At 41.9% G+C, this 61,174-nt stretch overlaps 1 protein-coding gene across 1 annotated transcript; it reads left to right on the forward strand.

Moving 5' to 3' along the window:
* The first annotated feature begins 34,222 nt into the window (after positions 1 to 34,222).
* On the forward strand, positions 34,223 to 60,237 carry PXDC1 (PX domain containing 1). Its single transcript, XM_030445928.1, has 5 exons — positions 34,223 to 34,681; positions 47,516 to 47,607; positions 47,883 to 48,000; positions 52,172 to 52,283; positions 57,628 to 60,237. The coding sequence occupies exons 1-5, from the start codon at positions 34,426 to 34,428 to the stop codon at positions 57,743 to 57,745; spliced, it is 696 nt and encodes a 231-aa protein (XP_030301788.1). The 5' UTR covers positions 34,223 to 34,425; the 3' UTR covers positions 57,746 to 60,237.
* The last annotated feature ends 937 nt before the right edge of the window (positions 60,238 to 61,174 follow it).

Consider the following 61,174-nt stretch of genomic DNA (forward strand, 5'->3'; position numbering starts at 1 on the left):
GTTGTTGGAAGCTGATGGGTGCTGGGGAACTTCTGTGGGTGGTGGATGCTCTCACGGAAGGGAACTCTGATGGAGAAGTCACTGTGTTTTACCGCTTTGCATCCCATGGTACTCTCACTAACACTGGTTTTTGGAGGAGCTCCTCACCAGCAGCACCTCTGAGGTATTCAAAGTCATGGCAGAGGAGCCCTCTCTGGTTCTGGCAGAGAACCCCTGGGCATGATGGTTCTTTTTGCCTCTCATATGTGGCTTGGCAGGAGGAAAAATATGGCACAGACAGGGTAACTAATGCCAGCTGTATTTGAGGAGAGGTGGCTGTTCCCACGAATCCCTTCCCTGCTAGCACTCCAGTGATTCTATGGCTGCATGGATGGCTCAGGGGTGTAGAAATAAACTCATGATTCACCAGGAGGAAATCTCAGGAATGATGAGTGTTTAAAACCAGCTCAATTAAAGCCTTATATTTTGTTGCTGTAGGCACATGTTCAGATTACAGCAGTCCTGGTTATGTGAGCATGAGGCTGAGGAGGAAATGCTGCAGCAGTGGACAGCTTTACGTATGGGAGGGAAGGTATATTTTCCCTTGAGAACTCAGACAGTTTGCACTGGGGACCAACAAGTGCTCCTGCTGCAGCAGCAGCCAGTCAGAAACCACCAGACCTCATGTGGGTTAGTCACATCAGGTCACACGTTGTAACACTGACTAGTGACTCTAGCACACAAATTGCTAGTTTTCATATGCAGAAAGCACAAATAAAGGCAATTAATTTCCCATTTCCCTTTTTCTTGGGAAAAGAAGCAAGCAAACAAAAAAATCCCTGTTTTGACTGGACAAAATATTTTGGCAGCATCCAAGTGTTGCTGAGACATTTATAGTAGTAGTTCAAACCTCCTACCTTTTAAAATTGTATTTAGTCATTTTTCAAAACAGAAAAAAATATTTGAGGATGTCAAAGTAATTGTTTTGGCTATCCAACTTCTGTGCTTTTAACTCAAACTGTTCTATGATCTTGTTCCAACTTTGCAGGTTGCTTCCCCCTTTTCATTGAAGCTTGATATTATATAGCATATTATTTATCTAAATATATTTTGGCTATTTTAGCCACAAAGGATGCCCAGATCCAGATGTGAGCAAGCAATATTGTCATCCCCTTCCTTCAGTCACTCTTTCCTAACTAGAAATTCAGGTTCCTGTACATGCCTTCACATATACTTTGTCTTCACTAAAACCATTGACTCTGAAACTCCCTGTTTTCCTTTAATTTTAAAAATTTGATGCTTTGCATATAAAGGCCTGGATTTCTAGAGTCTAGAGCCTTTTTTCATCTCCATGAGGAATAGTCAATAAGGGTATTGCTAATAAACTCTGTGGGCTTGCACTGATGCCAAATTTGGAACTGCCTGCAAGATCTGTTTCAAAGGGAAGTCTCTCAAAAGCAGAGCAGTTGCCAATTATTATATACTATGAAATTCATGTGGAATTACCCAGCTCTTACCTTCACCCTCTTGGGATGAAGGTCCAACCTGTATTTAGGATTAGGGCTTGATGTGGGATCTGGACATTTTTGGTGATGTTATGTGTTACAGCTGGTGATTTTGTCTAACAGTAATTTGGAGGGAGAGACACAACTATGGGGAAAAAAGAAAAAAAAGGGAGAGAGTTATTTTGCATCTGAAACTTGCCATCCAAAGAAGCTGGATTTTGCCTTGAATATGTACATTATTGGAGAAAACTTGATCTGAGTTAAAGGAATGAAATATCTTATGTAAACTAAAGAATTTGTAGATGTTTCTTGTATACTACAGTGTGAAGGAGGAGGATGGAAGCTGAATAGTTCCTGTGTTTTCAGCCAGGACCCTGACAGCTGAGAAAATAAGTGGCTGATTTAATGAAGCTGAAGTTGATTGCAGTGCGAGAATATTTGTAACTACCAGTGGAATACAGAGCTTCCACATAAGACCAATTACAGATGTCCCATAACACCACAACTATTTTTAATTAGCTATGTATGTGGGAGAGGAAAAATATCTTCTATTCAAGTAAGTTGTCTAGCAGCAAAAATTCAAGAAGCTTTTGTCTTTAAACCAGACAAGTGAGTTTTGACCCTTTCTCTCAGTAGGAGACTGTAATGCATTTCCTCTGGTCTGAGTTTTTAGTTTGTAAATGTATTATTGATATTATTATTTTGTTAGCTATTGGTAGCTTCAGTTTCTTTCCAACAGCTCCTTTAGACACCCAGTATATTCATAGGAAGCCCATTTTTGTTCCTACAGACGATGTGGATTATCTGGATGGTGGTTGACCAGTTCAGATACCTCAGCCTTAAGGCTCTTCCTGTAATGAAATGCCCACATGAGAAGGCAGGAAAATCTGTGGTCAATCACTCAGATGTACTTTTCTTTGGTGTTTTTTTTCATTGGCTCTTGCTACTTCTGCAATCCATTCCCAGGAACATTCAGAGTGCAATATTACTACCTTGTGTACCCATGCTGTAACGCTGTCAGTAGGTACATTAATTAAAACATTACAATAATTACAATAATAGAGGAATAAGGGTGCCTCAAGATCTTTGCCACTTATTGGTCTAGATGAAGATTTGTCTCCAACATTTCATCTTTTGTGACCGGTATGGATTTATATATGCATCCATTTTGAACAGCTACTTTAAAGACTTTAAAGCAACAGTTAAGAGTGCTTGAAGTCTTGTTATGGGATTAGGATCAGCAGGAAGTGAGAAGATGAATGCAATGAAATAATACTCTGACCATTCTGCTTTCAAAGTATTTCATAAACATTAGCTTGTTTTCAAAACACTTCCATGAATTAAAGAAACTTCATCCACAGTTTACGAAAGAGGATTTGAAAGGCAATGAGCTGGAAATTTCAATGAAGCTCATGACTGCTGCATACCTTTCTTGGCTCAGAACAACTTGCTTTCCTTCTGGGGACCAAAACATTGAGTGCTTCCTATGAAAACTACACTGTAGGTCTTCTGAGCTTCAGAACTAGTGTGTCCAATGCAGCCGTGACTATTATAACAATACTGATCTTTTCTCAGTTGCTTGGCAGCTGTTAAGCAATTATTTTTTTTTTCACAAGATGATGATGTTGGACTGATGCTCTCTGTAAAGGAGGAATCTGGCATTGTTGTCATGCCAAAGGTCCCCTCAGAACCTTTTAAGCAGCTGCAGAAATAACCTCCATAATGGCAGAGGCATCCTAGGTTATCTCCATCCCTTCCTGCCCAGCAATGAGTTTTTCACAATTCCCACTGATCTGACAGTCCCTTGCATGCACTGGTCCATGCACTCACTGGTATCCTTCAGCCTATAGCCAGAAGAGAAAATGCATTTGATTTGAGGTACATGTCTGGAGTTGAATCTAAGTTGTGCAGCAGTCTTATCTGACAATATAAATCTGTGTGGTCAAATGAAGCCAACTTCATTTGGAAGACCTTTATGGGTCAGATTAGCTTTGCCAGGATTTAAGTACCAGAGCAGAGTTATGTGACTGATTATTTTGGTCTGGCCCATGTACCATATGGAAAATTGCTGTTGTTGGGCTGGGAAAATACATGGAATGTTCTAAGCATCCACAAAAATTTCCTTTCACAGAATCACAGAATTCTAGGGGTTGAAAGGGGCCTCTGGAGATCACTTACTCCATCCCCCCTGACAGAGCAGGTTCACCTAGAGTAGGTTGCAGAGGGTGATGTCTAGGCAGGTTTTGAATGTCTCCAGAGACTGAGACTCCACCACCTCTCTGCTTGGTGCTCTGTTAGTCTTACAATAAGGAAGTTCTTCCTTATGTTTAGGTTGAACCTCCTGTGTGGCAGTTTGTGACCATTGCTCCTTGTCCCGTGACTGGACATCACTGAAAAGAGTCTGGTTCCACCCTCCTGACACCCACCCTTTAGATATTTATAAGCATTGATGAGATCCCCCATCAATCTTCTCTTCTCCAGGATGAACTGACCTAACTCCCTCTGCCTTTCCTCGTATGGTAGGTGCTCAAATCCTCTAATCATCTTAGTGGCTCTGTGCTGGGCTCTCTCCAGTAGTTCCTTGTCCTTCATGAACTGGGGGGCCCAGAACTGAACACAGTATTCCAGTTGGGGCCTCACCAGGGCAGAGTAGAGGGGGACAATAACTTCCCTTGAGGTGCTTGCCATGCTCTTCTTGATGTAGCCCAGAAAGCCATTGATCTTCTTGGCTAAAAGGGAAATAAACTATATTCTGTTAGTTTCCGATTTTATGGGTGTTGTTTAGCTTTTGCTGCCTATTTCCTGATAAAATTACTCCTTTCCAAGGCATACAGTACCTCTGAGTCTGCATCATTGCCTCAAATGACCTTTATTCAGGATGTTGGGCATGTGCTAAAAGTAGCAGGATGCTTTTGACAAGAATCTGGGTCTTTGTACCAAACCATAGCTGTGTTATCATATTACCTGATTCTCACACTTCTATGCAGTCCTGCATAGCGTGTTTGTCTGTATACAGCTTCATCCTATACCTTCTTGCACACCCTTGGTTGGGGGTGTTCCTCCTCAGGAATAGCCTGCATCTCTCAGTGACTGACCTTTTGCAAAGAGTGCATTTCTGTGCTCTGCTTTACTGGAGGTTTCATACAGAAGGCCTCTGGGGAGTCCAGGTTTCCACTCGCAAACTGTGAACAGTTCTCTAATATATCATTATTGGGAAACCTTTTGTTCATTATCCATGGTCCACAGTAGAAGCCCCATGAAACTGACTGTCAGGAAAGCAGTGCTTCTGAAAAACAGGACCAAATACTTTCTGCAGTCTGAGCTTTCATGTGAGATGTTTTCTCAAAACAGTTTTGAGATTCTTTTTGCTACAAGTCACATGCTTTGGCTGTATTTTGATGTTCCTGGTATTTTTTTTTTAAACCTACAACAGATTTCCTTAAAAGAGTGTTGTCTTCTTGATGTTACAGAGCTCTCCTGACATTACTAAGGACTTCATGTAGTGTTGAAAAATCTGATCACAAGAGTGGCTGAGTTATTTCTCATGCATCCCTTTTTTCCTTTGATCCAGACACACAAAGGGATGGTCTTCAAGGGGTCTTTAGAGATAACAGGAATATTTAAAGATATTTAAAGGTTACTTAAAGATAAATCACATTTCCTTTCGAAATAGTTGTAGCTCCAAAATGAACACTATGTATTATTACTAGTTTTCTCACTATTTCAAAACACCCCTCTACTTTTGTGTTTTGAAACAAATTGGAGCTGGTAGTTCATCAGAATAATTAGCAACAGTGTATCTGAAGTACTGTCTGCCCCCTATACCAGGTGTGTTACTTAATCAGTGGTTTGCCCCCTCTGCTATGAAAGAGCAAAGGGATAAATCCCTTGGACAATACACAAAATGTACATTGCTAAGTTTAGTAGGGCTGGCAATGAATGGGGTCCCAGGCTCAGATATTGGGTGTCCTTCCACCTTTTGTATAGCCTGTGTGATGTGGGTGGTTGTGACTCAACTGAAATCCCCTTCCATGTCAGGAAGACTTTGCTTCACAAGCTTAAGTGACTCTTGAAAAATATGTTCATGCCTCTTAGTGCCATGGAAATATCACCTAATTGTCTTTAAAAATGTAAGATCTGGTGCTTTCATCTTTTTTTGTACCTAGCCCTCTTTCCTGTCATTGGATCCAGTAGAATTAAATTTTCTGTGAACCTTACAAAGCTACCTCAGAGTTCATATTAGGCTCACAAATAGCAACAGGAGTGTGTAGCACTTACTGATGACTCCTTTCTGCTGGAGGGGTAGATATGTTTATTACAGGCTGGGAAGGCAGCTGGACCCCTGCAGAAAGTAATATCACTCAGCAGTGCACAACAAACTTGGCTCTCCTGCCTCTGCTGAGCCATTCTTGTTGTTACCTATGTAGGCTTCTTCACTGTGTGCTTTCTTTGATGTTTAGAGACAGTGATAATTGCAGCGTTGTGAAATACTCAGAAGATTGGCTTGGCTGAAGGACATAAATCCAGGAGGGGAAATGCTGGGAGGGTGAATGATTTCACAGACCAAAGGCTTCCCATGCTGACGTGATAGCAATGAAACTTGTTGACTCTGATCGTTGCAATCTCAAGTGAAAGGAAACCCTGGTAGCATTTAATGAATGATGTATTCAGGCCTTGTTGTTTTCCCTTTGCTTTGTGGTCAGTGCAGAGGATGGAGACTGGCACTAACTCTATTCCACATGAGTCAAAACAAGAACTTGCGTGGCGGCAGAACCTGTGAGATCATGGAATGGTGCAGGAGCAACTCTGGGTTATTATTTCATCAAGCTAACAGATGCCAAGATCACACACGATACAATTATCTCAGCCTCCAGGTAAAAAGCAGACACTTGGACTCCTCACTGTTGTCTGCAGAGCTGTAATACTCACTGGAGACAGTCTTTTCTGATTTCCTTTTTTTTTTTTCCCCATGAATTGTGGTGTGAGTGCTGCCTCCTGATGAGCCTTCTAGACTAATCACTTGACACTGATTTACTGATGGCAATTGAAAACAGTAGACAGAGAAAAGTAGAGAAGATCCTACATGTGGGGCAGTCCCAAGCACAATTACAGGCTGGGTGGAGAATGGATTGAGAACAGACCTAAGAAGGACTTGGGGGAGGTTGGTTGATAAAAAACCCATGAGCCATCAGTGTGTGCTTGCAACACACAAAGCCAACTGTAACCTGGGCTGCATCAAAAGAAGCATGGCCAGCAGGTCAAGGGAGGTCATTCTTTTCCTCTATTCTGCTCTCATGAGACCTCACCAGGAGAACTGGGAGTCCCTACCACAAGGGCATGGAGCCATTGGAGTGAGACCAGAAGAGGGCCACGAAGATGATCAGAGGGCTGGAGCACCTCTCCTATGAAGACAGACTGAGAGAGTTTGGATTCTCCAGCCTGAAGAAGAGGAGGCTTAAGGGAGATCTTATAGTGGCCTTCCAGAACCTCCAGGAAAGCTGGGAATGGACTTTTTACAAGTGCATGTAGTGACAGGATAAGGGGAAACAGTTTTCAACTGGAAGAGGGTAGATTTAGATTAGATATTGGGAAAAAATTCTTCACTGTGAGAGTGGTGGGACACTGGCACAGGTTGCCCAGGAAAGCTGTGAATTCCTGCTCCCTGGAAGTGCTCAAGGTTGGACAGGACTGTGAGCAACCTGATCTAGTGACAGGTGTCCCTTCCAAAGGCATGGGGGTTGGAACTACATAGTCCTTATGGTCCCTTCCAAAAAACACATTCTATGGTTCTAAGATATTTTTCTTAATTTGACAGCTGTTTCTCAAAGAAGAGCAGCATGGTCGTGATGTTTTCTGTTCATCTGCCAGCCGCAAGTGAGGTTTGGGATTCTTTGAAACTTATGTGAACTCCAGATGAGAGACTCAGCAAGCAGCAAAAAATCACAAAGGAGGTTTGAAGCCACCAGGTTAAAAAAAAAAAAATTAAACGTGCAATATGTAAAGTTTACAGAAGCTGTTAGCAGTGATTTAGTTGACTTCTGGGTGTTTCATAGAGAAATTAAAAGCAAGAACATCTCAAAATTCTATCTGCATTGTTTTCCAAAGCCCTTATAAGCTGAAGGTATTCAGCCTAGCTAATCCAGGGGTCTGTGGTACCATTTTTTATTATAGTTGTTCCTGGTGACTCTTTCAATTATAGAATTGCTGCTGCTACTCTATCAATATATTAACCAACATTACAAGATGATCCACGGACACTGCACTAAATAACATTATGATAGACAGCATAATATAGGGTACATTTATCGTGTGTTTTGTGAATGAGATACAAATTCAGATTATGGTATTATATGAAAGTGGACATGAGATCTCATTCTAGTTCTGTGCCTTTTGATGTGCCTGGGTTAGGATGCTGTGGGTGGCAGAATGAGATACTTTTTTAGATTTCATTTCTGCCTAGGAAAAAATTGGATACTATTTATCACTTGGTACCTTTGAGTATTAGTGAAACCATTAATATTGATCATTATTTTCCTCCCCTGTGGATATACTGATCAATCTGTGTTGGAAAAACAATGTTCAGTTTCTTGCAAGCTCTTCAGGAGCAAGGAGTAGTTGTTGGGTCTCCTGTGAGCATGGGATTTGGGGCTTGAATCTGGATCTGCAGAGAAAGTGTTCTCAGAAAAAGATATTGAAAGAGGAAAACCAGGAATAATTGGGGGTGACAACATTTCACTTTCCCCACAAGCAGATCATTCACTGTGAAGAGAACAGCTCAAAAATAATATATCTGTACAGCACCATGACTATGAAAGCCACTGCTGCCAGCCCTGCCCTGCTGGGTTCAATTTGGACTCTGTCATGACTGAAAATACAGTGACCCCTTGGCTGCTGCAGGAAGTGCCTGCCTGCCCTGGTCCCTGCTGGCTCTGCAAAACAGAAAAAACATGAGGTTCGAGGGCAGGAGTCAAGGGTGAGAATATTTCAATGAAACAAGAAAGGGGTTTGAAGCCATGCAGAACAGGAGAGAAAGTAGAGACAAACCCAAGGGAGGAACAAATAATAAAATCAAGATTTCTCCAGAGTTCAGTTCTCCGATGTCTGTTTCTTCCTTTTGTTTCATTAAAAATCTGAATGTCGTGTAAACTTCGTTATGCAACTTCATGCTATTTGAATTTTAACTGTATTGATTTGAATGTGCTTGTATATGAATCATGAGGATGGCAGCAGGCTGGGATCTGGCTCTCCTGGGGTAGTCCACAAGACAGGAACCACCTCAGCAAGCCCAAAGCAAAGGATATGAGAAGGTTGGAATCTTCAGAGCCTGATCGTGAGAGTGAGAGTGGGCATGTGCCAAAGGCTACTGGTTGCATGACTGAGCAGAACATCTTTCTTTTGGTTTTCTGTGTGACACTTGCTCGAGATACATGTTGCAGCTCTTGACCCAAGAGCTGATAATAGTGAAATTACCTGACTGAGCTGGTTGCTAGCCAGAAGAGGAGGGGAAGGGAAAGAACCCTGCAGCAATGTAAAACATGCAAAGAGGAAAAGTTACTGCAACAAATATAATTGCTGGTGCAGGCACTAGTGCTGTTTCTGATATTCCAAACTTGAATCTCAACAGAATGTGGAAGTTTCTCTTTCCTTTTCTGCCTTGTTGCAGGAAAGCTCTAGGGAAGCTAGGCAAGAAATGCCTTCCAGTGGGGTTTATTAATGAGATTGTATTGACTGAGGAGGACTGAAAGGATATTTTAGATCATGGAAGGCCATAATCAAATTAATTAAGTCCAGAGACATAGGCAGGGCTTCCTGTATACTTTGCAGTATGTCTTGAAAGAAAACCTTTTTGGGTTGGAGGCAGGGAGACAGAAGGTAGCAGCTGTCTTGCTCAAAAGACAGTAATCATGCAACTTAGAAGAGAAATGGAATACCTGCTGTAGGTGGAGAGGCATGGCACCAAAGAGGGTTTGAGAAGGGCAATAGGACTATAGTGCTGGATGTTGCTTCTTTTTCTATGAGATTCCTTTAGCTTGCAGTCCCAGAGAGGTGCATATTCTAGATGAATGGAGTTAGGCTTGGAATGAGCACGGTTACATATGCAGCATCTATTAGGTTCTGTTTTGAGATTTTCCACATAATGTAAATGTAAATTTGGCATGGGTTTGAGAGAGCAGCCATCTAGGCAATAACGCCAGTGCTGTATTCTGTAATATTTAGCCATTCAAATGAAATATGTTGCCTTCATCTTCCATCCAGACTGCAGTGCAGCATAATGTATTTGACATAAGAGTTGTTTGGAAATCAATCTTTAACAGAGATCTGAGTTTTTCAGGTAATATATTGCAGCAGGTACAAACTCTGTGAAGGACTGCCAACCAACACAAATGAAACATCCACTGAGGTTACCAAGCTAAAGTTAAACCCAGTGTGAATACTGTCCCAGCAGATGCAGGGGAAGTTAGACAAAAGCAGTGATTTACCCTGGCCTATGCAAAGTCTGCATTGTGCCCTATTCAGTAAAATTGCAAATGTGTCAAGGGAAGGAAAGAGGAAATTTGATGCTTTCCTTTGCAGCTCAAGGAAATTACTATGGTTTGCCCTAAAGAGACCTGCAGCAAAGGCTTGGGTGCACTGAAATCAGAGGCAAAACTCACATGATTTTTTAGCTAGCACTTCATATCTGGTGTTCTTTTTCTAGGCAATTAACCTCTCTGACTTCTTCTGTCACACCTTCAATCTTGCTCATGACTGCACTTCTATTGCTTCCAAACTGGAAAGTGCTGTTCATGGGTTGATATATTTATTGCAACCATCTTCTCCATATTTTATATGGAATCTCTTATTTTTCTTGTCTTCTGCTTTATTCTTTTCACCTGGAGGAAAATTAAAATTGCACATTGTACTTCTACCCTGTTGCATATATGCCTATATTTTCCAAATGTCAGCCCCCAGATGCAGACAGCACCTGAAACTCTGCTAAGATGGTCCACCTCCTCTTAGAGCTGGGATTTGACCTGAGGCACACACCTGGAAGTCTTTGCATAGTGGCTGTTCCTACCTTGGAAGAGCTTTCCAGAAGTTTTTTTGTCAAAACTGATCTAGAACTATATTCAGATTTAATCCTTGGTGTCCAACTCTACAGCTCTGTGAGATGAGGTGAACTGCAATGGCTTACCCTAAAAGCTTGTTAATCTAAACCTTACCTGAAACAAACACATTATTTTGAAAAGGCTTGTCATCTTATATCTGATCACTGGTGCTGGCTCTTCCTCTGCACACAACTGTCTCCTCTTGTTATGCATGGGTACATCTAAGAGGTCACCAGCTAAGAACTGGCATAACTTGGGTTTACATCTGAACTACAAGGTTACATGCTTTGCTGCTCCCATAGGCTGTGTTTGTCCCTCACTGCTCCTTTCCTCGGATGTGCTCCTTTCCTTTTTTTGGATGGGACCCAGACTTCCCACTTCTCTGCTATGCCATTTTGCCATGCCAGGAGACAAGCAGTGATAAGATAAGGGAGGGAGCAAGAGCAGAATGGAGTATTAATGCCTGTGTGATCTGCACGGCTGCAGATGTGGCCCAGACTGACAGCAGGTACTAGCTAGTCTTTATCTCACCATCTGCTTGGAGGGCTCCTTAAGCCCATTCCAACTCAGATCAATAGGTTTCTGCCCATAGACATCTCCAGCTTTCCTTATAGTGTTAGGATTGATCCCATTCATCAGTGATGGAAGTTACAGAGTGCCCAAGAACATCAGTTTGAACATGAGATGATTGCTGCTGTAAGCCCTTCTGCATCAGTTACTCGTAGTCAGTCTCTATTACTTAAGGCATCCAGGGCCTTCCTGCAGACTCTCTTGGTTTTAAAGCAGCAATATGAACTTAATGCATATGGGTAATCAGTCTCAAAAGGATGTGCTGATTGTATTAGAATAAATGCTTTGCTGTTAGTGAAGTTGTCAGAGGAAGCACTTCTATGGTCACAGAATCACAGAAAGTTAGGGGTTGGAAGGGACCTCGAAAGATCATCTATTCCATTCCCCCTGCCAGGGCAGGAGGGTCTTGTATCCTACAACTAAATTGTCCCATTTATGTTTTCAACAAAGTGTAATTGAATGTTCCAGTACCTTTTCATTGGCTTATGTTAACCTTCCTTATTTTTGTATTCTCTTTCCTACAAGCTCTGGTGCTTGCTTGTATTACTAGGTTCACTAAGGTTTGAAGTTAATGGAGTTTGGAGTTGATGGGGTTTGCAGCTCTGCAGCTTGCAGAACTCCCCCAAAGCAGAAGGCAAATATCCAGCAGTAGAAAGACATCTTTCTTATCTTTCTTCCTTGACCAGCTCACAAATGTGTATACTAGCAAGTACAGTGTACATACTGTCCAGTATTTTCTATTAAAAAAATAGCTTAAACTATTGTCTGCAAACTCTTTATATGTTGGTATAGTGCTTATGGCCTCTACTGTTAGACTTTCATAAGAACTGACCTGAAAATAAGCTCTTTTTGGATCAAGTGTCCAGAGCTAAAAACTAAATTTGCCACTGTTTCAAGCCCCAGAGCACCATCTTTGGTGGCAGCAAGTTTGAACTGAAATTGTACGTGGTTGTTCTTAAAAACTCCAAACTTTCCATGTTACTTTACTTTCATGCTGGTTTAAATTGTATGCTTTGTGATGGCTGGCTAGAAATTATCTGAGTTGTGAGTGGGAGTTTGTCAAAAAGCATCAATTAATCTCTAGCTAGACAAGAAGGAAGTGACATAGTAGCTATCAAAAAAACTCCTAAATCTGTCCTTGATGTATGTCCTTAAAAGAACCCTTTTCAAATTATAAAAAACTGGTTTGTGTATGTGTGAATAATTTTTCTTTTCCTCTGCTCGTCAAAGAAGCATTCATTATGTTTCTGTATGCCCAGGCTGGTTCTGTGCTGGACTCCTGGTGCACTCAAATACCTCTGTGGTCCCAAGTAACCAAGATTCAACTTGAGAATAATTTTATTGATGTACATGGGCCAAATCCCATCATCCAGCATGGGAGGTTAATGCAACTCCAGGGACACATGGAATTCCTCTGGATTTGCTCAGCCTGACTTTGAAGGTGCTACAGGCTTCATTTTGATGTCAGTTACCTCCTTGCTGCTCAAAGACAGCAGTCACCCACTAGTCTGAACTAGGCTGAACCCATATTGACCCTTGAAACTTCAATATTTTTTGTTAATTTTATTGAAAAAAGGAAGTAATGGGCAAAGTTGAATCTCTCTTGTTTCTTTACAGTGCTGCTTCCAGGCCAGGGTTGCTCTGTTTCTGGCTATGCCATGTCTGACTCCTCTGAACAGGAGCAACTTCTGATAAGGTGTTCTGCTGAACAGACTCTTAAAATGTTTGTGCTCTTATTGAATGTAGACTGCAACTAAGCTTAATTTTCTGCAGACATGAATAAAATCATGAGGCAAAATGAATAGGGTCGTAAAATACCCTTAAATGTCCTACATTTCTAGTGGGAAAGATAAAAGAGTCAGTGTATATTTGTGTGTCGAGGGACCATAATTTCCTCTTTTTTTCTTTCTCCACTGATGGAAAGAAAAGAAGCTAGTATTGCTTTCTATTACTTCTTATGTTCTTTTCCTGGAAAACATTTTGGATATGAAATTGAGAAGAAAAAACTTCTGATGGATTTCAAACTAACCAGCCGAATACAAAAACTCGTTTTTCTGCTTCTTTTTTTAACACACCTCAAAATGAAAATGTAGGCAAATTAAAGTGGGAAGAGTTTAAATGAAAACTCATATTTAAACATTTTTCTTTGGGTCTACAAAAACAAGGGAGGGCTACTTCTATGAGAGGAAAATACCACTTTTATCCTCCTTTCATTTTTTTAAGGGGAAGGTTTTTGTAGCATTTACCACACAGGAGGGAGTTACTGCCCAGAGCTGAGCACAAGTGAGAAAATAATTTTGCCCTGTTTTATAGAAGTAGTGTCTAGACAGAGAGCATTTGAAGTGCTTAAGGGGAAACTCACAGTAGGAACCAGTTATGACAAACTGAGCTTTTGAAGTGACAAATTGAAGCAAGCATGTATAAACTTAAGAGCTGATAAAGTAAATGCGATATTTGCTGCTGACTAAACCAAAAGTAGAGTACAGGACCAGCTAAATGAGTGTGTTTTGTTTCTGCTGTCCTCCTCTTTGGTCTGTAGTCCTCTTCCTCCTGCTCCAGTCTGCAGTCCAAATTGGTCTCACAGGGATTTTCATCAGGATCACAGAGAGATTAATAAACTGCTGTGTGGGGGGCAAGAAAGGACCAAAATGTACTAAACTGGGCTCTGCTCTGCAGGCAGCTGAAGGGAGCTTTATTCATAGGGTACTGAATGTGCCATTTTCTGGGGCAAAGCTAAATGCATTCTTCATGGTGTTGGTGTGCTTTAAAGATACAGAGATTGTTGCTTGCATCTGGAATAGTTGAACTGAAGACTGTTTTCTGACTATCTGTGCTTCTGAAGTGTGAGAAGTGGAAATCTGTTACTGGGATGAGAATTTTGATAATGGAAGAGAATTATCAAAGTGAAAGTCCTATAGCCAAGCTGGTCATTTGCACCTCCACAAAACAACCCGAAATCTAGGAAATCATATTTAAATTCTTGATCTGAGTCCAAGACGTTCAGGCTCGGTCTCTGCTAGCCCAGTGAATAGCCTATTGAACTGGCACAAGCTAAGGAAAGTTACTGAAATACTGGAATTTCTTACACTAAGAAAAATATTTTAGAGGTAATGCTGATTAGAAGAGACCCATTAAAAGTTTTAGGAGAAAATTCTGTTACTGGGGAATACTGGAGATGAATCTTCTTGATCCCAGTTTGGTGTTTTATTCTGAATTTAATCTTTAGTGTGTCTATCCATATTATAATTGAACTACTTAGTGAGCAGGAGCTCACTAAGTATTTATCACTGCTAAAATACATTCTTACGTGTGATACCCACGTCTCTTCCATCATATTTAATCAGATATAGTGTAATTCCTTGAATGAAGGGGTTTACAAGTACATAATATGATTATAGTTGGTATTTGTGTAATTGTTAACTACTATCTTTTTCAGTTTCCTTCTGTCTGACTCAGTAACATAATGATGCTTTTGTGAAATCACAATCAATCACTGTGTGAGTCAGATGTCACCTTCTACTCCAGCATTTGTGACTAAGTTAAGAAAAAATAAGCTGACTAGACTCAATATCTGGGGTGAAGAAAAGCTCTCCCATTCCCATGATCTAAATATACTGATCCTAGTTATATTTGCAGGGGGCACAACATAGTGGAGGTCCAAGGTGACACCAAGAGGGCCTTGGGGCTCCATCCTTGTTGCTCTACTTTCCTTGTCTCTTGTTTCCTTAGCTGTTGCTGTTGTGTTTTAGCTCTCAGTTTAGCCTCCTGAATTATTTAGGCACCAGTTAGGAAAGTGCTTTCTCCATGCAGGATTTAAAAAACAAATAAGCCAAAATCCAGTGACCGAGTAATGAGGAAAGATGTTTATCTTTAAACAGGCACAACAAATCAGAACTTTATTTTATTTCTTTCTCTAGGCCTTGCTGTTTTTATTAGTTTGTTCTAGGATGTATAAACCTACAGTAAGAAACGCAAGAAATCTTCATGATCTTAATGAAAATGACAACACGGAGCATGCAGTAGATACTGTTTTCCCTAACTTCTTTTGGACCTTATTTTTTCTGCTGCTGAGTGGTATAAGAACTATTTAATTTTGATCTACAAGAAAATATTGAAGTTTTTGTGTTCTGATGCTTTGTCAGATAATAGCTTTAAAGCTAAGTGGATGTAATCTACATAGTGGAAGATCTTGCACCCAAACTTTTTGATCCTTTTACTTCTGAGAGGGATGAAGCTGCAAAGGGAGAGGTCAGCAGGAGTCAGCAATCCTTACGTGACCCAATGCAACAGCTGCAATAGTATTATGTTGTGCATGTCTGAAATGATTTAATCTTTCTGCTTTGGGGGGAATAGTTGTCAAGGAAAGATTTCACTTCATTTATTAGCCCAAATGACCCTGGAAGAGATAACACAGTCCAAACCCAAGACTTACTGCCGCTTAAATTACTACCTTGTTACTCACAGTCAATGATCATAAAAGTTATGTGCCATTTAAAGCACAGCAACAGTTTAACAGAACCTGTTCCCTTCTATACTGTCCCATCTTGGTTTTGAAGGGAATGACTCCATCATGTATCACAGGACAGGGAATTACCATAAACAAGGCAGAAGAGAAGATAATGATATTACAGGCCTTAACATTTCTGGTACATTTAGTTCTCTTTGGGTACAGCAAGGGAATTTGAGGTTTAATCCTGGAAAGTAGATTTAAATGAAGGTAAATTATGGGGCATGAGAACTACCTAAGAAGAAAGTCTCTGAGAATGAATATAAAATTGAAATGTTTGTAGTATCTTGCTGATATTTTCTCAAGGCACAATCAAGCATAACAATATAACATTGCCTTTTGCAAAAGAGTATGTAAATTTTTGCCAAATGCAATGTATTAACAGGTGCTCTTGGACTGTAGCTACAGTCCTGTACCAGACATGATGAGAAATTGAAGAAAAGACCTGAAAGACTTGTAAAAAATCTTTTCCAAAGCTGTATCACTTCTGGGCTGGTCTTGGTAACAATCCATGGCAGGCAATCTGATCCAACCAGAATTACGGGCATGACGCAAAACATCATTTGCAAGCAAGATATTAATGCTTAACAAAATATGTCATAAGATCAAGCAGCAGTGGCATTAAAATGTGCTTCCTTTTGAACTAAGAAGCAAATACTCATCATGTCTGACCTGTATCACTGATCTTCATTGTATCACTATGGATGCCTGTACGGCATGATGCTGCACAGGCATGGCAATATGTTGTAATGAGGCACTGTTCATGAAAGTTTTCATTTAAAATATAGTGAAGGTGAAATTGCTCCTAAATGCAGCTGATATCTTTATTGCATCATGGTTTGGGATGGTATGCAAGGGGCTGAGAGCAAATACACCATCCATTTTCTTTTGCTTCCCACCATGACAAGAGAAGCTGTTGCTTTGTCTTTTTGCTTTGTCTTTTGACTTCCTTCGCCTTTCTTTGTGTACAACACATTTTTCGCAGACAAACTTCTCTTTTTAAGAGAGCAATGGGATTTCTCTTTTTAAAGGTGATTCTCTACTCTTCTTTCTGTCATTGTTTATTAGTAGGAACCACAAAAATTCACACAGGAAACAGTAGAACAAAGGGAAGGGTTAAATCCTCAGAGTGCTAATATTTCCTTTTATACATCCATTTACTAGGATGTATATACTATTTCAATGTATGTGCTATTTTAATCGTTGTTTTACACAGTTGTTCATGATCATTGGCCTTCTTCTCCAGTAGAAACAGTAGGTTTGTTTCTGGAACATCTTCCCCTGTCTAGAAGGATACATTGGAGACACACAGCAAACTCCTGAAAAGAGTGCAGTCCATGCACAAAATAAAATTCTTCATTAGCCCCATTTGTAGCTTTTTTTATAGTGAGTGATATTTTCTCTGAAGGAAAAAGCTTAACATCTCTTGTGTTTTGCAAGGAAAAGCTTTGCAAAGTTCTTTTAATTACAGGCTGCTAAGTATTTCCATGAACTGAAATTTGTTCCTCTTGAACAAAAAATTACAAAAATGTATTTTCTGTTTATTTACAACTCCTGTATTATTTACTTAACTAAAGCCTTGAATGCTTCTTTTTATGTGGGTAAGACAGAAGAAAAGAATAATTTTGCACCCAGGGTTTTTCCCTTTCAAAAGTGGGAGTTGTTCATCATTGCACACCAACATTAAAACAAAGCCTACACCAACACAAGGCCAGGTTCAACCCCTTGGGGTGAAATCCTATGTGTGACATCTTATGACAGAGTTCCTGTCAACTTTAGCAAAGCTGGAATTTTATCCCAGGACTTTATCATCTCCTTCATCATCATGACCACTACAGCTTTAGGACTCCAGGAAGCATGTGCTCTTTATTCATCCTTATTTTGAATGATGGAGTATATAATTACAGGCCATATGCTCCAGATTCAATTTTTTCCTATTTTGCAAAAGTGCTAAGACTTCAAAGCAGAGAAAACGCATGGGAAGGGCTTTCTACCACAGAAGTGCCAAAGAAAATGCCACATTTTGAAAGGCTGATTTCTGAAAAGACCCTATAGTATTTTAATACTTTATTATGTTTGTTGTTGTTAAAGCTCTAATCCTCCTACAAATTCCCCAAAGTATTTTTCATGTGAGGTGTAAGGGGATCATTCTGGAATGCTTTTAAAAATATAGATGTATACGAAGGAGTATTGAAACCTGCATTAGTCAAGCAGGAATGGGAGTTAATTTGAAAACAGTGTAGCATTTCAAAGCATAAAAAAGGAGGTAAGTTTTTAGTACGGAGTTCACCCTGAAAGCTGCCATATGGATGGTCTTTCCAGAGCAAAAATATATAATACACCCAGGTCGTAGATAAAAGCTCTTCTTTGTGTGGGACCTAGCTCTGAACATCTCTCTCAAGTCAGTCATCAGTTCAGGTCATTATGAAGAATTAAGCCAGTCCCAAGCTTTTCAATGTTAAAAGAGCTATTGCAGCAGTCTGAGCTACAAGTGTTTTCTGACTCCTTTCATTTCTGAGAGAGGGCAGCACCCTGTCTGGCCCTTTGATGGGCATGCAGTGCACACTCTAGACATTTCATACATATCCCTGCACAGCTGAGACAACTTTAGAATTCCTTGTGCAGATGGTGGAGAGCAACCTTCCCTGCTCAGATACCTCAGGCCCCTTTGGCCAGATTATGTGGCATGGAAATTTAGGAGCTGAGGGTGTTACAAGCCTCCTACCTGTGCCAATAAAGAGCAATATGCACAAACTGCTTTCTTCTGATGTGTTTTCCTTCTCCTTAAGCAGTACCAAGCTTGATTGGTTTGTTAGGTGCTTGGTTTTGGTTTTTTGGTTTTTTGCACAGTCTTGTATGCTAAGACTCGGCATTGCATGTATTTATCAGTCCCTGTGGTGCAGATCAAGAGGAATTTTACTTGGGCCAGTGTAAACAGGATAAGAATCTCCCTGGTTGACACCAGTGGATTTAGTCTGGTTCTGTGTTAGTAGAGCAGAGGGGGGATTTTCTTGGAAGAAACAGGCAAAAGTCCTATTTCAAAAGCTTTAACAGCATTTAAACTTCAGTAATAACTTCCCTTCTTTGCTTTGCTATTAATACCTGCCAGAAGAAAGGAGAGGATTTCTTTCTTTAGGATCCCAAATGCATTAATCTCTATCTCAGGAGTGACTGGTGAGGACCAAGTTTAAGTGTGAGATAATGATATCTAAAGTAGATTTTAGTATAATGGCTCAGTATTACACGTTGTTGAGGAAGAGGTGGGGTGTTTGGTTTCATTTCTGGGCGTTGTATCTGAAAAATCCTACTTTCTAAAACTTTGCAGTTCTACTTTGACAGGGGATAGATTTTTTTTTTCATGTTTGTATTGCAAGTTTTATTACTTTGTAGTTTTTTTATAAAACCGTTTAGGTTAGAAGAGATCTCAGAAGGTCTCTAGTCTAACCTCCTGCCCAAATCAGGATTAGCACTGAGATTAGAGCAGGTTCCTCGGGGCTTTATTCAGTCAGGTCCTGAGGTCCTCTTAGGACTAAAGTTACACAACTTCTCTTGGCAACAACTGTCCCAATGAAGAGTTTTCCCTCTTCTATCCCTCTTTCCATTATTGGCCATTGTCTTTGTCCTGTGCACCTCTCTCCTTGTCTCATCTCAGAGGTGCTGGATGTCTGCTATAAGGTCCATGAAGCCATCCCTGCTCAAAGGTGAACAAGACTTGGTCCCTCAGTCTCTCCTTACAGATCTGGGTGCCAGCTCCTCACCCTGCCCTGTACTGTCCTTGTTCTCTTCCTGGGGCCACAACAGGATGTCATTTCCAGGTGCAGTCTAATAAATGCCAAGGAAAAGAAAATAATTACTGCCCTTGATCTGCTGCCTGGGATGCTGCTGGCACAGCCCAGGATGCTGCTGGTTTCCTGGCTGCCAGGGAGGCTGTGGCTGGTGCCCAGGTCACTGCTCACCTCCACCCCCAAGTCCTCAGCCAGTACTGAAGCCAGGGGTTGTTCCTCAGGATATTATTCCCTGGCACAGTAGCAAGCCCTGGAGCTTTCTGAAGACCATTTCTTTAGGGAGTTAATTGCTCTGTGATCCTTTCTGAAACCTGTAGCCTAATAACAGTGATGAATTCCTTCCATTGGTCTTTCCTCTCCTTGGGAACAGAAAGGTGGTGATGGTGCTCCTGTTAAAGGCTTATGTCCTGGTAATGATCTCTGTGGGAGACTGAGATGCACAACAGGGGTTTCTACTGCACACTGTGTTTCTTGAATCCTATTAGGAAAAGCAAAGCAAAGTGTTACTTGTATGTCTATAATGATCACTAGTTGTTAAAGTCACTGCTATTTTTGAGAAATACCATGGTGCTATTAATAAGGCCGAAAGTACAGCAAAAAAAATGCACTTCTAATTACTCACATAGAAATGAACTCTTAATTCGGTAACTGGCGTCTATCTACACTTTATTTTGAAGGAGAAGCAGGGTTACGGGGAAAGGAATGAAGAAGAATGAAAGTCTGAATTTGCACCTCAGTTATGCCAGCCAGTATGCAGGGCAGTTTGGATCCAAATCTGTTTTAGGGAGGACTTTAAGATTTAGCTTGTTAAATCTGTGCAAAATTAATTACTGTAACAAAGGAAGAAAGCAAGTCTTGTAGTGATACGACAATACGGGTTTTATTCCTGTTTTTTCACACAATTTCCTTGGTGATCCTGACATTTTTAGGCTGTGTGACTTGGTCAAGCTTGAGTGCCTGTGGGTAGGCAGCAGACATTCATATGCAAAGATGCTTCTGGTAAGCAGTCTGATTTTGAGACAATTTGATCATCAAACCTCCTGTTTCTCAGCAGGACAGAGGATGTGCTCTACTTTGCCTCTTAATTTATCTGGTGTGCTGTGATTTGACTGGATCTTCCCAAGTAAAATGCTGATGCTTTTACAGCCATATCTATGCTTCATGCTTTCATGCAGAACAAAGGACTGATTCAGTGTGTGGTTCTGCCTTCAAGCCAGACAAACAGTGTTTGGGCCACCAGTCCTGTTCACTGGTTTTAGAATTGCTCTTCAAGTTTCTGAATCAGTGGGAATCTTTTGAGGATCCCAGCACTGAGTGAGAGACTCAACTGAGTGTCAGCAATGTGAGAGAAAAATAAGAGATGACACTTCACCTTCTCAAAGAAGTCAGCCTCAAATATACTACTTTTTTTATATCCCCTACTATCAGAGGAAATCTAAGCAGGATTTGAAGGGGAAGACCTTTATAGGGGAGATCTTATCATACGTATTGAAGCAACCTGGAAAGCATGATGTATTTTTAGTAGTTTTATGCTGACAATGGGGGGAAGTAAGCTAGAGACAATGGCAGCTTCATAGAAGGACATAGTCTGTTATGTATTCTGATATTTATTTCCCTTAATCATGTGTTGTGGTCTCTTGTCTCATGGTGATAACCACATGAAGGAGTAGTTACTCAGGCTCTGTCTTCCATGCTGGACAATTTTGTCATTGCTCCAGGAGGCAAAGAAGGGTTTCTTTTTCCTGTAAAATTAGGCCAACTCATTTGAGTAGCAAATACAGCTTTGGAAAACTAGTACAAGAAAAATAGCCTTTGGGCTTACACCAAGAGCTGCTTATCAGTTTTGAAGATTTTCATATCACATTGAGAATGATATGATAAAGATTGTATGGCCAACCTATTTCACCATCTCAGGTGTTACCAACCTTGGAACTGAAGTAAAGATAAAAAATTATGGCACTGGAAAAAATTCGCTCCTCTGTTTGAAACTACACTGTGCCATGGTTTTGAGCAGCACTGTGCTAAATTTATTTTTAATCTTTTATATTCCATTCATCTATTTTTCTTTTTAAAGGGAGATAATTCTTGCTAGCAATTGGCAGAGAAGCTAAAAGATAAATTAGTTGGTGATTTTCAGCACTTAGGGTTACTAACATCTTTCTGCTGTAGCTGTTACGTGCTGCTATTATATACTGGCACTTCTCTGTAGAAAAAAGCAACGCAAAGATGTATTTTAACAAGCTGCAGCACTACTGATTGTAGCCAGCCATTGTTCTCCCAAGTCCTGCCTCAGATAGGGAGTGATAAGTTTCCTGGGATATAGGTCCAGACTTTTTGACGGGAAGCTGGGAAACAATTAGGAGGCAATTGAATTTCTACCCTTCAGCACACAGATCCACTTTTTAAAAATTAAAACTGTCGAGGAGAGGAAGTCAAAAGAGTTTCCCTTGTTTTAGTCAGCTGCTACACAAGGGGCTGGCTGTATATAAAATAGCTATGCTATTAACTACTTTGGAGAAAAGGCCTTTTCTAGTGTATGGTGGAATCAAGCCACCCTAAAGTGGAAAGTTGCTCAACTTTTTACTTGAAAGAAGGTGGCATTTGTGGGTCAGGGAAAGGCAGGAACAAAGGCTTGCCACTGCCCCACCTGCCAGAAGGACAGACTTGTGTCCATCCATTGCCTATTGGAAACTATGAGACTGGCAGCTCCCCCCCAAGCAGATGGCTTGTATTTATGCTGTTTTGCCTTTGTGTTTCTTGTTTCCTTTCAGGACAGGAGGATATAAAGCCCCATCATTGATTTTTCTGTGCAGCTAAAAAGACAAGAAAGCTGCTGTGCTTTTGAAGCTTTAGACTGTCAGTTTTCTTATTCCCTGTAGGTTTTTCCCAAGGTCTCTCATCTATTTTTTCATCTGTGCAGATGCCTTTGTCTTCTCTAGATCCTCCTGGTGACTCCTTTTAGAAGGAAAAGAAAACTGAAATTCTGGTCCCATGGAAGCATTTTACCATGGAGCTCCAGTTCTGTGCTGAAGTCTGCATGTCTGGCGTCTGTGTTTAATTGTGGTGATGCATAGTTGAACACAGGAGCAATCAGAACTCCCTAGTGATTTACACCAGTGAAGCTGTGTTCCTGTAGTTATGTCACTCCAAAATGTTCAGAGACAGGAAAACTTCCAGTTACTATGAGGAATATATTTAAGAGTGAAGGAGAAGGCATCCCCTTACCTTTAGTCCTCACTAAGACTGTTCCCCCTCTATTCCCATCCAGACCTGCAAGCTGAACTATGAGAAATTTTTTGTAGCTGCTAATGAATTTTGCTTTGCTTTTGGAACCCTCCAAGAAATCAGTATCCTTACAACACTAACAGTGCTTTAAATGCCAGACCTTTTTTTACACCAGGTTCACTGCACAAGCAGCATTATGTTTTTGTTTTGTTTTGTTTTTTTTAAGAGAAAACAACTGAAATACAAAGAAAACAGATCTTCATGAAACCATTACCTTTTTTTTTTTCTTTGAAACAGGGCATGCATGGGAATGTATACTGGCAAATGGTTTCCAAAAATAAATGGAATTCAAAGAAAATTGCATGTGATAGTGGAATGTGCCTCTCTTGTTTGGGTAAGAAACATCTATCTAATTGTATGTACCTCTCATTTAATCTGAACTTTTTTAGTAGGTCTAAGGGCAGTAGTTAGCATGAGATAACAAAGATTAACATAGGATGTTCACTGAAAGTGGGAGGAGAAAAAATATAAGTACTATTTTAGCAGCTACAACTGACCATGCTAGGCAATTTTTGTTATCTCAGTTTGAGTTATGGAAATGGGAAATAAAACAACTGAGAATCCTAAGTGACAGGAGAAAAAAACCTATACCTTAGTGTTTTGCAGGCAACAACTGAAAAGAAGCAACCTGATCAACAAACTGTCCAGTAGATACAATTTTCACCATTCTTAGTTTAAGATAAGTTTGTATTATCCTGTCTTTTGCCTTATATAATTAAATGATTTGGTATCAGTGGTGACATAAAAGAAGTTTCTGGCACCAAAATGGTGTTCCTGCAGCAATGAATCCCTGTTCATGCAGAAGTTCCTATCTACAGAGGCTGAGAAAATCTCTTTGACAGTTAGTCCCTGAAATGAAGTTAAATAAGGTTTTCAGCCATTATTGGTAAATTCCCTACTAGACTTCTTCAGAAACCTTTTTTTTATTTTCTAGGTATTTATGATTTTTAATTTTGTTAATTTTGGGTTTTGCTTAGACAATACATGCATTTTCCATAAGAAGCCTGTATTACATCATTCTTTGCTTATTGTATTGCATCTTTAATTTTTTAAAAATCAGATTATTTTTAACTATTCCCATTAAAACCTAGACTTTCTAGAGGAGGGCTCCTTAAAGGATCTTAATTTCCAGTTGCTTTCTGGGGTCAATGATTGTATGCACAATTGCCAACTTCTAGTACAATTAATTTCTATTTGTATTAGTTTCACTGAAGCAACAGAAGAGATGGTCTTGGACTAAAGACTTCACTGGGCTCATATAGTGATAAGTAGGGATAAAACTATGCTAGGAGGCCTTGAGGAAAAGATGCATTGCATTTACAGTAACCTTGCAGTGGGATATTGCAGCAATTTCTGCTGCATAGTTGCTGCTGGCAGCAGAAATTGAGAACCTGTACTTCTGACATTGACCATAAAGACCCTTCCTCTCCCACGAGATGAGCTGGGTCAGTGCACCATGTTGCAGTTTTTGTTGGCTCTGTCCCATGGGATGTGACAATAGTGTGTGTTGAAAGCAGGAGGCTTCTGCAGGCTTTTTACCTGGTCTAATTTGGTGTCTAATTTGGTATTAGCACAGGAATTAAATGAGCTTTACACCTGAATTGTATGGAAACAAGACCCAGGCAACACTCATTTTGGCTTTGCATCCCATTTTCTCCCAAATAAAACAAGCAAGATATCATTAATGTTGAAACCCAGCAGATTTTTTTGTTTGGAGCATCCATGCAATCAATCCCAAACATTTTTAATATGGGTAGAAGCTGTTCTTTTTTCCTAGCAGCCTGTACTTAAATGTCTTTTGCTTCATTCTTCATGTTCCTCTGAGACTTCACAGTGTGTTCAGCTGAGGATTAACCCTTGGTTGAAGTATTTGACTGTATTTGTTTAAGGGTAAAATCCATCATTGCCCTATACAAACACAAAAAAATTTTGTAGGTTCTTTGGTAACCTCCTTATATTGAGAGTGATAAGAACTGTACATCAGTTCTTGTCCTTTATTGGAAGAGGATGCTATATTACCTTTCATAACCTTTTTCAGTGTCTGTTAAGTATATGTGAACCAAACCATTGGTATGTTTAAGGTACTCTGGTCTTTATAATATGACAAATAATAAAAAGGGCTTTAGGGAAAATACTTAATTATATGTCTGGCTGGAAGGGAAAAAATACATAAAGCTAACACAGTAGTTGACTTAGAACACTATTATAAAAGGGAATATTTTTTCTCATACAGAAAAGAGCCTCAATTCACACATGAGCTGCACCAAGTAGAACTGATGAATACAGCACAATAGTCCTAACAGGTTCACTACAAGATCTGTTCTGAATAAGAAGAAAAAAGAAACAAAGAAGAAGGGGTCAGGGAAATGGTTTCTTTCTAGCTCTTGGGAAGAGTTAGAAAAATAGAGTGCTGAGCAATATAGGGCAAAAAAAGGAAAAATAGTCACATATTATTCACGCTTCACTCGTGTTTGGTACATTGACATGGTCATATTAGGCATGAAAAGAACTCTGAAATGTAAATAGAGACGTTCATTGTCTGATTTTACTTTAGTTTTTAAGGAGGAAGGGAACAGAATGAATGGACTCCCCACTCTGTTGTTTCTCAGAAGGAATCCCTTCTGAAGCCATTCTGATAAAAGCATAATTAACCTTGTTTTTGTTACTGGGTCTTTCCTCTGTGGCTCAGATAACAAAAAATGAGGGGAAAGCATGGGCCACCCTGGAAAAGGTCATACAAGGAAACATCATAAAAATTGATGATGAGGTTGTTGTTCACAAACTGAACTATCAAAGGTATGATGGGCTTGAATTATATTCCCATAATTACACTAATGATGCAGGATAGAGCCAGACTGGAATAACTCAGGTAATTACTTAGCATATTGCTCTAGATTCTGCAATGGCAGTCATTGTTTACATCTCTAATTATGCCATGTGGACACATCAAATCACTCACGCTTGTTTTGATTTGAAGCATTCCAAGCAACAAACCCTGATGAGCTGTATCTGATGGATGATGCTGTGAGAATGAATGCAGTTCAGTAATACCTGTTCATCAGGCTCAGGGTTCAATCCTGTATGTCTTTCATACTCAGCATTCCTGTTGCTGTGACTTCCTTATGTAGTTCTTTCATTGAGAACCTCTCCTTTCCTTGAGTAGATGTTGAAGGGCTCTGTATTTACATAGCTAAGCACTTAGTGTGCCCTTAATTTTAAGAAGCCAAGTAGTCAATTGCAGGTCAGATGGACTTCTTATCTGTTTTAAGGAGAGTTAACACTGGCTAGGATACAGCCAGAGTTTTCAGCATCTAAAACAAAGCCAATTGTTTATTCTGGGGTAGTGTATCAACAGCAAAGGAAAAAATATTTCCAGTTGCTAACAACAATAGCAAAAAAATGCCCAGCTTGAAGTTATTATCCTCTGCCTACCATTTCTAAACTGAGTGATTTTTCTTCACATTAATGGGGGGGAGGGGGGAAATGGAAGAATACTAGAGCAGCTTCATCCTTTAAAAAAGAAAAAAAAAAAAAAAAAGAAAAAACTGTGCTAGTTTTGGCTAGCATAGAGTTATTTTTTTCCATAGTTGCTACTGTGGGGCTGTGTTTTGTATTTGTGCTGAAAAGAGTGTTGGTGATTCAGGGATGTTTCAGGTGTTGCTGAGCAGTACCAACACAGAGTCTAAGCCCAGTCTGCCTCTCAGACTGTGTGAGAGTAGGTTGGGAGTACACAAGAGGATGTGAGTGGACACATCTGGGAGAGCTGACCCCAGCTGACTGAAGGGATATCCCATACCATATGATGTCATACTGAGCATATAAAGCTGAAGGATCTTCAGAGTGATGGTGGTTTTCTTCCCAAGTAACCATTAGGTGTGATGGAGCCCTACTTTCCTGGAGATGACTGAACACCTACCTGCCCATGGGAAGTAATGAATTAATTCCTTGGTTTGCTTTGCTTGTGTGCATGGCTTTTGCTTTGCCTGATAAGCTGTCTTTGTCTCAGCTCACAAGCTTTCTCACTTCTCCTCTTCTTACTCTCTTCCGAATCCCATTGGGATGGAGAGAACAAGCTGCTGAGTGGGGCTGAGTTGCCAGCTGGGGTTAAACCATGACAAAAAGCCAAGGTTTCTTTGCATGTGCAAATAGCTCTGTTGTGCATCTACAGCTCTGGTGGACCTGTGCAATGTGATTTTCTTTCTCTTGCAAACCAAAATGTTCTCTAAAGCTTCTATACTAGTCTTTGTGTCAAGTGCTACAAATATTCAACCCTTAGGACGTCTTTCTGCAGTCCTAGGCAAAGCGTTTTCTCTGCTCTGTGGCTCTCTCTCCCCTTCTGCAGACTCAGAATAATAATGCTCATGCTTTTGAACACTTTAGGGATTTCTATTTCAGTATGCAATAGAAATCTGCAGTATTAGGCCATATGAAGGATCATTACAAACCATACTGAAGGCCAGTACTGCAGACTTTTTATTGCCCAACTGGCTGATTGCACTAGGCTCATAATCCAAAAACTCAGATAAATTTTGTCTTGCATATTTTTATGTCAATGGGTGTTTTTAGTAACCTGCAGGTATATTTATTTTGCTCTGCTGGAAACATAGTAAAGATATACTTTCTATGTTGTCTCCAGGAAAAAGGGTTATAAAGGGTAAATTGTTCCAGTAGAAATATTCTCTTATTAGATGAAGCTAGTTTACCCTTTGGCAGGAATATACCTAGCTTTCAGCTGCAGTTACAGCTCCTTGAGCATTTATAATACACTTTTTAATGGAAAGAATTTTAGGGTCTTCTATTAAATCAAATTCAATGTCAACTCTGAGGGAGAAGAAGGGGTCTTTCAAGAATTTTTTTTTACCCAGAAAACATTTTACAGATTCTAAAAATAGGTTGTGCATACATTAATGGCTGTATTATAAGGTAGCCAAAGCTAGAAGGATGTTGAGGGCTTTTTAAACTCCCATTGTCTATAGGAGGGCTCAGTACTTCACAGAATCAGCCTGAGGGAGAGAGGAGGAGAACAGTCCCAGCAGTGCTCTAGCAGTGCCTGCAAACCTTTTGCAGTCAAACCACCGCAGAGGAGCATGAAAGGATGTTTTAGTTAGTAGCTCATTTCATCAAGGGCTCCTTCTCACTAGAGGTGTTCAGAAGAAACTGTCTTGTCACATGAACTAAAGACTGAAAGAGGAAGAGATGTTTTGCATCTGGCTTACACAATACAAAAATGTTTTTAACTGAAGGGTGCATATAATGGGAGAAAAGGAAGAGTGCCCACTCTACTTTGTTTGCAGGTAATCCAGAGGTGTGAGCTGCTTTTTAGAGTTCATCTTCTTTTCACTGTTTGTGGGGGTGGATAAAACTTCAGTCCCTCTTTCTCTGCAAAATTTTTTTACTACTGTTGAGCAATAGGCAAGCATTTTATTTATTCCAACACCACGTTGGCAAACAGAGTAGAATGAGCTAACTAAGCATCTTTGTAAAGGCTCTGATCTCCCATGTTTACACATCTACTAGCTGAGGCTGGAAATGTGGCTCTGTCCTTCACTGCAGAGTGCAGGCTCCATGTCTTTATGGCAGAAATGATTTTTAAAAGTTACTAGGCAAGAGGTCTTTGGTGAGGTGGCTCCAGCCTTGGGATCTCTGACTGCTTTTTGACTTATTAAGTGGCTTGATGAAATCTTTGGGTCTCAAATAGCTACAAGGAGCAATTATTAATGGAACCAGGAACCTTGGATGCAATTTTTACTTACTTAAAGGCATGTAGAATGTCTGCTTCCTTTACCAAAGAATACTTGAATAACTGGAGAGCCTATTACCCCAAGGCAGGCATTACCCGCTCCCACCCCTCTCAGATTCTTCTCAGAAAGCTACACCAAAGCTACTCAGACACCTTCAGATCAGCATTTTCCAAAACTTGAGGTTTGGTGGAGTATCAGCTAAGGGAAATACCTCCCCTCTCTGCCCCCAGCTGGTTTTTCCTGCTCCATAGCTCAACACTGTGGTTTTAACCCAGATCACCTGGCAGGGGTTGTCACTGCAATGCAGAGACCTTACCTCTGACGCTGCTGCCCAAGACAGGCTGCCTTCACAGCAAAGCCTCTGTCCTTGAGCTCTGGCTTGGTTCTTCCATGACAATCATGGCCTTTAGGTGGTCCTGCACCCAGGAGGACTCTGCAATACTTCTTCTGTTTCAGCTGGAGATGCATGTTGGCTGGTTCGTGACTGCTGCTGTTTCAATAATCTATTTCTTTTTAAGAGATTAATGATCTAATCTGAAGTAGTGAAACCTGCCAGCTATTCTGGTTGCACTCACAAAAGATAGTGTCATTTTTTTCCTTAAGATGAAAACAACTTTATCTCTTGTTTACAAGTAATGGATACTCATAAATATAAAGCCTGTTGCCAAAAAGGAGGAATTTAACTAGAAATATAGTACAAAAGCTTCTTCCTACCCTGAAAAGTATATAGTTCATGAATGTGGACAGGAGGGTGAATCATCACATCTTTGTTAGGGGAGTTGCACGCATATTGGCAAAAGGGAACCCTAAAATGACTTTCAAACAATGAAAGATCTTTAGACTTTTAGATGAAGTTCCTCCCAAATGCAGATGCAGTCTGGGAGATGATAGTTGGTGGAGACTATAACTGGTGAGGACAAAAGGTGTAGCAGTGGAGTGGAGAGGGTAGGACACATGGATAAAATGCAGATAGTATGGAAACAGCTTTCAGAAGTCTTCATAGCCTGCTTGTATATGGCAGAAGGCAAGTAACCCTATCATTTCCACTACACCAATGAGGAAAACAGAAAAAACAGGGCTGACAGGTGTCATGACACATTACAGGTTTGGAACCACAGGCTCATTCAACTTTCTTTGCATTTCTATCCATGGTTGACATTGCAAGTGTAAGAAGCAAGAGTTACCTGCCCTTGGGCTTCTTCAGCCCCATGAGCTGGTCCTGGCATCTTCCCAAATTCAGATAATTTTGCTGCATCACTTTGGTTGCATTTGCATCAGTTGAGGACTTGAGAGTGAATCTTTGGCCGGAGCAACCTTCACAAGGCCTGAGTCAGCAAGCTGATTAACAGTATGTGGCAGGTACTCTGCATGTATTTTAAATGAATCTCACCAATCTCAATTGTTAGGTATAAATCAAACCAATAAGTGGCCAAGAAAACACATGCTTTCCTGTAATATTTTATTTCTACAATGAGACAGCAAGATCACAAAGATGCAAGGGGATGAAGCACATACTTACTCAGCATCTTATTGTCTAAGGTCTAATTGCTGCCAATTATTTTTGTATCAAAGCTTAAATATGGAAAATAGTAACCCTACATATCACACAAGAAGGACTAAAATGTTTCAGTAAAAGTATTTCTTTAAAGAAACACTGTTAATATATGTTTCTCATTTTCTGCTGAAGAGCAGCTGCTGTGCAGTACCTCTACCCAAGAAAAATTTGTCAAATGCAAATGCCTGCCCTCTATGTCCTTTTAAAAGTGAACGACAGATACAATTTGTAGAGCAGCAATAAAAGCTACTGATAACAAAAGCTACTTTCATCTGGAAGACGTCTGTGTCCTTTGGGACTATCCATCCTTCCTGCACATCCCTTTTATATTCCACGTTGCAGATAACCCTGTGAGTGCTGCCATCCTCCTAGTCTCATCCAAATGTGGTTTATTTTGTGTGTGTGTGCACTTTCTGACAAAATTTTCTGGAGCCACACACAGAAACAAATTATTACTTACCCAACTTCCATGAACAGCAGTTGTGCTCAAATTCAGTGGCTGGCCAACATTACACTGCTGTTAATGGGAGTGCTTAGGAGCATATCCAGAGGGTGAGAGGAGGTATACACAAGCATGTCTTGATGCCTGACCTGAGAATGAGATTAAATTGCCATGAGCTTCAGACTGTCCCACAGGCAACAGGTGACAGCACAAGAAGTGCTCAGTGACAGGATTTAAAGCTGTGACACAGTTTTACTTTTCATTCCAAAAAGGGGATGGTTAACTTCTGTACTTACTGGATTAAGATTCCTTTTTCTGGAGTGGGACTGTACCCATGGGGGAATAACAAACTGACTCTGCATGGACTACATTAGGCATAGGAGTACTTCTGCCTTTCATACTCCTATAATTCAGGATCTGGTATCAGAATGCCAGCTTCAGCCCTATAATTATAAGTAGTATTTTCAGCATAGGCTCATTCCTCATGAGCAGGAAACAACAGGAACACAGGGTTTTCTGTGATTCAAATATTTTAATTAAGTTGAAGCATGGCACCAGTCAGACTGAAAGAGGAAAATAGAACCAAACATCTAATGCTTGAACCTACAGGATGGTGGACAAAACCCTTAGCCCAGGAGAATCTGAGGACCCCCAGCCAAGACCTTGCAGAATCAAGTTGAAGCCAGAGGTCTGACAAGGTGCTGTCTGTGGGCAGGCCAACAGCAAATATCATTCCTTTGCAAAGGCAGAAGAAATTAGTCAGAACGAGCAGAAGTCAAGTGATTTCCTCACTTTATTAGAAGCAAAACAAGACTGATTTTTTTCCTTCTTTTTAAAGGGGGGTGTGTGTGTTACTCTTGCAGTTCTCTTCCTAGAAGTTTCGCTTCCTTAGGATATGTGGTTTTTTCAGGTTACCACAGCAACTGTCGGAAGAGAAGGCATTTTATTTTCTTGTTTTGTTTTTATGTGGAAGAACTGGGAAGACCACCATGTACTGGAACAAGAGGAGGAATTACAAAAGCCTGCCCCAGACAAAAGAAGCTGTGTGGGGATCTTTCTACAGTACAAAGGTTCACAACAATTCCTCTCCTGTGAAGCCACACTGAATGCTCTAAACAGCTAATATGGGGTACTCATGAGATGTGTAGCCCAACAGTGATATGAAAACCCTTTTTGTGGTGATCCAACATAAAGTGAGTGGGTCTCTACCACATGCTTTGCTCTGGGCAGGAGTACACAGCTCTCCTTGGAAAGTGTGTGCCTTCAGGTTGTTGGCTCTGGCTGGTTTTGTATCTCAGCTACATGCCCACTGCTATTCTTAATGAAGTTGGTTTGGTAGAAATTGATGCAGGATCCACTCTGACAGATCTGATCACTCGTCCTGTTTTGGGTAATGCAGATTTCTCAAAAGAAATGTCTGCAGGTGCTGTAGAGTGAGGTTACAGTACAGGCACATGCCTTTCTTTTTGGAGAAATGTGGCTCAGCTGTTCACATTCTTTACAGGTGACTGTGCTTCAGAGTGAATGAAACCCAGTTTTGCTGTGCAGAAATTAAATAGAGAAAATACATTGGTTTTGCTGCAGAAAAAATTAAATAAATACCATTTGCTTCAACAGCAAAGAAAGCCAAAAAGATGCTGGGTTGCATCAACAAAGGCATAACCAGCAGAGACAAAGAAGCCATCACCCCACCCTACTTGGAGCTTCTCAGACTGCACCTGGAATACTGCATCCAGTTTTGGTCCCCACAGTACAAAAAGGATGCAGGGAGTCTGGAGAGGGTCCAGAGAAGAGCCACAAGGATGATCAGAGAAGTGGAGCACCTTTCATATGAGGAGAGGCTGAGACAACAGGGTCTGTTCAGCCTTGAGAAGAGAATAGGGGAGACTATATTACAACGTTCCAGTAGTTCAAGGGCAGCTACAAAGACAATGGAGAGTCCCTGTTTACAAGCATTTACATGTACAAAACAAAGGGCAGTGGGTACAAGTTGCTCCTGGGGAGATTCCATTAAATGCAAAAGGAAAATTTTTCACTGTGAGGACAGTCATACATTGGAATGGTCTCCCAGGGGTGGATTCCCCCATTTTGGAAAGTCTCAGCTCAACAGGGTGCTGAGACATATCATATAAACTATGATATTAGAAGGGTTGGACCAAATGATCCTTGAGGTTCCTTCCAACAAACAGTCTATAATGGTATGTATTTGAATAGGGAGTCTGAGACATCATTGCATTTGTTGGTTTGGAGCTGGTTTCCCATAGAGGCATGTGGCACCTGAATGATTTAGGGGGTTACTAGCAACATGTTATCTATTGAAAAGGGTGTGATTTAGTTATTTAATTATGCACTTTACAGAAAACTATTAAGTATCTTTCAGTTCTGTGTCCTGATACCTCCCACCCCTCAGCACCCACCAAGCTTATTTGTCTCAAGCTGATCCACCAGCAGTATTCTCCAAGCACTGTTTTTTTGCTTATACCCATAATAGTGGTCATGTCTCTGGGCTCAGCTGACTTTTCTGAACAGCTAAACAGCTCCCAAATAGTTATTGTGTGAATTCCTGGCATCCTGATCCACAGATGTCACACTGGCAAAAAAAAAGGGCTTAACTTTAATAATACGTAGTGTGAGTGAAACTATCTCGAACCTCCCCAAATTATAAAAACAGGAAGGGTCTTTTCAGCTATGGGCCACAGCATAACCCCAGAAAGTCACCCACCACGTCCCCCCACCCCACCAAGCCCTTCTGCAGCAGAAAGTGCAGTGCCAGAGGCCACTATGCCTTCAAGCAGAGGCCCATCCCAGATGATGCATCACAAGTCACTATGCTGTCATTTGCTTCACCTTCAGTATGCATATCTTAACCCTGCAGCTTGTAGGCATTTTTCAGGCATCTGTGCACCTCCCACACACTTCCTTGCTCTTCAGTGTGTCTCTGGTTTTGCCAGATGCCTGCTGCTGCCTGCTGCAGCCCTCACCAGCCCTCACCAGCTCTCCCAGCACCCTGCTCTCTGTGTGTTAAAACAGTGTTTGGGGTCCCCATGGGATGGAGAGGCTGTATTTGCAAGCAGAGGCCTTCCCATCTCCCTCTCTTATGGGATGCTGCTGGAGGCTCCCTCAGGGAGGGTGTCCCACCAGACTATTTATTAAGAAAGGAATGAAGGAGTCCCAGGCATCAGCTCCCTTTCTCCTGCTTTTCCCCGCTGTAACCGACTCCCTTTCTCCTGCTTTTCCCCGCTGTAACCGAGGTCCTTCTCCTCAGGAATGCCCGCACTAGGCTTCCCAGGGCACCGAGGGACGCTTTTCCACCCTCTGTGGTGTTGGGGGGGGTGTGTGTGAGTGTGACAGTCGTGCATGCTGCAATTTCCCCCCTTCCTTCCTCTCCTGGCCGGGATGGGAGTTTTAAAAAAAAAAAGTTCTGGGGTCACAGGGAGGGTTAAAAAATTTCCTCGTCATGTCTGTGGCGTCTGCCAAAGCGTCCCGAGGAGGAAGAGGAGGATCCCACCGTGGGTGTTTGGCGGAGAGGGTAGGCGCTGGCCGCGGGCCCGGGGGGCGTCACAGCGGCCGCAGTCCCGTGGACGGGAGGGGCTCAGCTGCGACGCCGGGCAAGAAGGGGACGAACCGCCCCGCTCCCCGCCCCAGGAGGGGGCGACGGCCGCCCCGCCCGGTGCAGAGGGCTCGGCGGAGCAGGGGCTGGGGTGCCCGGGCTGGCTTCTCGGTGCTGGCCGCCGTCTATGAGGCGCCGGCGGGGCCTCCCTTCCAGTGCCGGGAGGCGGCTCAGCCCCCGCGGGCAGGGCAGGGCCGGTCCGGTCCGTGGGGGGGCCGTGCGGCGGGTGGCACCCCCCTTCTCTTTTCCTCCTCCTCCTCTTCCTCCTTCTCCTCCTCCTCTTAACTTGGCCGCGGCGGCGCGGGGCGGTGCGCTTCGCCCTCCGCCGGCGGCGGGGGATGCGCGGGCAGCGACGGGATGGCCTCGGCCGTGTTTGAGGGTACCTCGCTGGTGAACATGTACGTGCGGGGCTGCTGGGTGAACGGGATCCGGCGGCTCATCATCAGCCGCCGGGGCGACGAGGAGGAGTTTTACGAGATCCGCACCGAATGGTCGGACCGCAATATCCTCTACCTGCACCGCAGCTACTCCGACCTCGGACGCCTCTTCAAGCGGCTCCTCGACTCCTTCCCTGAGGACCGGCCCGAGCTGTCCCGCTCCCCCTTGCTCCAAGGTTTGAGCAGCCGCCGCGGGCCCGACCCTCACTACGTGGCTGGCGAGCGGGCGGGATGGGCTTTGGCCTCTGCCGCTTCCCCCGGAGTAGCGGGCGGGTGGGCGGAGGGTCCCCCCGAGTGGGGAGAAGGGGAGCGAAGAACCGGAGCCGATGCCGGACCGGACGGGGCGCGGAGGGGCGGTTCGGGTGGTGGGAGCTGGAAAGCTGCGGCGGCGTTTTGTGGTCGGAAACTCCTCCCGGAGTTGATTTCTGGTGGTTTTTGTTTTGGAGGGTTTTTTTGTGTGTTTTTGTTTGTTTCTTTTATTTCTTCGTGTCTTTTTTTTTTTTTTTTTTTTTTTTTTTTTTTTTTTTTTAATTGTTATTTTGTAATTATAAGGCGGGGGTGAAGGGCTCGCTCCCCCCCACCCCAGGATCCGGGCTCCCGCAGGAGGGAGACCCCAGCCCCGTCGCTTCTTTCCAGCTACGCGGCGACGGGGGAGGGGTCTGATCTTGGTTTGAGCGGAGGAAGGGGGATGCCTTCTCGGTGCCTCCGGCCTCCCCGAGACTTCCCCATGTAGGGCTGGGGTGGGTTGTTGGCAGGAGTAGAGCTGTAAAGCTGTCCCCATGTTGGTATGCTGTTTGCCACAGGGAAAGGGAGGGGAAAAAAAAAAAAAAAAAAAAGGCTGCGGCGCTTGCCAGTGGACGGAGCAACTCTGGGAGCTGGCATAATTCCTCGCATAACTTCTGCAAAACCGGAGAACTGTACCAGCGCTTGGAGCCGTGTTTTCTCTTTTCGTTTCTGAAGTGGATTAACCCAACTAGGGGGATGTTGCCCACAGTCAGGCCCCTTTGTGTAGAAGTAGCATGTCCCTGTTTAGCTGTCAGGAGGGTTGGGTTTTATTTGTTTAATGTTTGGGGTACTTTTTAGATACAGTGACGTGTTTTGCTCTAAAATATTTCAAGTGTTTAGAGTGGTGCAGAGCATTGGCTCCTTTGGAAATAGATGTGGGTGTAGAACTTCCAGGCTCTCCAGTAGTTTGAATAATCACATAAATCATTTGCTTGTACAAGAATGAGGAGAAGCTGGTATTTTGTGTGTGTTTTCCTCTGTGAGACTCCGGTTGAAGTTGTCCCTTGCTATCACTTCACCTCTCACCTTGCAAGTGTGATCCTCACATTGCAGAGGGTCAGCCTTTTTACGTTATGGGGGCTGATTCTCCACCCCACATACCAATGTAAATCGACCGGATTTATTTCTGGGCCCTACCTGTGTGCCAGCGGGCCCTATGCCAGTCGGTCTCTCTGGGTCTGACTTTCTAAGGATGTTTTCTGACGGGTGCCTTAAAGTGAGACGGGTCGCCTTCTGTCGTCGCGCCAGATCCCTAACCGCTGATGATGGGATAGATGTAGGGTTCGTTCCTCATATATAAATGCTCATACCTATCTTTTTCCTTACCTTCCATCCCTTGCGATGGCGAGAGCCAGAGCCCCGCTCCCCAGCGGGTATTCCCGGCGCACGGGTCTCTCCTTCCCGCAGCGGGGAAGTGGCAGCTCCGCCGCCACTCGCAGGTCCCGAGTGCCCTCTGCAGACGGCGGGGATGGGCGCAGGGATGCCGGGGAGGCGGTGGGTGGAAGACCCAAGAGCCCCAAAGCAGAGAGCTTATTATACTGTGTCTCATGCAATTAGGTTCCTGACCAGAGACCTAAAATATTGGGAAAATTTATTATCCATTGCAGGTGCTCTGCTTAAGAACTACAAGCATGATTTTTAGCAGTGCTGAAAAGCAGTAATTTCTAAGTAATATGGCCTTCAATTGCATATGGCACTTGAGCCTTGGCTTTTGAGGATTCCAAGTAGGTCTGGAGTGAGACTGTCTGTGGCCTGAAGGGCACAGCAACTGCCAGGGGCACTGTGGCTAAAATTTGGCTTCTCAGGGCAAAGGTAGTCTTTGTATTTGTTGGTTTTATGGGGCTCTGGAGAGTAGTTTGGTGGTCAGGCTGGGGCGTGTGCTGGGTCTGGCTGGAAACAGGCTTTGGTGCTTTCCAGCCCAGACCTTCTGCCTTGCCCAGCATGTTCTCTCCCATCACTTAGGCACAGGAGCCCCTGTGCATCCTAAGGCCATTCTCATTCCTCAGCACCTCACTGAAGTGAGCGTGGCTCCTCCCCTGTCTCAAAACCCATCACAGCTTTTGCAAAATGTTAAACTCTTCTCACATCTCTCTGAGGGATTGTTTGTACAGTTGGAGCCAGACGGGATTGTGGTCACTTGCACTGGCTTTTCTTGACAGCCCCAGCTAACATACACCATTAGTGCATGAAAAGCTGGGGAAGAGTAAGCATCCTCAGTCTGTGATGCTCAGTACCTGCCTGATAACTGGAGCCAGCAACCTTCACTTAACCTTATCTCAGCAATAGGCATACAGACTTCAGTAGAATTCGGAATGAGCAAAGCAACAGTCCAGGATTTGAAAAATCGAAACCCAATATAAACAGATCGTGATCTGTTCGGTTTGGTGAAGGAGTGGGGGTTGACTTTGCAGCAGAGATGGAATAAGAATCAGGAGTAGTTTCTAAGCAGTCTCAGCACGCTTTACAATTTCAGTAATACTCTGTTTAAAATTACACTGCTTCGGCTCTAAGGGAAATTACTTTGCAGAGTGTGCTTTTCTGTATGAAAGTGTTCTGCTGGTATGAACACTTCATACCAGCATTTTCAAGTGACTGGTCACAGCCCTGAGTAACTTCACAAAGTTGAAACAGAAAAATCTTATTTAAATAAATGACATTAATATAAAGCTTTGGCTTTAAGAAGGTATTGCATGGTCTGGACTTTAGAAAATCCGTGGGCTAAGCATGGTTTCTTAAGGTCCTGTTTAAATGCAGAGTTCCTGCTGCCTACATAAAGCTTGATATATTTAATCTAACAAAAACACCTGACAAAAGCACACACTTGTGTGAGTTAGTATTCAGTCATATATATTTGTCTGTATTTTTATACACATACATCTGTATTTGCAGATGTATGAGTTTCTCTATGTGTCTGTGTTTATCTTAGGCATTCTGAAAGAAGATGAGTATTAGCTGTGCCTTTTATCTGCAGGAAGCAGTAAAATAGTGCAAACCAAATTTGCATTGTATTGAAGGGCTCCCAAGTTCATACAGATTTGCCTAAGGAGCATTAAATGGACTAGCATTATCCTACAGCTCAGTCAAGCTGCAGTATGTTATATTTAAGGAGTATGTTTGAGGGATAAAGGCTTGAGCTTTTTGATGTTACTAACTTTTTAAAAGGAGATTTTTAATTTTTAAAAAAGTCAGCAATATTAGAAATAGTTGCTTGTTACCATTATTGGTTTCAGTAGATACCTCATACTGGGAAGCAGTGTGCTCCTTTTCTTGCTCAGCAGCAGCAGACCATCCTCTCCCTTCCTTTCTCCTGCCCTTGTCCCCTTGGACTGACTTCCACAACACTCTCCCTCTCTGTGTTTCTCAGATCTGCAGAGTGCTTTGAGATGACAGGGGATGGGAGAGAGAGTTTTCTGCAGTGCCTGTTCATCTTACCCTTTCTTTGATACGAGAAGAGGGGAAGTCCCGAGGGGAAGTATAGCATTCACACAATCTGGTCTTGTCTTTGATAACTAATAAAAACATGTGGCAAAGTGCACTCTCTGCATCTGGAGTATACTGTGATGCTAGGGGCCAAGGACGTTCAGCAACACAATGCTTACTAGTAAGTTAGTAAACAAGGTTAGGTATATGCATACCTGCAGGGTGACTAAATATGATTCAGTGTGATGTTACTAGTAACTTGCTAGTATTTTATTTGTGTCTGAAATGTGCCCATCCCTTGCTCCAGGCAAAGGCACAAAAGAGGATCACAGAAAAACACAGGCTAGTTTATTCTTAAAAGAGCTAGAACACAGCCTAATGTTACTAATTTGTCTGTCTGTTTCTATATGCAAAATAAATAACTTTTGTATGTAAATCAGCCTTCATGAGAAAGGCATAACTATGGACTTAGAAAACAACAAAATTGGTATTTAGAAATAGTTGCAACGAACCTGATAAGACACTGGAAGTGAATTATAAAGCAGGAAAAATACTCTTCTGTTTCTTTTCCCCTCTTTTCTCTAAATATTACTTCTAAGGGATTCTTGCTGAAGTCTTATCCTAGAACCTGATCCAACTTCAATGCTATCAGATGCCTTCCTCTGACTTTAGTGTGATCAGGATAAGCCCCTTAAGTGTGGGACTGGGAAGCCAGAAGAATGTGTTATCAACTTTTAAAAGCATGGATGGTTTTTTGCCCTTGGGATGGCAGGGTGACTTCTGCCACTGTTTTGTTGCCTTTGCTATCAGAACACAAGTTTAAATGCTTTTCCAGTGTTGCTGTTCATATTGCACCTGTATGTAGCACCTGCTCCTGCTCTAATACTCTTGAGCTGTCAAGTCAGAAAGTCTCTTCATCTTACAGCTTTTTTTCTACTAGATGGGCCCTTTCTTCCCAAAGTGCTTGTTTTTCTCCCCCTTCCTTCTTTCCATGCCTTCTCTGACTCATTCTCCTTTGTTGTGGCCTTTTTTCCCCTTGCTCTCCTTTCTGTTATTTTTTTCCTACTTCCCCAAGTTGCCTCCCCTGAGCCACATTTTCTCTAGGTTTCCCTCCTCAGCTTGCTGCCATCCGTGGTTATCTGTGGCTCTCCAGAACTCTACTGTTCCCTTCTGCCTTGCCAGTGCCAAACCTCTGTCCATCTGTAGGACCTGGTGGAGATTGCCTGTAGAAACTTTCCATCTGTAGCTTCCTTTGTAGAACAGAGGTAGTGACTCAGTCCCTCCTGGACAGCCAGTGCTGAGCTCTATCTCTGAGACTTGTGCCTGCCCTGCAGCACGGTTGCCTCATGTGGGAAGCAGATGATGGGCTGTTTTCTGAGTCCCAGTGGCTCTGCACCAGGAAGCACATGGGAAGCTCCTCCAGGGCTGCTGTTGGAAGGACCTGCATGAGGCAGAAGGCAGTTCCTGAAGAGCTGGCCCAGGAACATTGCATTTGCTTCAAACGTTGTGCTTGTGACCTACCCTTTTCTATATGCTGCATTACTGTGTTGTTGTTTACAACACCATCTGGGAGTGTGATTTATGAGAAGAGGGAGCTCTACAGAAGCGGCATAGTGGTTTCCACAGACAGCAGCTGTTTCGGTGCCCTGACAGTATAGATAAATACACTGCATCTATTGTGCTCTTTTCATTGTTGACACTGTCAACAGTTCATTAGTGGAGCTTGCTCAGAGCTGTTGTCTGGCAGACAAAGGATGGTTATCAGGCTCCAGCAGCGCTCCATAACCGAAATTAAGTTTGGGGCTTCTGGGTTTGTTTTTATTAGCTGAATTTCATGGTTCATCGGTAATGATGGAGATAAATGAATCTGGTTATGTTGTTATAAAGCTAGGCACAAGTTGCCTTTTTTGTGGTGGACTGAGGCAATGTGTCTTAGAGGCTTTTGGTGGAAAGGAATGGAAATGAGGTGGGTTTTTTTCATGACAGTTCTCACCTGATAAGAAAACAGCACTAAAAATGGTTGTAGGAGCTCACATCTTTTATTAGACTTTGACTGCTCTGTTTGCTTTTATCTCGTGCTTCTTTGACATCTATTTGTTTCTTGTGGCTCACCAGATATCAAGACAGGGAGCTCTGTGGGGAAAGCCTGTCTGCTGAGGTCTGTCACCAGAAGGTGCCATCTCCCCTCCAGAGATCCCGGGAGATCCCATAACTAATAATACATGTATGGAAAACCTATCAGCTGGAGGATCTGGACTTTTGAGCATTAAACTTGCCTCCTTGCTCTGCTTGAGTGTGCCAGCATTCTCAGTCACAGTCACAACCCATGCTCGAGGGGATTTCAATTGGACAGTTGTTTGAATAAGACTTTGATCCATTTGTACTTTTACATCTGATGCAAATGAGCAACAAAAGAAGAAGTGGCCCGTGTTGGAGCCAAGTGCGTACAGTGCAGGTAGGGTTTTGAAAGCTCTGTCTTTCTGTATCTAATAGACTTCTCTGAGTATCTTCAGTAGGCTCATTGCCATCTAGTGGGACTTCTAAAATTATGGAGTGACATATGCACTGTGTCCTCACGCTGCTTAAAAAAAACCTGTCTCTATTTTGTTCCTCAATGTCAAATTTAAGAAAGGCAGTGTAAGATGTAGCAACTTTCAAAAATTCACCCTCTCTGCATCCTTCTTTTCAGCTTCATCATATTCTTTTAGCTGTTCCTTGGGTAATCCACCAAGATGGATCACATCAGTGACATTGCATAAATAGTAAACCCTTTGTAAAAGTTTTAGAGTCTGTGGTGACTATTGTCATTCGTATGAGATGGATGAATTTCCCCATGAGGTGACGGGGCAAGTGTGTCTGTCCCAAGAGAGAGGTGTCATGGGATTAGGCAAGAGGCATCAAAGAGGAGTTACTAGAGCTGCCAGACAAAGTCAGACCAGTGCTGTAGCTGGCTCTGGGCTCTTGTCCCTACTGATGAGAACCAGATGCTCCAGAGGTCAGCATAAATAACCAACAGAGAGCAGAAAAGTGACAGTCCTGGTCTCAAGTAATTGCAGAACTGATATCCCTGACTGCCTGTAATTTTCTGCACTTCTCTGGATCTTATCAAGCCTTTGGACTGCAGGGATTCCTTTGGTGTTATTTCTACAGAGAAAAGTTTTGTGAAATGAGCTATTCCATCTGCTCTCCTTTTTTGAATTTCCTGCCTTTACATACCACTAAGTATTCTTTTGTCCTTCTGACAACCTTTTATCCTCTTCTGCTCTGTCAGGGGGGAGGAAGCTGTAAGTGGGAGCTGTTTTGGCCTCCACAGAGTAGCGTCTGCAATGGCTAATGCTGTAGTTCCCAGGCAGCAAGGTTCAGGGAAACTGTGTCTGTGTGGAGGAGGGATGCTACCAGGGCAGCTACCAGGGAGGAGAGTGGCAACGTGACCACAAAGCAGGGAAAGATGCCAACTGAAGTGGAATATTGCTTAGAAGAGCCCATAGGAAGGAAGTGGGAAGCAGTGCAAAGGAGAAAAACAGGAGAAATCATTGGGTTGAGCTGCCACCTTTCAGCCCCGATCCATGTCCCAGGTGGATAGCTTCAGTTCCTCCATGTTACTGTGGAATATCTGTCCAAGGGGATGTTCAGAAGTTGACTGCACATGGTTCCTCACGTCATGATCTCACTTTGGAATCAGTCCTTCTTTAGATGAATGAGCTTGAACTCTTCCATTAGACATTTTTCAGTGATTCTGTAGACAATATTTTGTGATTTTGTATACCTCCTCCTGTGGCTGAGGCTTTTCTGCTATTGCTCCATCTGTATCCTGAACTGTGTTTGTGTGCACTTCAATTAGGACATATCTGAGGGAAAGGAGGAATGAGGGTAAAGGATAAAAAAAGATTGAGCACTGCAGTGTTAATGAATACTGTAACTGGGGAAAAGGAGTGTATCTCCTGCTGAAACCAGACAGCCTGGTCAGAGGAGAGAGCAGAGTACCTATCTTCTCTGCAAGACAGCTTATGTGTCTCTCCAAAAAATCTGAAATCCCTAACTGCTGCTCATGGGCTTGTGCAAAGAGAGAAGGATGGGCTCAAGATCTGAATCTACAGGCCTTCAATCTGTCTTGGAGTGTGTTTTAGCAGTTAAGATTCCTCCCTGGATTTATTTGCTACTCTTTTGTTTTTTCACTTTGACATCTATTCTGCAGTTTTCCCATAGAAGATGGAGAAAGGATTAGGCGAGGAGAGCTCAATGCAATATCTTAGTTTTCATGTTCATACTAAAATACACAGCATTTAGGAGAATGGCCATTCTTTTCATGCATCCTCAGAAAATACACCTTTGCTTCTGCTCTTGCTTGGCCTCTAATACATATCAAACTGATTTTGAGAAAGTAGAAGATCTCTTCTTTATTGCTCTTCTGACCACAAGCCTGAAGTGGAGTCCTTTGGGCTAGAGTAACAGCATTTGCCTACAGTCTGAGGTCATGTATACATGGTGACTTGTACCCAGCAACACATGTCCAGTAGAACAGACTTCTCTGTGTCACCACTGAGAGATGGCATATGAGACATACTTGACTTTGGCATGAACTCACTTTTCCTTGAAAGACACCAGAGAACTGGTGAGACAACGTACTCATTGTAGACATTGGCAGTCAAGACTGCGTTGTGATTTCATTACAAACCATGGAGCATGTGCTGTGATTCCTGTCCCTCTTCCTTGGGTAGAAGCATGCAGCACATTATCTGCAGTTGTCAAAATATTATGAGATGCAGATTTGGTGGTTCACATGGCAGTAATAGGACAGGTCTACCAGGGCTTGTGTGTTGGCGTCAGGAATTGGCTCCCCATTCCTTCTCCTCCTCTGCTGAGGTCGTTTCCTGCTTGTTAGGAGCTCTGGGCCCCTCTCCCACACCATGAGCTGCTGTGCCAGGTACACAGCTGCTTGCCTGCTCTCTGAGCCTCCTGCAGCTGCTCCAGCAACAGAGTCCCAGAGCACGAAAGATGCTGCAGGCCTGCTGCGCTGTTTGTGCCATGTTTTTTTCCAGAGAAGTGTTGCTATGCATGAAGTTGCTATGTACATGCGGTCTCAAACTGCAGGCAAATCCTTTTCACCTAATCTTAAGGACTCTGCTTGGGGCTCTTGACCAAGAAGGGAGCAGAGAAGATGTCAAAGGGATTGTCTCCTCCTTTTTTTTAAACTAAAGTTACTGACTATGGGGGTTGTTGGCACAGCAGAACCTCTCTAAAAGCAAATACCCCAGGTCCAGGCAAGTGCCATTCTGGGGTTAGGTGGTGTGCCTGTATTGTCCCCTCTGTCACCCAGAGTGTGGGATCCTGTGAACAGGGTGAAGAAATACTAGAGGTTTGTGGTATTTGGCAACAGGTTTTGTGGTAAAAAAAGGAGCCAGTGGGGCTCGAGTTTACCTCAAGCTCTATAAACATTGGTGTTTACAGCATTTAAATCACTTGAAATTATAGTTAATTGTCCAAGCACAGCATGGCTAACAGAGTGAGCGAAGTTTTCCTAGGAGGAGTTTGTGCATGTTTTCCATTAGCAGTCAGACAGGGGCCAGGGCAGAGGAAAAGGCATGAGAAACAGCTTTTCACCATGACCTCACAAAGAGATTTCCCAGCTCTGAGCTCAGCTCTGTTGCATGACTGAGCAAGTGGAAGAAAGTGCATCTTGTTTCAGGCTACTGGTTGCTTTATTGGTGTCGTATTTCTATTTTATAGCAAACTTCCTGAATTAGGGTTCTTGGGGTCTAAAATCTCCAGATGGAAAAACAGGCACATACTTATGGCCCATGGGCAGAGAGACAACAGCCTCAGGACATGTAGTAGCTGCTGTATGGATGCTGCATATGTGGCCAGTGGACTCCAGATGCAACCAGCTTGTGGTGCATTGGAGTCAGGATTCATGAATGGTGGAGGTGCTGGGCTCTGTCTGAAAATTCAGCTGGCATGTGCCTAGTGGCTGTTGGTCTAGGCATTTCCAGTATCTGGAGATCTTACACCAAGCTCTGTCTTGGTCTTTTTTTTTTCCACCCATTCTCTCTGCCTCCTCAAAGCTTCCAAACAGGAAAAAGGTAACAGCCAGGGGAGAAACCTCCACAAGGGGAAGAACAGAGATGGAAAACTTGGATGCAGACGTCCTGATTCCTGCTCAAACTCAATCGGGCTATTTGCATGAATACATAGTGTCTGGGTGAGAAAGGAGATTGAATTGGGCATCCTAACCTGCAGTCTCTTGCTTCTTTTGCCAAGGCTGGGGTTTCCTTAGTTGAAGCCTTTGACCTTGAAGAGCAATTCAAGGGATTCCCCTCTGCTCACCAAATTGTGGCTGAGAAAGCAGAGGCAGCCTGGTGTGGAAGAGGAAATGAGTTGCAGGGGAGGGTAAGAGCACCTTAAACGAGAGTGACCACCAGTGAATTTGCCACGTGAAACCATGGCATTCTTCATGCACAGGTGTGCTGTGATTGATAACAGCAACCAGTTAGTGAATACTGAAAAGGAGTGAATGAAGGTACTGGGCCCTCTGCTCCTCCGGCTGCTTGTTCAGACCTTGATCCAGCTAGTGTGGCTGTCGAGTTGTGATCAACTCCTTGGGCTGTGGGATCATAGGCCATGACTAAGTGAAAACCATGAGGACATCTGTTAACTCTTAAAAATTGAGACTTGTAGAATTAAGGTAAATGAGGGCCTCACAAACTTTGTGGCTATTGCAGAAGAAATTACTGGGCTTGATATATACAGACTTATATATATATATATATCGCCTGTCAAGTGGTTTCTGTGTATTTGGAATACAGACATGAAGAGGAAAGCTTGCCCAGACAAACTGAATTCCCTGTAACAGGGGATTCATGTAAGGTCAGCAGCTTTACACCCCAAAGCTGTGCATCTGTAATCATTAAGGACATAAATACAAAGCCATCCAGGCAGATGCATCACTTACTCTCCTTCCTACGCTGTCTGCCTTTTGGTTTTGATATTACTAAAACTTCAGTAAAGAACAGTTTTTATTGTGTCAGATGTTAGAAGTTGTCTGTGCCAGTTTCCAACTAGGAGTGTGGGTTTGCATGCCTGGTGCCTTTCCAAGAGCTGGAAGGAGGAATATACCAGAACTGGAAATCCCTGATGAATGGAAGAAGCTGTAAAACCTCCCACTGGGTGATCTGTAACTGTGTGACAGGCTGGGCATCTTGTCCAACTTCTCTTGCTGAGGCATAAAAAGGCCGTGTGGAGCTGGAGATGCTTTTCCTGATTACTAATGAGAGAAAATCCTAACTCCTTGGCTGGTTTTCCTCACAGGATGAATGTTCCATGTTCTTGGTGAGGTGCCTTTTCTTATTTATTTATTTATTTAATTATGTATTTATTCCCTAGTCTGCATATCTTCATTTGTTTGAAAGTTTCCCTCTTGCTGGTAAAATACTAGTTTCAACAGTCAGTGCTTATCTGGGAAAGAGCCTAAGGTTGAAGGTGGATTTGAGAGAGAGCAGCAGGCAAATGCTGCATCCCTGGTGGGTCAGCAGTGAGGTGTTTGCCTGCAAGGTGTGAGCTGCAGTCAGGCAGTCTCTGCTCTGAATGTGTCACTATTTATGTAGACAGGAGGAGAACTGGAGGCATCCCACAACAGCCCAGCATCATGGTGGCTGGCTCTGTTTTCTCTGATGTGGGCTACGACAGGGCGACAGCATGTTTCTAACGTCATGTGTCGGTGTCTGAATTGTGGGGCCACTGGCAGTCTTTTGGTTTGGTTGGGTTTTTTTGGTTGGGTTTTTTTTTTCCTTAAGGGATATGAAAACACATTTTTTTGAAGAGTTTGAGCTTCATTCTGATGTGGGATGGGAACATATTTTTGGAGGGGTGAAGAAGATCCACCCAGGCCTGCTCACACCCAGTAGTTAGGAAGATGAAGGGTGCTGGTCTGCAATTGAGGTCTGCAACATCAAGCACAACCCATCTAATATGTAGTCTGTGAACCCATGTAGATGAGTTAACTCACATTTACAGCTTTTCAGAGAATTTCCATACAGAACTACCTGACTGTAGTGTACACTGGTCAAAGTGGGATACACGTCCTGCCTGCTGGTACACCCAGCTCTGCTGTCAGAAGAGGGAGTGAGCTGGACTTGGCTTTGAGGTAGTGGCAATGCTGAGAAAACCAGGAAAAATGAGGGGCAGTAGAAAGGCTACTTTTGTGAGACAACTATCAAGTAAACCTGGTTGCTCTGGAGACAATCTCTCTTTTGTTTAGACTTGTAATTGAAGGAGACCTGACAGCTTCAAAGTCACACTTGTCTGGAAAGTTTGTAGGGGATCATATCTCCTCGATAGCAAACAAGAAGAAGTAGTGCAGGCTGAAAGATTTGGTGGATGTTGGTCTCACACTGTGGATGTTTGACTGCTCTTTCTGTACATTTGCCTTTGAAAAGGGAGCTGGAGATGCATCTAAAGTTCAGCACTTACAGTTTTAGTATAGTGATTTCTCACAGACTCTTCTGGAGTACATTCCCTGTATGTGCATATAACCTGTGTTATATTTCTCTAAGTCTGCTAAAGTCTGCGGAAGTTACAGATGTCCCGCAGGTTATGCATATGAAATACAGTATTACAGCTGAAGATCTCCATATTGAGCAATTCAAAATTCAAAGCATTGTAATACATCATTCTGGACACCAGACAGCAAAATTTCCATTTCAAACCCTTCTGCAGCACCATGATAATTCAGTGATTAAAATGAAAATAAAATAAAATCCAAAAATTTGGTTTGTGCTTAGCATGATACTGAGACATCTTCCCTGAGCAGCTCACTGGGACTTACATTCAGAGACACACAAGACTGCCCTCATAGCCTCTTGTTTAGTTTGTGTTTAGTCTTTTCCTCTTATCTGTGGGTTGTGGGTTTTTGTTTTCTTTGTTTTTCTTTTGCTTTTTATTGACAGGAGAAAAAAGGATGAATCATGGTTCTTGGAAGCAGAAAACAGGCTGTTTGATTATCACTGCTGGGAATGCTGTGTAGCAAATCTGTGGGTGAGGGAGTAGGTGGTTCTACTGCTTGTATTGCAACTCCTAAATATGACCATAAACAGCTGGATTTGTGTCAGGCTTGCAACTCTGCTTGTAACTACACCCACCTCAGTTTGGGGTGCATGCCTGATCATCAGCACAGGTTAAAAGATATTTCTGGGAGGCATGGCATTTGAGGTTGTTCTACAGCTTGACTGGCTGCTTCTGGCTGCTGAGGTGTGCGTATACATGAAAGCATGCTTTTGTCTGTGCTCACAATCTGTTTATTTTGCTTGCAGGGCTCATCACAATAAAAGAAGCCCATGATATAGAAGCCAGACTTAATGAAGTAGAAAAACTTCTCAAGACTATTATAAATATGCCCTGGAAGGTGAGTAAGCCATGTTCCACATTTAGCCCAGCTTGATTCCTCCTTGATGGTAGCACGTACTCTCATGCAGATTAGAAAGTGATGGGCTTTGCCAAAGTCTAAAAGAAACACCAATTTGTGGAGTATCTTGGAGAAGTGCTGGGTGCAAGAACTGTGTAATGACATTTCTGGGCTGTTGCTTGTAATAAGTCATTACAAAGGGGTTGGAAAGGGAGAAGAGTGACAAAGCAAATTACTGGTAAAGAATGATGTCTGTTTCTTTTTCTCTTTTTAAGTATTCCAGATCTGAAGTCGTCCTTACATTCTTTGAGAGATCTCCTTTGGACCAAGTTCTAAAAAATGACAATGTACATAAAATTCAGCCAAGCTTTCAAAGTCCAGTTAAAATATCAGGTAAGAGTTGTTAGCTTCCTACAGTCAATGCAATAATTACAGAATGGAAATTATTTTATTTGCTCTTCCCCTCATTATTTTTCCACTGGAAATTCAAAAGGTAGTCCTCCATAGTCTGATTTATAGTATGGGATGTATAATTAGCCTTGACATACTATGCAATAAAGTGGCAGGTGAAATGGATGCTCACACATGATTGTGCTGTTACCACTTAGGAAGGTGATTTTTGAGGCTCTTGGTACAGTTCTTTGAAAAAGCAAACTCAGTGCCAAGGGGTGATGTTATTAAGGAAGGAGGGGGAGAACAAAAGAAAGGAGTACCACTCCATCTTGAATACAGTGTATACAATTCTGGTCTCTCCATCTCAGAAAAGATATAATTGGATTTAAAAGCCTACAAATAAAGAATAAGGATTCAAATTGTTGAACAGCTTCTCTAAGAAAAAGAACAAAGAAGGACATGACAGAGTGGGGATATGATGGAAATCTACAAAGCTGTGAATAGGAGGTCAGTTACCCCATGCTTCTCCTGAAACAAGAACTGTAGGCTATCCAATAACATTGACAGACAACAGGATTTAAGCAAAGAAAAGAAAGGTTATAAGATTGTTTTGTTTCCATATGGGGAACTGTTAAAGAGGGGAACTCAGTGTCATAGGGTATGGTGAAATTGAAAGCATAAGTGACTTCAAAAAGGAATTAGACAAGCAAGTGTAGAAAAAGTGCAATGAGACCTGTCACAAGTGGAGACAGGAAGTTGCTAAACCACAGATTGCTCGTGGGTAAAATAGAGAGCAGTATTACTCTTATCCTTGCCCATTCTTTCAGCCCTTCTCCTCTTCATCTGCTACTGACCATTGTTAAAAGGTTTGGGGCCTTTTTGTATGTCTGGTTTTGTATTTCTATACTGAAATGTTTCACATGAGCCTAGTGGCAGCTGCTGAGTTTGTGTGGTTTATTTCAGAGAGTGAAATAAAAGTGAAATAATACATAGTCTTTCAAGGTACATAAAGTGTTTACCATGAAACTGGTATCAGTTTTCTTTGGTACTAACAGTGTAAAGGTTAATGGCCAGTCACAGTGTCAGCATGCTAAAGGTGTAAACGGTGTGTCTTAAGGATTGATCTTAAACAGAGTAGACCTTTAGTAATTGATCCTGAGCTCTGGTTCTAATCAAAGCTGTCCTCTGTTAGATAAAAGTTCTTTTAATTAAATGGTAAAGTGTTTATGATCCCACAAGGAACTCCTTAGAAATATACTGTGTAATACAGAGCCTCAGTGAGGTCTTGTAGCCAGTCAGGGCTGGTGCCTTCTTGTGGGTGCCCCTGAACTTGGGCTGCGATGAAGTATAGAGACTGTAAAGTAGAGCCCCCAGATCCCTACTTCAGAGCAGGGTGACACAGGCCTGGCTTCCTGGGAGCAAGAGACAGGAGCCTACATATGTCTCTCACACCCCATCTGTGGCTGGGGAGGTCTGGGTCAAGTTCATCTTGAATCGATGTGGAAACCTCAGGTGAAATTCCTCATGTGTATGTTCCTGACATCAGTCATCTTCCAAAGGCTGAATGTGGTTACATTATTTGCTCCTGATCTCCAGGACGTGTTCTCAGCATTGTCTCTTGTGAGCATAGTCACTGGTTTTGTCTGAATCATAGAGCCATAGAATTGGCTGGGTTGGAAGGGACCTCAGAGATAAGTCCAGCCCTTGATCCACTACCACTGCGGTTACCAGCCCACAGCACTGAGTGCCACATCCAGTCTCTTTTTTAAATATCTCCAGGGATGGAGAATCCACTACTTCCCTGGGCAGCCCATTCCAATGTCTGATCATCCTCTCCGTAAAGAAATTCTTTCTAATATCCAACCTAAACCTCCCCTGGCACAACTTGAGACCGTGCCCTCTTGTCTTGCTGAGAGTTGCCTGGGAAAAGAGACCAAGCTCCCCCTGGCTACACCCTCCTTTCAGGGAGTTGTAGAGAGCGATGAGGTCTCCTTGGAGCCTCCTCTTCTCCAGGCTAAAATATGTTTCTTTTCCAGGCTGAGATATGTTGCTACTACCTGAGACCAGAACTGAGAAGTAGTTCCTAGCACTTACTTGCCCATCATGAAATGAAGGCTCCCCAAACTATTTGCTGTAAATATGTTTCAAAGAGTGGCTGCTGCTAGTGGTACCTTGTTCCTTTTGCAAATAGGCAATTATCAAGTATAGAGGTATTTGGAATTTTGCTGGTTAGAAACTGCAGTGTTGCTCTGTTTTGGGGATTTTCACTGTTTGGAAGGGTTTCATTGAATTTTTGTGAGGGTCTATACCCCCTTTAGGGCACACCTACTCTGTGTGTACACAACTAAGTGTTAACTGGTGGGTACCACAGAGAGATGGTCAAGTTGAACCTAAAGGCAGAGTGAGGGTGGCTGGCTGATGGACAGAGGCTGGCAGCAGAGGGAACCCTCCTGTGTAGAAGAGCTATGGAAATCACATTAGAGGAATAATAACATGTTTTGGTTTAATTCTAAATTAATTTTGGTTGAGACAAGTCATACCTAGATAATTGGAGGAAGATTTTCCTACCTGTGCAGCTATTCAAAAGCATCCTGTGGTAATTAGCTTTATCGTTTAAGTGATTGCTGCAAAGAATTTAAGACTATAGGTGGAAATTTGATGTTAATTGGTAATTGCCTCGTCTGAATGTTGAACGCTGGAAATGTTCCAGTGTCTGTCGGCGTTGTCAGTAGATGGCAGTAAAGCAGTTCACACAGCAATGAAATGCTGTAACGCTTAGGTCATGGCAAGGACAGTAGGGAAATACTGAGGCATTCATGTAGTTACAGTGGAGCTTTCTATATGGCTTGCAGACTTAAAAAAGCAAACAAAAATATTTTGTATTCTATGAAAAAAACAAAGTGTCCCCTACATGGTCCTGTGCAGAATGGTAGGTGATGGGGAAGAGAGGAAGGGCCATCCTCTGAGATGAAAGCTGAACTTGAACTTATGGTGTAAATCTTACTCTGCAGTATGATGTTGGTTCACAGAGTCCTGGCTGAAGTGTGATTCTGCTGAGATGCAGGGTTTTTACCACCATCTCACTTATTCTGCTGAAGTCAGTCACAGTAAAATAGACTGAAAGTCAAAGATTGCTTTCTCAAGAAAAGTATGGAAATAACTTCTGGCTTTACCTTAATGTAGGAGCATGTAAAGGTACACTTAAAAAAATTTCATCCCTTCTGTCTCTCGTTTCCTCTCCTACTCATTACTTGAACTATATGTATAGCTGAAATTGGTCTGTTTCAGGATTCCTTGTATGAATTTTTTTTGTGCCTGCAGTATTTTCCTTTTGTTTGTGCTGATAATGCAAGGGCATAAAACAAGGTCCTCTTACCTTGAGGCAAATCAGGAATCATACCACTTAAGTCAGTGCTGATTTATATAGGGATATATGTTCATTTTCTGGTGTCCCTCGCTTCATCCAAGATTGTGTGACCAAAAGAAATCCTTGTGACTTTCCTAGTCTGCCTTTCCATGTAGCACAGCCATAGATTAACTTCTCATCCACATCAAATACTATTCTTTAATTATAAACTTTCCCTATGATAGCAAGTCAGTGGAACTAGATGTAAATTTCATCTATTCTAGACCAGAGGCTTCTTACACAGAGCAAAACAAAAAAGTAGAATTGAGGGCAGTGTAGGAGGTGGCATTTTTTTACATTCTTTAAAGATGGTGGATAAATTAACTTGGGAGGTTACTTTTTATTTCCTTCTTCCTGTATTTTTAGGTTTGTCTTAATTGGCTTATGCCTGGACTCTTAAGGAAAAATACAACTATGTTTTGGTAGTGGTAGGTTGCAATAGTTAGGTGGGCTGCCATTCTGCTGAGGGTGACAAGAATTTTGCCACTGGCAATAACAAGACTGACACTGAGCCTTGCTTCAAATATTTCAAATATAATGAATTGATTACATGAATAAAATTGCTTAAGCACTGGTACTTTGCAGATGTAAGAAGCTATGAAAACAGCTTTTCATGCCTGTTTTCATGTATAGATTTTCATTGTCATGCACACATCCTGGTTCACCACCGTGTTAATTCCATATGATATGCAGTTGTTTTCCAGCTCTTTTTTTAAAAACATTTCTTTTTTTTTTTAATCTTATTTTCTTTTCTTCTCCCAACAGAAATCATGCGATCAAATGGATTTTGTTTAGCCAATACTGAAACAATAGTCATTGACCACAGTATACCCAATGGAAAGGAGAAACACCTGGACGTAGATTCAGCAGAACACTTGTAAGTGGGGTTTGTGCAGTAGTAATGCTGTCAGCCTCAGATAAATCATAGCATTTTTCCTACCCCCTTTTCCCAAGGAGTGTTATCCTCTGTCTAGGAGTAGGGCTGGTTAGCTGTCATTCTGACTGCTTAAAAGTTATTAGACCCAGTTGCTAAGGCTTCACAGACCTTTCTATTAAAACTGATAAGATGGCTGTTGGTGAGAATGACTCCAAAGAGCTGAATCTTTTGTATGTGAAAAAAGCTGTGGTTGCCAGGTGAGAATAAAGAAGTTTTTTCTTTCTCTCATGACTGTGATGAGAGCTGGGTTGAGCAAATCTGGACCTCAAACATCCTTACAAATGGAATATCCTAAGAAGCATATGCTTTGTTTGGGAAGGAAAACATGGTTCTAGGGAAAGGAAACACACCACTGAACATAATCAAAGGAAGCTGAGGAGTTGCTCAGGTGCTTCCACATGCTTGGACTTGGTGAAGCATGTGTACTTCATTAAGGGAGAAGGAAGTTAGACAAGCCTTTCTCTTAATTTCTTCCTCCTACCATGTGTAGGTGTTTTGGGGTCAAAGACCTGTAAGTAGGAAGGCTTTCATGTAGGTCTTAAGTCAGTGACTATGCTGACGTATGGGTATGGATGGAAATCCACTCCTACAGCTTTCTGTCATGGCAGATGATTGATATTTCTATGAGCTTAAGGTAATGAAGTATTTAAATATTTTTAATGAGCAACATTGACTTACTTTTTCATCAGAGCTGTCAAAATGATGGGAACAGGCCACTAAAAACCTTATGGAGGTTTTGTCTTTGGATGCAGCTCTTTGCCTTCCATGTGGTCATTGGCAGCCTGTGGAAAGGTTTAGAGTTTGACAATATTTTGTCAGGGTCTGGATTGTAGCTCTGGCTTCAGTCTAATTTCTTGAAGTCTTTCTATTAACTTATCCCTTTGTGTTTTGAACCTTTACCTTCCTAAGAGTATTTAAGCTTATAAGCTTATATTAATGAAGCTGAAGTAAGACACGAAGTAATTCTATAAGGCTGCTGTCTGGAAATTAAAGTTGTCCTAGTGGATCACTTTTTAACACTGAGTGATAAATAATAGTAGCAAATTACCAAGGAAAACATTTTCCTACCTTATTTTGATTTTTAAAAAAAAAAATAAATTAAAATCTATTTTCCATTTTAAAGATGTGCTGAAGCCCAAGCAAAACTTACTGGTCTGGGATCAAAAGCTGTTGTCATCTGATTGTTATCCCATTGAGGTCAGAAAATATTAATATGACAAAACTGTATGGTCAGCATGGACTCCCAGAAGCTATGGTGGAAGAAATAAATTGTGATAACAGCCTGTCTTTATCCATTTGTATTTTAACTTCCCCAAAGAAAGTTAAATTGGGAGTCAATAACTTAATAAATTTCAAATGTATATTTTACATGGTGCCCTAAATTTGCCCACCCTGCAGCTGTATTTTGTGGCTGAGAGGTAATGGCTAAGAGTTAATGGCACTTGTATAGCACAGCTGTTTTGTAAAAATTGAACTCTTTAAAAGCAGAAGCTTTATATATTGTTATTTGAAATGCAGGTTAGTAGCCCATAAAGGAAGCTTTAAAATCCTTCAAAATATAATATTATGCAGATCCTTTTTGGTCTTGTAAAATTGGATTTATGGGATTGATGTTTCTATCCTGAAATCATAATTAATTCCTTCTGGACTTGTATATACTCACATGGGAACTTTTTCCTTCCAGCAACATTAAACTCTATGAATTTTACATTTTGACTGCCGATGTATTCGAATCAGAGATTTTGCAAAGCAAACCTGTACTTTTTTGAAGAGAAGCTTTTGGAGCTTCAGCAGATAGCAATCATTCCCAGGGGCCCAGCTGCACTGGTTTGCTGCTGCAGCCCTCAGTGCTACCTAACCAGTCATCTGTGGGCTGAAAAGTTTCATACTTACTGCAAATGAATCTATAGCATTTTCCTAGCTTGGAGTTGCCTACTCTGGTTTTCTGAATTGTTTGCTTTCTGTTTCCTTCATTTTCTGATCTTAGTAGGCAGTACAACATACCACTGCAAAATTTGGTGAACTCAGTGTGCCCAGCATCCATGTGCCATAAATAGTCCTTTTATGTGTGCTGCTTTCGGTGCTCTGGAGTCCTTTCCAAAGGAAATGTGGTAAATAAATGCATTCAAATATATGCTTTGGTTTTGTTAGAGAGGTGCATTGTCCTGCCAGGGCTGCTACATTTCTGTCTTTTTGGCCAGCATCTGAGGCTGTGGCATTGGGAGTGCTGCCTTATTCACTCGAGTATTAGATGTGCGTTTTCAGGATGGTGCTGCCATTGTCACAACCATCCTGTGGTACATGGAAGGATACCTCCATGTATGGCACTGCAGAAGCAGCACAGAGATGGTGTGAGATGCAGAATGTTTCCAGGAAAACAAAATCCTGCTCTTGACAGTAAAAGAAGATGCTTCCCCCGTGCTTCTTAATCTTAGTGAGGAGAAAATCTGTCCAGGTACTGTCTGCACATAAGGTGATGAGAGGAGCTGGGCTGTTGTTCCATGCCATGTTTACACTTCTGGTTGCTCCTGTGGGTTAACAGGCTTCAGTGTTCCTTGCTGCCCTCTTCTTCCTGGAAGATGTGAGCAATAACTCTAGTGCATTAGCAGGGGTTAAAATGATAAAGAAAGTTGTCTTATTGCACAAGGAGTAAGCCTTGGTGGATGATAGTGGTGTATCTGCTAAGGTACTTCAGGAAAAAAATAGCAAAAGCAGCAGTTTGGGCATTTATGAATCTCCATGTCCATAATACTTTGCAGAATTTATTTGGGGAAAAAGACCTGCTGAGAACAGCACAAAGACATTTTGACCATTGGATGTCCTACACAGTTTCTAGCTCTAGTTAGGAGTCCTGGTTTACTGAGTTTGGTTTGCTACAAACACTCCAGAGCCATGCTTTGCAGACCTCTGTGCCCACACTTCCTTTTTGGTGGCAAGGAAAGCTTTCTGTGTAACTACAGCATGTGAATGCCACTGCATTATACTTCACATGCTGCTAGTAGTGCCCTACCAGTGAGGCTGAAGAACCACAAAATCTGTGGGGCTTTCTAGCTGTAATAATCTAGTTCTATACAGATAATTAGAGAAGTAAAGCAGAATCTGAATTTCCTTCTTGACACTTCTGCTTTCTTCGTTCTGTCTGCCCCACTGGTGTTTCATAATCTGTGGTTTCTGGAGTCGCTAAGACATCACAACGTGATCTGTGGAGTGCTTGCAGGATACAAATTCAACTCCCAAATTCTGTTCCCACACATGCAGGCAAGCAAACAGCCTGGAGGGAGTAAAGTAATAAGGGTGATAAACATTCAAAGTTCAGTCTCATTTCAATTTGGTTGTAAGTAAAGAGTATAACAACACTGCGGGAGAAAAGCCGTGAATTTCTGCTTTTAAAACATTATGGTCCTCATAGTTAAAAAAGAAGTGAGAAAGACCAGGCAGAAGCAGTTTCTAGTTCCTTTTTGTCTTAGTCTATCAGAATATATGCAAGTTCTTTCAAACTTGACTTAATAAAAAGAAATTTGACAGTTCTTCAGTTCCCTTGCTTGACATGAGATGAGATTTAATCCTTGGCCTGCAGTGAGCACCTTTAACTGCTAGGCTCTCTGGGAAGAATGAAAATGTTTTTTTATTGCAGAAATTCAAGTCTCCTTGGGGCAGGAACATATGTAACTGAGGAAAGTGTAGGTTTTAGCAACCTGGTGCCCTCTTGTTGAGAGTAGGTGTGAGATACTGTGTAATCCTTGCAATTTTTCAGGTTATAACACAGGAGCTAGGAAGGAAAACACCAAAACAAGTTAAACTAAATTTGGGGATCTCTTTGTATTTGGATGTTCTCTGTTTGTCAAAACTTAAATGTCATGCCATGGGGAGGCCAGTGAGGCTCTGGAGGAAGGGCACTGTAGTCATTGCTTCCTACTGGTGTCAGACATTTGGCCTCATAGAAAAGCCAACCCAGAGAAAGGTACCTGTGAAGCGTAAGGATGAGAGTCCAAGTTCAAATGGGAAACAAAGGCAGTTTCCTTTCCATTCTTGTGTGGGAACTGTGGCATTTTGTGTTGCTGCCACACACTGTGAGAATGAAATGGAAGGATGTGCACCTCAGCTGCGTGATTTGCTCTTCCAGAGTTCACTTGCATTTCCTTCCTCATTAGCCTATGATTTATTCATACACACATGGGTGTGAGGAGGAGATGTGAATGGGATCAGCTCTGATTACTTCCTGTGAAGATTTTCACAGACACAGTGAAAGCTCTTCTAAGACTCGTAAAAAAATCTCTTTGTAGAGGTACACAGAATTGCCTAACAAGAAAGGCTACATCCCAGGAAATCATTCTTCAGTAGGAGGGGAGCCCTGGGGCTTGAAAACAAATGAGTAATGTTTTTGATCTGTCCCATCTTAAATGCAGTGTGGTAACTGGGTGTCATGAGAAGTTATGTGTTATAATGACAAGTGCTGTGAAGATTCAGTGTCACACTAGAGAGGAGCCATGAGAGTCCCTTTTACTGAAGGCTGCTATCTAAAGAGATGAGAACCTGAGCTCCTAGCATGCCACACAGCTGTGTTTTAGTACTGTTTTAGAAGAGAATAGCCATGCTGTTTTACTGAAAGTAAGGTCAGTCCATTGATTTCCATAAGTTACAAAGGAGCATCTTTTTTGTTTATTTAAGAACATAGAAAGCAATGGTTTACATTTACTCCTCATCTCTCTCTAGGAAGTGTTGAATCTTGGTTAGGAAAGAGAGAGGAGGTGCCATTGCTGGTGTCTCCATATCTAGCATAATGGTACATAGGCTGGTGTGAGAGAAATGATAGCTTCATGATTCACAGCTGATACACATGGACCTTCTCTGACAGTTCCTAGTATGAGTTCAAATTTCAGGGTGCCATGAGAGGGAATGAGATACTAAAGCACTGGAAAAAGTTGGGACTCTAGATCTTTGTCTTTCAAACTGAACTTCATTAAAGTGCTGGTTGAATCTGCAGACCAGCACTAGAAATAATTCCACTGCAACACTAGTCTGGTGTGAAGCAAATACACATTTACTCAGAAATATAACTTGCAGTACCAGGGGAAGCATTCTTACCTTCAGCCATTTTCCCAGGTAGTCTCCTCACAAATGTCTTTTCTCAAAATTTCCAGAGGTCGTTCTTCAGACATCCTAGCCTTCTCCCTCAGTACTTCCAGTTCCTTTGACTTTGATTTTCTAAATGAACCATAATGCCTTAATGCCTTTTTTTTTTCTTTTTTTTTTCTTTTTTTTAAATTTATTTATTTCTCCTTAGGTTTGAAAGTGTTAGTGACTTTACCTCAGAGTTAGAAGACAGTGATGATCCAACAGCTTATGTCACCAACTTGACATACTACCACCTGGTCCCGTTTGAGACTGATATTCTGGACTGAGGCTGCTCAGTGACGCAGTCAGCCAGCATCCAGCTGACCTCTTCATCCATGGGCTCTTCTGTCTCTGGCGTTGCATCTCTGTGAATAAGGCTGTGCAGGCAAGACCAACAGCAGAGAAGTTGTAGCAAGTATGCCCCAAAGGTCATTTGATAGTCTGGCCCTCCACTGTGTCTTATGGAGACATCTTCTAAAGAGGCAACTCATCGCTGTTGACACAAACTTGTTTTCTGTGAATGCAAAGCAGCAGAGGCCTCTTGAGCCTCAAGGAAATCTCTGCTCTGTCTGTGGGAGCTGCTGCCCTGATGCAGCCATCACAAGTGCTGTCACCCGTGGTCCTTGGCTTGCAGTGCAAGTTGAGGCTTCCTCTTCTATGATACCACCAGAAACTTCCCCAGATGGTGTGACCATGCTTTTTATGCTATGTAGGCAAGAAGGCAAGGAAACCAGCAGAATTTTGTCAGTTCCTTCTAAGGTTGCATAATGGAGGTCTTTTGGGTCACTTTTTTGCTCAGCTTCTGGATGACTGGTGCCTTACACGAGATGTCAGAACCACCATTGAGTGCCTCCTGGAAACAAAACACGAGCTGACCGCTTTACTGCTTTTAATCACGGGTTTTTATATGAATGCTAAAGAGGCAACTACTCTTTCCTGGAACAGTAAAGCACCCAGCAGCTGGCATTGCAATGGACTGTGCATGATAGTCGGGTACCTGTATGATTTCAGAGATCTGGAAAGATGATGGGAAAGCTGAGCTGCCCTGCTAAGAATGATCAAGGCTATGGCAAGGCACTTGAATATGACTTCTTTTTTTTAACATGTGGACCAGCAAATGTGGATGGTGCTTATAGTTGTTTACATCAGAGAGATAATTCCCTATGCATATTTCACCCCAGAGTATGGGGTGGAAGACAGTGAGTATTATGTTGTCTTTGGGCTGAAAAAGATTGATAAGCTACAGTGTGTGTACAGTGGTAGGAAAAAGACTCTCTCCACTGCCAGCCTGGCTCAAGGATTCTGTGTAGCTTTTGGGTAAATGCCTGCAGGGCCAAGTACAGGCTTTGCTGTCATGTAATGCCATGGATTTCAGTGGAGGTAGGACAGCGAGTGGGAGCATGAGCAGGATTGGGCCCTGCAGCCTCTTGATTACTGGGTAGTGCAATTTTAAAATCTCCTTGGGGTCTCTCTCTCACGTGGAGTGGTCCAAAATCCTGGCTCTTGCTGAGGGTGCTCAACACTCACCACCATGACCTTTCATTGAGCTTTTTGTGATCTGTTTGCAAACATGAATTTGAAAGAGTGGAAATGAGAAGGAAAGCATTTTGGACTTGTTTCTTGGTAAAGGGGCTTGCTTTGTCCTGAAGAGGTTGATACAACTTCCTTCTGCAGACTTTTCATTTCTATCTAAAGAATAACAGTTGAACAGAATTTGCTAATGTAAATAATAAATTATTGAGAATCTTAATTCTTTTACACAGTATGTTTTTGAAATATATTTTAATGAAATAAAATATAACTCACCTTCAGTATACTTCTGCAGCTTCAAACAGCAGCTTCCTTTTCTTTTTATTTTTTCCCCCAACCTTTCCAAATCCTCTTTCTTTTTCTACTTGTTTTGGCAAGATGTCAAGTTTTGGCATTTTTTCTGTGCTCCATGCATTTTCCATACTATAGATATAGTGTATACCCATGGGTAACCTCTCCACCTGAGTGTTGATCCTGTCTCTAGGTGTATGTGGGTTTGTGCCACTGAGTTTAGTGGAGTAATTCTCCATTTTCAAGACCATAAGTAAAACAGAATCTGTATTTTGAAGACAAAGCAGATATGTTACATTTCTGGAATAGAAAGGGATATGTTTTCACTTGTGCAAAGGCTTTCTGAGCAGCCTCTTGAATTGTAATTGGGAAGGTTTGTTGTATATTTGTTTCACTCACATTAGTTTTAACTTTTCTGTTAGTGAAAAACCTTGATGGGGTAGAAATAACCTAGTAAACATGTGCATTTGATTGGGAGTTGGAATATTTGAATTAATTTCCTGGCCCTGCTGTCAGCCTACCATGTTGCTTTGGGTAATTCTACTTCATCTCCCTGCCCCTGATTTTTACTTGAGTAATGTTTTGAAAAGTATCAAGTTTCATTGGGTTTTGATGCAACATTGTCCCCTGATTAATTTGAATTTCCCTATGAATTTTTAACCTCATGGTGATTACTTATATTTTTTAAGCATTTTAAAATATATGTTTTAAAACATAACTAACTTTTAAACTGTAAAAGCACATTCCTCATTTGAAAACCAGCTAAGCTACATGCACAGTAAAGTCTTTGGGGAAGGGGGAGTCTAGTGCAAAGGAACTAATCAATAAACAGAAGTTGCACTTGTTTCACTTAGATTTTTTGAAAGCCATCTTGATCAAGTATTTTCCAGAAATGATGTCATGTGATTTATTTCTCTTAGCTGAAATAGGCTTATCTGATATATCTAATTAATGCAAATGACCATATGTACTACTTTGTTCATAGAGCCAATTTGAAAACCATACTCTGGTTCAATCACTGCAACTATCTCAGGATCAGGTCGCTACAATTGGGAGAGGTTTCAGAGTATGAATTATGCATATGATTGATTCATATGGACAGACAGCTTACTGCAGATAAAAAAAAAAATCTTAGTTTGAACACCAGATTGAAAAGAAACACAGAGAATTAATTTTTTTTCTTTTCTTTTTGAACCAGCTATACTTGTAGATTAGTAACACCGTGGAAGAATATGGTCTAAGATCACCCTATAGGTGTTATTCTGTTCAATTTATTCTTTCCATATAGCAGAATGCTCAACTTTTTCTGGTTTCCATTGTGTATGGTAGCTTGTTGTGGCAATGTTATAAAGAGAGCATTACTTACAACAGCACGTAGGTTCATAAGGTAATTCTGAACACTTTAGGTGTGGAAGGGATGTTGGATCCAGAGTGTAGTCTGTAGTGCCTGTAGTATAGCTGTTTAAACATAGGTAGTTAGAAAAAATCTGCAGTCAGAAACAAATGTTTTGCCATCAAGGCAGAATAAGGCCTTGGTTAAAGGTTATGGTTAAAAATGGGGTTGGTTAAGCCAGTGCTGAAGAGCAAAGATATTCTTCAATCAATAAAATGTGATAAAAGGCAAACAGGTATGAGGTAAAAATGAATGCACAACTATAAATGCATGGGAGTTGTGAATAGTATACCAAGATGTAACCCTATTACCTATTAAAGATAAAATATCTATAAGCTTACATGTTAATATTGAGAGAGTGGACCTGGCTGTCTTGGGGAATTTTCTGGGAAGCAGTGAGTCTGCCTGATCAGTTCTCTTTACTGAGAAATGGAAGGCTCCAGCCAAAATGTTCACTCTTGTCATGCCCTCATATTGTCTCCTCTTTTCTGGGGCAGTGGGT

The sequence above is a fragment of the Calypte anna genome, chromosome 2 (assembly GCF_003957555.1).
Source record: "Calypte anna isolate BGI_N300 chromosome 2, bCalAnn1_v1.p, whole genome shotgun sequence".
Classification (NCBI taxonomy): domain Eukaryota; kingdom Metazoa; phylum Chordata; class Aves; order Apodiformes; family Trochilidae; genus Calypte; species Calypte anna.

What these genes read in the sequence shown, in the direction of transcription:
- PXDC1 (XM_030445928.1), top strand. Translation starts at nt 34,426, where the DNA reads ATGGCCTCGGCCGTGTTTGAGGGTACCTCGCTGGTGAACATGTACGTG. An exon ending in TTATAAATATGCCCTGGAAG is followed by an intron (nt 47,608 to 47,882) that starts GTGAGTAAGCCA and finishes TCTCTTTTTAAG; the next exon opens with TATTCCAGATCTGAAGTCGT. An exon ending in AAGTCCAGTTAAAATATCAG is followed by an intron (nt 48,001 to 52,171) that starts GTAAGAGTTGTT and finishes TTCTCCCAACAG; the next exon opens with AAATCATGCGATCAAATGGA.